The sequence below is a fragment of the Hypanus sabinus genome, chromosome 4 (genome assembly GCF_030144855.1).
Source record: "Hypanus sabinus isolate sHypSab1 chromosome 4, sHypSab1.hap1, whole genome shotgun sequence".
Lineage (NCBI taxonomy): Eukaryota > Metazoa > Chordata > Chondrichthyes > Myliobatiformes > Dasyatidae > Hypanus > Hypanus sabinus.
This window is the reverse complement of record NC_082709.1, coordinates 126686549-126747935: the sequence shown is the minus strand read 5'-3', so window position 1 is coordinate 126747935 and position 61387 is coordinate 126686549. Positions and strand designations below refer to the sequence as shown.

Here is a 61387-nt window from a genome sequence, read left to right as displayed (position 1 = left end):
CCAATGCTGCTTGTGGCTCAATGTTCCAGCTTGGTGAAAGTCAAACTGAATAGGGATAGGGGTAATGAACGTTGCTGACGATAACAATCCTGAACCAAGTATCTCAGTAAATCAATGTATTACTTAAGAAATCATAATAATTCCCTTTAGCCTTTGACATGTTTAATAACATACATTTAATGTGGTAAAATGTTTCAGAGTAAAAACTAAAATAACTTATGAAATGTACCAGAATGTTTATTTTTAATCATTAATCAATCAGTGGAATCAAGCAAATATATTTTGACACACAATAACACAAGAAAATGAATGTTGTATTTTAACAATTGTTACCTAACAAGTAACATATGATTAAAACATATTGTGAAGTGCTTTTACCATAAGGTGAAGATGGTTCGATATATTTATAGACTCAATATTTAAAAATCTACATTGTAGCAAAGTTTACAATACAGTTGACCCTCCTTATCCGTGGGTTCTGCATGTGCGGTTTCCACTAAGCTAAAGTCCACCTGCACTGAGACAGGTTAAATAAGGGACGTGAGCATCCGTGTATTTTGGTATCCACGGGGGGGGGGGGGGGTGGTCCTGGAACCAATCCCCCGCGGATAAGGAGGGCCCACTGTATTTCTGCAAGAAAATAGTTAACAGTCAGTTTTCATAAAAATTGAAGGTTTATGGTCAGATTCAAAAATACATTGCAATAAAAACTGAAAAATAAATGTGTGAACCTTCTTTAGAATGGACTGTTTTTATCTTAACCATAAACAAAGAACATTTACCAATGTATCATTACAAAGTAGAGTTCTTAGTCCACAACGCAGATAGCTTTATTGTTTAATTGTTTTCTTCTAAGACTTCCTTTGAAATATTGCTCTGACAAATTCCAATCACTCCCCAGGCTATACCAGATCCATTACTTCCTGCTGTAATGCTCTCTTCTTTGTCAGCTTTGCCTGGGTCATCTTCATTCTGGTGAAGCTTTTAAAAAATGACCATACTTTTTAGTAGTGAAATCAGATTAAAATATTTATCCAAGTTCCAGTAATTTAATATCTGGCATTTTCTTCCCATTGAGTAATATACAGAAGGGCCCTATTATCTATTGTTGTAGGTGGTAGTTGTGTTTTCCCGGGCAATCATCCAGACACATACTTTCAAATTTGTTGGCATGGTAAAAGCATGGGTGCTCCTTTAGAATTTAAGGTTTTAGATAAGTTATTGATACAATAAACCAGAAGCACACTCATAATCCAGTGAGTGAAAAAATGCACCAATTACTATGCATTAATAGGTAGCCAGATACTAAATTTCAGTCATCAATAAGACAATTGGTTCCCAAAATCTGCAATTCTTTGTTTTGCATCTTAGCAATGTGCCTACTCAGCCTAGTACCTACCACTAGAGTGCGTCCAATAATAGAATGAATTCCTGTCAGATGGAAATGTGATACCTCCACATCCAGCTTGGCTAAACCATCTTCATTCACATTTATAACAGCCAGGTCATCTGCACATCTACAGCGAGTTGAAAATATTTTCCTTTAAAGAATCATGTAATTATATAGGAAAAAGAAAGATCGTTTAACCTATTGTATTAATAGAGGCTCAGATTTACTGAGGTAGTGTACTATTCCACAATTTTCACACATTTAAATTTATATTCCACAAACGTATCTATGTTTGTTACGGCAAGCTCTGTTTGCACCACTATTTCATGGCTAAGATAAGCCACCATGCAAAGTACTTATATATTTATTGCTTATATATATATTAAAGTATTATATATTAAATATTATTATATTAAAGTACTTACATATATTGCTTTGTATTTATAGCAATGACTTTAAACTTATGACCATTAATTATTGATTGTATACAATGAAACTACAGATCTGAGAGACCAATGTTGATCAAAGTTCCTGTAAAAAAGACATACCATATGTCTTCTGTTCTTTACTGAATATCATTCTCCAGAATTCTAATCAAAGAAGCAGCACATGCTGCAGCTGAAAGAAATACCTCCTAAGCCTTCCTTTCTTTCTTTCAATGAGGAAAGGTATAAAGCTTCTCAAATATTCCCCCCCCCCCCCCCGCCCCAAACTTTGGCTTCTGCTAACTTGCACTTGTGACAGTCAGGGAACTCACTCTCCTATGTACTTTAAAGAAAGGCTTTTGCCTCTCACCCTGCACCTCCGAAACAATACAAACAAAATGGGGGCCCACGATGCTGAAACCAGGCATGCTGGGCCTACATTATATTCTGCTTCTTTATGAAATGAAAACAAAATACTCCCATGGAACATTGGAGAAGAAAACCAGCTACCATATCTTACAAATCAGTACCATGAGGCTGAACACCTCCATTAAATATGCAAAATTAATACTCACTTAAAGTATATTAGCTTTATTTTCAGCATTGCCTCTCAGATAGAACTTACCTCTTCCCTTGTTGCATTTTGTTGGTTGGATTGTAAGGAGGTCCTGCACTTATCCAATCTGAAACAAATAATTAACTACATGTGCTTCTGTAAATCTAGAAAACTAGAGTTTACTTAGAGAAGTATATAAGAACAGCAAGTATTGATAAATGAGCTTTACAGCCATTCACCTCTTATGAGCTTAAGCATCATCTTTATCATACAGTGACCACAAAAATATTGGATGGATGATACCAGGATTTTCAGAATCAAAACAAAGCTGTTACGTGCCCTGGTACCTCTTTTACAAAATGTTTCTCAAGATACCCACACATATTCTTCAGCCAGTTCCTCAGAAATGCAAGAGTTTAAGTGACATTGAGACAAGAAGCCAAGTTTCACATGAATGAAGACAGTGTGAGACAATCTAATAGGTTTGCTGCTGATGGCACTCTTTTCTTCAGGTGTAACTAAATCCTTCCCCTCTTTGTCATCAAATAGCAAATGCCAGTCTTACTTTAGACAATAAATGCACACATATGGATCACAGAGCTTGAAGCATTCTTGTGATTTCATTTGGACGATTCCCGCTTCTAGATGATGATTGGCACCACCAACCGCACCCTAAGTCAGTCACTCGACTATTCCTACCCTACGGTTCATCACCCAATTTGCATTCTCAATTTATTTGAAAACCAGGAATATATATTACTCAGTTCTGCAACCTATCACCTCTAGTATTATTATTTGTATTACAATTATTCTGCTTACGTACATTAACAGTAGAGTCCCTGTCCTCAGTTCTGAGGGGTTTAACTTTTCTTTAAAAGGTCCACACCAGCACAAAGTAATCATTCTATCTATCTGCCTTTTCTTTTTTTATTTACTTTTAAAGAGGCTCACATGATAATGCTGCTGGTGAAATAATGCATCTGCAGCATGATGAAACAATATTTAAAAAACAAAGTTCAAGGTTCTTAAGTCAATGAATAGAATTTCAGAAGAGTGAGTTTATTTTAAAGGTATCTCCATCAATTTTTAGCAGCATGTGATGATATGGAACTTCCATTTGATCCAGGTTCCCAAATTCACAGCTAGAAGCTTTGCTGGTGACCTTTAGAATAAGGCAAATAATAGGGTAAGATGTAATAAAATTAGACAGTAAAACCCTGACATTCCACTGTCTGACTGTTTGAAAATACTGATGGTTTAGCGGCTGGTTCACCAGTGCTAATTTCATACTCCCTCAAACAGAGTTGGGATCCTCATTTACATGCTTTCTTTAATTCATCAAAGACCCATTTCCGGCACTTCATTAAACTGCAAGCTAACTGAACATGTATTATATTACTGTGGGTAACATATGAAGCATTAATTTGAATATTCGAAAGTCTGGGGGGAAAAATCAGCCAATAGGGGACAAAAATTGTGACCCAAAGGTGGGAGGAGTGAGGAAAGATGGCACCAGCAGGTTCTGCAGATCCAGTGACTTCTTCCAGTTCATCCATGAAACAGCTAATTTCTCTTCTCTTATGTCATTCTTTACTCTACAAGGTGGTTGTGGTTCTATTTGAGTCTACAGTTCAAATTATAGTTCTTATCAAGTAGTGTGTTTAATGACAGACTGTGCAGTCTAGCACTTCACTATCTCCAGGACAGCCTGGAAGACATACGCCCTTGGGGCTGGGAGTTCGGAAGTCAGGGAGCGGCCCAGTTGCCCAGTGATTTTGCCAACTGAAACATAGTGACTGGACAACAGGCAGCATGTTTGCTAATTGCAAGCTAACGTTGGAGGAAGGTCCCTGTACTTGAGCAATCCCTTTCTCTTTCAATGGAAAGAGCCTATCGGTTCTCGAGAAGGGTGTGGTAGTGGTGGGGGGCTTGCAGAAGCGACACGGAAGATTGTAACATCTGAACAGTGAGTTGCTAGTCTCTGTTCTCGTTGTTGCAGGACTGACCTCTCTCTCCCTTGCTTTAGAGAGCCTCTGAGATACCAAAGTGCTGGGTTTGTGGACTGCAGTTTTGATGGTCTGGATCAAAGATTCTGCTGGTGTGGGGAGTGGGAGGGGGTTGTTGCTTTTGCTGCTGCTTGTACAAAGAAAGGGGAGGGCTTCAATGTTTCTATCATTCATTCAATGGGGTATCTTGTTTTGTGGATGTCTGTGAACACAGCAAATCCAGTTGTCTTGATTTACTTACTGCTTGACATACAATGGCCTGAATGACTGAGAATCTTATAGGCATGTATTCAAAAGAGAAATACTTTTTTCCCCTGAGTGTAGGAAAACATTTGGGAGAAAAAATATCACAATCCCCATTCTGGGTATTAGTTTTTTTTAATTCCAGTGTTAACTAACTACAAAGAACTTGAATTTAAATTCCAGTCTGTTATGTCTATTTATTTACTTATTTGGGGACATTGCCTCAAGATTCAGGGGAGAAGATTTAGGATGGAGATGAAGAGAAACTGTTCTTCCCAGAGAGTGGTAAATCTGTGGAATTCTCTGCCTAGGGAAGTAGTTGAGGATTCTTCACTAAATATATTTAAGAAGCAGTTATATAGGTTTTTACATAGTAAGGGAATTAAGGGTTATGGGGAAAAGGCAGGTAGATAAAGCTGAGTTTACGGACAGATCAGCCATGATCTTATTGAATGGCAGGGCAGGCTCGATGGGCCACATGGCCTACTCCTGCTCCTATTTCTTATGTCCTTATTTCATCCTACAGGTCATTTTAGAGATTCTGGGTTCTATCTAATTAACTTGACTCCTAGACTTTTGGGGTATGGGAGTAAAGTTAATCAGCTAGAACCTTGAATCATCTAGAACCTATATAAATAACTTCTGATTTTTTTCTGTAATGTTCAAGCACTAGAAATATGTATGTTATACCATTTGTTATGTCACCAAAACTGTGAACATGGAGTTCATGCCTTCCTGGGGGCAGTCCAGAAAATTCCCCTTTTATGTTCAAAAATCCACCTTCCTACGGAAAAAAAGCAGAACATCACATGTTGGTATTGGTAGCTGGTTTAATGAAAGCTGTTTTTATAGCTTGACAATGCATCAAAAGCATTAGATGACTGGTCCACGTACTTCAAAATGCTGCAAAGGTGCCTTTGGAACTGTATGTTTGTCATTTTACATTGAATTCATTCAAAACGTGCAAATAATCATAGGGGAAAACATTAGGATTTAGTAATTGACATTAGTTTTCATGCCAGTGTGAAAATGGATTAACATTCACGAATAAATTATTGTAGTGCCAAAAGACTTAGCCAAGATATACAAAGTTCACTCAAAATAAAACACAAAAATGCAAATGTAAATTAAATGAAAATAAATAAAATCTGTTTGAAGAGATTTGAGGATAACTGCAAAGATGCATGCAGTAAAAATTTTAAATAAAGGTGTCACAAGCAAAAAAAAAATACATATTTGAAAACAAACAAAGGTGTGGAGATGCTGAAAATCCAAGTAACACACATAAAATGCTGGCCCAAAATGTCAACCATACTATTTTCCATAGATGCTGTCTGGCCTGCTGAGTTCCTCCAGCATCTTGTGTGTGAAAAGTACTTGAATTTGTAATATGGGTTTTAAATCTATTGAGAAAGCCCTTATTCTGCAGTATCAATTCAATGGACAGAAGAATGCATCTGAAGTCCCTGTCCTTAAAATACAATGGCTACTAGTGTTAAGCATTATCTCAGATTTTTGGTGTTTGAATTTTGTGACCTTACAAAAAAAGGGAAAACATTGAGAGAAGTTTAGTGATTGAGAAAAAGTTGACAAATGAAATACGATGTGGGAAACTGAGAAGTCATTCACTTGTTAAGAATTATAATGGAGAAAGACTGTAGAAGGCTGGGGCACCAAGAGATTATGCATTTAACATGGAAAGCTAGCAGATGAGCACAGCAGGTAATCAAAAGGGCTAACAAAATGCTGGCTTTTATATTCAGGAGGTGGAACACAGAAACAGTGAAACGTTACTGCAACCGCACAAGGCATTAGAAAGGCAGATGGAATACTGTGAAAAATTTGGATCTTCTCATTCAAGGAAAGCTGTAATTGGAGAATTATATACTGTAACAGAAAATTCACTAGGAGGTCCTGGGTATGGAGGAATTAAGCTATATGGAAAAGTTGAACAGATTGTGTGTGTACCCATTGAAAAATGAGAAGCAATCTCTGAAATAGGATAAAAGTTAGGAAGATGTCTCCCTTTGGAAACATAATTTGGAATGAACATGGAAATCTACAGCACATTACAGGCCCTTTGGCCCACAATATTGTGCCGACCATGTAACCTACTCTAGAATCTGCCAAGAATTTCCCTACCGCATAACCCTCTATTTTTCTAAGCTCTATGTAGCTAAGAGTCTATTAAAATACCCTATTGTATCAGGGTATTGATGGCACTGCATTCCAGGCACCCACCACTCTGTGAGAAACTTACCTCTGACCCCTTGTACCTACTACCAAGCACCTTATAAACTATGCCTCATTGTGTTAGCCACTTCAGCCCCGGGAAAAAGCCTCTAGCTATCCAAATGATCAATGCCTTTCATCATCTTATACACTTCTATCAGGTCAACTCTCATCCTCCGTTACTCCAAGGAGAAAAGGCTGTTTGTTCAACCTATTCTCATAAGGCATGTTCTCCAATCCAGGCAACATCCTTGTAAATCTCCCCTGCACTCTCTGTGGTATCCAAATACTTCTTGTAGTGGGGTGACCAGAACTGAACACAGTACTCCAAGTGGAGTCTAACTAAGGTCTTACACATATAGCTGTAACATTACCTCATGACTCTTGAACTCAATTACACAGTTAATGAATGTTAACACATCATATGCCCTCTTAAGAACACTGTCAACCTGCACAGCAGCTTTGAGTGTCCTATGGACATAGACCCCAAGATCTCACTGATTCTCCACATTGCCAGGAATTTTACCATTAATTCTGTCTTCAAATTTGGGAGAGAAGGGCAGCAACATTGACGAGGAAATTTGGATCAGTCACAATCTCAATGAATAGCAGAAACAGGCACAAGTGCTGAATGATTCACTTATTCCTATTTCTTATGGAAGCAATGCCAGTTGCTGCTGACATTGAAGAAAGCTCATTATCTAGCAGGCAACAGAGTGAAGACTTTTGCTCTTCTAATACCAAGAAATGTTTTACATCAATTACTTGGTATCATCAAGTCAACTGAGCAATCAGTGACAGTAATGATTTCTCATGGACAGCAAATCAGAAAACAATATAATTTTTAACTATTCATTTTTCAGTGTTAAGTCTCAACACAGCCTGCAGTGCCCATTGAGTGCACTATGTACGGAGTCTGCAGTTTGGTAGGGTCCTTCAATGAGGCAAAGGCAATGTGCAGTTTTTTTATTCAAAAAGATCAAAATATAGTACAGTAAAACTCATAATTCATTACTTGTGGGACTCTACACTTGTATTTTTTACATGTATCTCAATAATCTAAGTCATAGGTGTCAAACTCAAGGCCCGCGGGCCATATCCGGCCCGCGAGATCATTTTAGATAGATCTATTATTTTAATTATTAATGGCCCGGCGATATGAAGCCTATGATTGTAAGTTAATACCAATCATAAAAGTAACGCTTGCTCAGCAGTCTTCTTCATAAGAAACTGAATTTGTGAAGTGAAACACTTTGTAGTTATAGCACATGAGACACATGAGAACAGGCTGAAAAAACGGAGGCAATGAAAGCTGTGTTTGCACGCGCCCGACTGATCCGGCCCACATGAAGCTGCATTTTGCCCAATCCAGCCCGTGACCTAAAATGAGTTTGACACCCCTGATCTAGGTTCTCCAGTGAATTTGGTGAGTTTAAAAAAAGAGCAGGAAATAAAAGCACATCAGAACCTGGTTTTCGCTGCATTCTCAGCTAAGAAGTGAAAAGTTGGACCCAGCTGCACTCAGGACCGTCAGCCCACTTCTAATGTAGTGGTCACCAACTTTTTAAGCCCAAGATCCCCTACCTCGACCTTAGTGAAAGGCAAGATCGACCATACTAAATTGGTTAGTCACACGCATACATACCAGGCAGAAAAGACCGGAAGTAAAACCCCACGACCCGGAAGTAGAAGTAATGTATGTACACCAAGGGTCACTACCCTTTTTTGCACTGCAGACCAGTTTAATATTGATAATATTCTTGCGGACCAGCTGACCAGTGGGGGGGGGGGTATTAATCACAACTGGAATATGGCTATACTCAAAGGAGGTTCTTTATGTCCAGTCTATTCTGCAATTTAGTCTTCGTGGCTCTCAGCACTTAGCTTCTGTCCCGCTTGCTCATGTTTTTTCAGCTGAAAAAACTCAGTGGGTTTGTCTTTAAGTGCAGGGTGCTTGGACTGAAGGTGCCGAAGCAGTTTTGAGGGCTTCATTGCCTCATTAGACAGCCTCTGGGCCTGAACTCCAGCCTCTCACCCGCCCGCTGCCAGACGCCTCAGCCAGTTGCAGCTGGTCGTGGGTGGGGTGAGAGGACAAGGTGAGGGTTGGAGGTCCCTGTGCTGGGGCTGCGGCAGTCGCAGTCCGGAGAGAGCGACTGACCGACCGAGCGAGGAGTGCGACAGGGCGCGTGCCTGCCCCCCTTGTAGGATCTATCGGCCAACAAAAGTTTGGCTGGAGGGATGACTTTCAGTAGATCGCAGTGAGGTAGCTGCTCTACTACTTATGGAACTCTGAGCCTGAATTAGGTCGTCTGTGAATATTTTAGCACCGAGTTCCTCACTAACATTTGGTGTGCTAAACAGGTTTAGAGGCGGCGCCCATCTGTCTGCGCTCCAGGCCAGTAGCAACAGTACTTCCCGCTGGCCAACAGTGATCCCTGGCATGAGGGTATCACTGCATTTAGGCAACTGATGACTTCGCGTGTGTTCAAGTTCAACAGTGGGCGTGACAGGGAATGAGGAAAGTTGCAGCTGACTCACATTGTTTCATATCGCCAAATCATATCATTTCCTCACGGCCCACTGAAGTACACTGTGTAGTGTTACGAACCCCGTAATTGGGTTACTTCCCAGCAAAGGTAGAGGCATCCGTTGGAGTCTGATGATACTATTATTAGTAAAAATACACAAAAATAATATCAATGCAAATATACAGATAATATACGTCGTCAATACTAAACCTAAAAGTGTGGGCATAATAATCAATAAGAAATAAGCTCTATCGTTGTCTAGGGGATAATGAATTGTCCAATGGAAATCTAAAGTTCATTTCAGTTCATACAGGCTGCAGCCGTTGTTTGTTTGTCGCTGTGTTGCAATTGTTGGAGAGAGAGAAATAGAAGAATAACTTGCAGACTTTCCTTGGTACGATCTTGATCCGTATCCGTCCTTTAGCTAGACCGTTCCGTGGGGGACTCGCCACCCAGGCAAGGATGGACACACACACAAGCCCCCCACTGGTCTCATACATTTCTTCTGGTGTGTCTGAGGGGTGTTCCCTAGACACATCTTTTATCCTCACTCACGGGGTCTCAGATGTCAATCAGGTTGGGATGATGCAATCCCTCAACCAGACCACTCGGGCTGCCCCGAGTGGTTTCAATGAATAGTACAGTACTCAATACACAATTCCTTCTCCAAGAGACAATAGCAGTAATCAGTGGTTCCGTTCCGCTTGTGTTAGGAGACATTCCACCTTGTTGTGTATTCTGCGTTGTCTATAACAGCTGCCTTTTGCTGTGATCCTGCGTCTCTCTCTCTCTCTCTCTCTCTCATTTCTGATATGATGTGTTTCTCTCCCATTTCCTGGGTCTCAGGCTTGAAATAATAGCGATCTTGCGGTTCTCAAAAAGGAGGGGCAAGCATTGGTGATTCTGTACCCTTCTGTCCATCAGATTTGCTCCTCATTCGTAACAGTAGTGCATGGCGGGGAGCTACACACATGTGCACTGGGCAGAAAGAACAGAACTAAAACCCCACAACCCGGAAACAATCTCTTGTGTATTTGTGTATTTATTTTTCATTTTTTTCGGGATCTACTGGGAAAGTCTCAACGATCGACAGGTTGGCGACCACTAGACTAATGAGTGAGCCAGATGCCAAAGTAGCATGATTGCTAAACAATTACTTTTTACTGTACCTCGCCTTCTGCCAGCAGGAAGTAGCATGGAAGGGCACCTGAGAGCTGGCACATCCTAGACCACCAGAGGCATAGGAAGTGCCATCTGCTAGAGGAACCTGAGCATCATCAGAACTCTGCAGTCCACCTTCATGTCTGATTGTGTTGTTTGGCAAATTTAAGGAGATAGTCACCCTACCACCCAAGAAAGTGCAATTAGGGTGGCAGGGTATCTGCTATACAGGCTTTTAAAAAAGCAGAATGGGTAACAGGGGAACAGAATCCATACCTTAAAATTGCCGGACAGGTTGATAGGGTGGTTAAGAAGGTGTATGGTGCGTTGGCCTTCATTAGCCCGGGGATTAAGTCCAAGAGCTGTGAGGTAATGTTGCAGCTCTATAAAACTCTGGTTAGATCACACTTAGCAGTACTGTGTTCAGCTTTTTACCTCATTATAGGAAGGATTTGGAAGCTTTAGAGAGAGTGCAGAGGAGATTTACCAGGACAAACACAAGGAAATCTGCAGATGCTGGAAATTCAAGCAACACACACACAAAATGCTGGCGGAACGCAACAGGCTAGGCAGCATCTATAGAGAGAAGCACTTCTCCAGCTCTGTATCCCTTTTGCCAATCACCTGTCTGACTCTCAGCTTCACCCCACCCCCTCCGGTCTATCATTTCGCATTTTCCCCTCCCCCTCCTACTTTCAAATCTCTTACTATCTTTCCTTTCAGTTAGTCCTGACGAAGGGTCTCGGCCCGAAACGTAGACAGATTTATCAGGATGCTGCCTTGATTAGTGAGCATGTCTTAGGAAAAATGCCAGAATGCCATTAAATTGCTGTTGAACATCAAGATCTGTTACCTTAGAAGGCACTTCTCCTAATACAACTGTGGTATGATTGTGATATCCCTCATTAGTCTAATTTAATTTTGTTTTTGTAGCTTGTCTCTTATTGCGAGTTTTTTTAAAATCTCTCTCAGGATCTGGCCTTATTTGTGCCATTTTTCCTTTATATGTATTGACCAAACTGTAAGAATTTGCACGGTCTCAGGTTATGTTTTACCAATTATAAATTGAACTTTTATAATTAAATATATAGTCTGAGAGAATGAAGTCACAGGATTAAGGCAGATAAGGCCCCAGGGCCTGATGGGTTGTGCCCCAGGTTATTGATAGAAGCAAGATATGAGACTGCCAGGGCCTTGACCAATACCTTTGCATCCTCTCTAGTCATAAGCAAAGTCCTGTAACACTGGTAAGTAGCTAATGTTCCATTATTCGAGAGAGGAAAAAAAGTATAATCCTGGAGACAATAGACTGATCAGTTTCACGTTAGTGATAGGGAAGTTTGGTGGGAAGGAGTCTTAGGAGAAGGATTTATGAGCATTTGGCTTTGTGCAGGCAAGCCATGTCTTCCCAGTGTAATTGTTTTGAGGAGACAATGCTGATTGATGAAAGTAAAACTGTGGATGTTGCTGCATGGATTTTATTATGGCATTTCACAAGATCCCTCATGGGAGGCTCATCTAGAAAATGAACATGCTTGGGATCCACGGTGAATTAACCATTTTGATTCAGATTTGGCTTACCCATAGAAGATATAGTGGTCAATGGACTTATTCTGGCTGGAGGTCTGTGACCATTGGTGTTTCATGAGGCTCTGTAGTGTGTTCTCTGCTGTTCATGATATACATAAATGATTAAAAACATAGATGGATGGACGGCATGTTTGCAAAGTTAAAATTGGTGGTGTTGAGGATAGCATAGAAAACTCGCAAAGGATACAGTGGGATATAGTTAAGCTTCAGATATGGGTGCGAAACAGCAGATGGGAGTTTAATCCAGCCAAATGTGAAGTATTGCACTTTGTGAGATCAAATACAAGGAATAGTACAGTTAATGGCAAGCCCCTTAACGGTGCAAATGTGCAGAGGAAGCCTGAGATCCAAATTCATGGCTCCCTGAAAGTGGCTATACAAGCTGATAGGTTGGTAAAGAAGGTATATGTCTGTGGTTAAGAAGGCATACAGTGACCTGGCCTTCATCAATCGTGGGATTGAGTTTAAGAGCTGAGAGGTAATGTTGCAGCTATATAGGACCCTGGTCAGACCCCACTTGGAGTACTGTGCTCAATTCTAGTCACCTCACTACAGGAAGGAAGTAGAGACCACAGTAAGGGTGCAGAGATTTACAAGGATATTGCCTAGATTGGAGAGCATGCCTTATGAGAATAGGTTGAGTGAATTCGGCCTGTTCTCCTTAGAGTGATGGAGGATGAAAGGTGACCTGATAGAGATGTACAAGATAATGAGAGGCATTGATCATGTGGATAGTCAAGAGGCTTTTCCCCAGGGCTGAAATGGCTAGCACGAGAGGGCACAGTTTTAAGGTGCTTGGAAGTAGGTACAGAGGAGATGTCAAGGATAAGTTTTTTTTACGCAGAGAGTGGTGAGTGCATGGAATGGGCTGCCGGCAGTGGCGGTAGAGATGGAAACGATAGGGTATTTAAAGAGACTCCTGGATAGCTACATGGAGCTTAGAGAAATAGAGGGCTATGGGTAAAGCCTAGATAATTCTAAGGTAGGGACATGTTTGGCACAGCTTTGTGGGCCAAAGGGCCTGTATTGTGCTGTAGGTTTTCAACGAGGGGTGATTGATAAGTTCATGGCCTAAGGTAGAAGGAGTCAATTTTAGAAAACCTAGCGCATTTATTTTTCAACATACAGTAGTCCCCTCCTACACTTAATTTAGTTCAGTGGTTGTGGAGCATACAGATCCTTCTTTGTAGAAGTTGGCGTCTTGGACCTCCAGAAGTGCTCCACAGCAGGGGTGATTGATAAGTTTGTAGCCTAAGGAAGGAGATGAGTTATACAGCTCTCATTACATGCACGTGCAGTTCAAATCTTTGAGCGACTATGCAGAAAACTTGAAGTTAATAACATCTCCTTCTACCTTAGGCTACGAACTTATCAATCACCTCTGCAGTGGACCACTTCTGGAGGTCCAAGATGCTGACTTCTAAGGATCTGTGTGCTCCACGACCGCTGGACTAAGTGTGTAAATGTAGGAGGGGACTATGTTGAAAAATAAATGTGCTAGGTTTTCTAAAATTGACGCCTTCTGCCTTAGGCCACAAACGTATCAATCACCCCTGGTATGTCATACATGCCTAGATTAGCCATAGAATTAAGCTAAAGAATCATAAGGTAATGTTGCAACTTTATAAAACTCCAGTTAAAAGTTTTACATTGAGTTTTGGTTGCCCCATTATAGGAAAAATGGAGACTTTGGAGAGGGTGAAAAAGAGTTTACAAGGATTCTGCCTATATTAGACACGTGCTTTAAGAGGTTGGACAAACTTCTGTTGTTTTCTCTGGAGCAGTAAAAGCTGAGGGGAAATATGATAGGTCTGTAACATTATGAGAAGCATAGATGGCCAGTATCTTTTTTCCCCCCAGGACTGAAATGTCTTATACCAGAAAGAATGTTTTTTAGGATGAGAGAGAGTAAGTTCAAAGGAGACGTGCAAGGTAAGTTCTAGGAGCCTATAATCTACTGGCGGGGATAGTGGTGGAGGCAAATATAAAGTTGTTCGAAAAGCTCTTAGATAATTACAATAATGTATTGGAAATTGAAAGATATGGGCATGGTATAGACAGAAGGGACGAGTTATTTGATTACTAACTTAAGGGTGTATTCTTGTGCTGTACTGGTCTACCCAGGTTGGGTGGCTCCCTACGGAGGTACAGGGCTTCTGTGAATTCCCTCCCAACCTTGTGCACTGATATCGATCCGTGCTGCAGAAAAGCTGAAGACCCAACTTGTCGAATTCAAACACAATTTCTACAGTTCATCGGAAAACAGCGATTAACGCCGCAAACTTTTGGTGTAAATAAAAATCTGTACTTATTTAAAATTTTAAAGAAAACTAAAACGTTAAGAAAACAGCATTTGTGAAGAGTTCTGACCCTCTTCTTTCAAAAGTTGCTGCTAGGCTTACAAACAATATTAGTCACAATCAAATCAGATCTGAAAGCAGAACACTCGAGGCTCTGGCCATCGTCAAATCAGATATGTTAAATTTTTCACCAATTCACCCGAGTCCGTGGACATGGTTTATAAAGAAGCGGGAAACTGGTAAGCTTCCAATTAATGGCGCTGTTTGTAGTTCCGCTTTTGTTTGTTCTCGAATTGAAATTTGGAAACTGTCGCCGCCTTCACGACCACGCCATCAGCAAATGATTACACTTGCAAAATAAGGCAACACTGGGCTTCTTTCGGGTGTCAATCATTCAACTATTTGGAAGTCAGCCGACGATAAGAATTTGAAGATAACCGTATTAGGTACTGAGAATGGGTACAACCTGTTTACTGAGATCGGTAAGGGAGATAAAAGCCGAAAAAAAATCAAAGGTGGCGTATAAAACTTTCTATACACGGGTTTCCACGTGAAACCGCGGAGGGAATTAACACCATCACAACCAAGATTCAGAAGACAACCTCATTCAGTTTCTTAAGCATGGAATCCAGCGCGGCAAACAGTGGAAATCCCACTTTTCTCCCATTGTTTACCCAGATGTTACCTTTAAAAAAAGCGTGACCTCGATTTGAAAACTCACATTCAATTCGAAACGGACGACGCCAAATGCACGAAAGAAACCGGTCAGTATACAAATAGCCTTCACCATGCTGTCTCAACTACCCCCAGCACCCAAACGAGGCTCGTCCGCACTTGCGCCGAAAGCTCCAGAGCAACGCGTTTGGGTGTCAAATGCATCAATTCCTGTAAAAATGCGCGTTCCCATTTTGCAGAATAACGAGATTCCTACTCACCCGCATTTGGCTCAATTTTTAGAATTTCGTTCATGACCTATATTTATTTTCAATACAACACTCCGGGAACGAAGAACTCCTCCCCCGCGATTTTCGGAATTAGCCCGTTTCTTACTGGATACACTGTGGCGCCTGCCTTTTTCGAAGGTACCGGAGCATTGAAAGATTTTGAATTTTTGTGTTTTATTCTTAAGTTGGATGTCGCTTTTTATACTGTCAGTATTGAACTAGCCACATTTGACATTGATAAAGTCCTGAGTTAAGAATTAAAACTTGTAAAAACGCCCAGTAATGCCAGTTTTAAATGGAAACGTCGAGATCAAATAACGTAGCATCTGCCAACAAAACTACCCTGCAGAGTATTTTACACTGTGATCACCCTCTCTGCATTTGATTTTATAGAGTGGAGACACGTCGTGAATACAAATTCACTTAACCGGGAGAAATGCGAGTGCATTGCTACTTAACGGCACCTGTAAAGACTAATATGATGTGGGGGAGAAAGAGAGACTCCCCTCCATTGTTCGCTGGGTGGAAGGACAGGGCTGGACCAGAACACCACAGCCATGCCCCTCAGACACTTAGGCTATATTATTTTTCCTCCGAGACTTCTTCCCTCCTGACTTCCTAACTATATGTGCAATGTTGTATGCTGTCAGTAGCATAGAGGAACAGTTTCATTTGGTAATATTCATGAGTGTTTGAAAGATAATTAATCTTGTAAACAAAGCTGATGGAGAGGAACCCAAAATTCGTTCTGAAGATCAACTGGCACTTTTTCCAGTCGTGTGTACATTGATTGTAGTAGGGGCTGTATGTTTGCATGGCAGTTCAGCATAATACTTCACAGCAACAGTGATAGTAAGATCAGGATTGAATTCCACCAGTCTGTAAGGAGCTTGTATGTTCTCACAGTTACAGTATGTTTCCACCAGATGACGAGGTTTCCTCCCAAATTACAAAAGGTGATATGCATGGATTAGGGCTAGTAAATTGTGGCACTGTATAATGTTTAATCCTAATCAGGTTGCTCCTCCTTGCAGTATACCTCCATTCGGCCTAGGCTTCTATTACCAGTACTTGAATTTTGTTCAGACTTTGAACTCTTTCTCAAATACTGGGTTTTAAAGTAACTATTTCCTTCTATTCGCTCCACCTATTCCTTCCTAAAACACTCATTCATTTCTCACTTCTCCAGTTCTCATGAAGAATTATTTGACCCAAAACAAAGACAGTTGATTACTTTCAAGGTCTGCGTTTGTACTTGGTGTTTAATTAGTTGTCATGAGTGGGGTAGCACTTCTGATGAAGGGGCTTGTTATGTCCATTCCTGGGCAGCTTACTCACCTTTGGTCCCCATTGCATATATAGCTCTCACCTGTGGCTCCACATGCCAGTACACCACTTCAACAGATGGGTTAAACTATTGAGGGATGAGGGTAGTCAGCAGCCTCAGACCCTGGAGATACAGACGTGCCTGTCCTTGCATGCAAAGTTAGCACCAGTGGACTGAGTGGATAAGATCTACAGTGGGACCCAACAGCCAGGAAAGCAGCTCTGCAATGTTCTGTGGAGAACAAAGGGGAGTACCAGGCCCAGAAAAAGTCATGGACACCCAATGCAACCAAGACCCCAGTTGTGACACTTGTTCATAGAACTGGACCTGGACCTCCAAGGTAAAGAGTGAAGAAATTCCCTTCCCCCCATTTTAAATACTCTCCCACACCATCACACAAATTAAATATTTATATTAAGCTATTGCAAAAGGGGCCAGAGAAACCCTCTCTAAATAAATATCAGGATTATCCAAACCAAATGTAGATGTGCTATCGCTGAACCTAAATATTTTCCTGCCACCATTCACATTCTAAACCTTCAGGATTCAAGAACTAAACATTATGATGTCTTTGACGAGCCTGATTTGACAAAATATGGAATTGGAGAAGGAGCAAGTCATTTAGAAACTTGAACTTCACAAGAATTTGAAATTAAATGAAATGGACCAAGAGTACTTTTAAGTAATGGGTAAAGGTGGTTTCAGCATTTAGCCAGGGGAAAAAAACATAAGCAGATACAAACTTCAATGACGTAATTTTAATCGGGGAGTAGATTTTTCAGTTCAGTCAACAATAACTTATGTCTCCAGTTCAAACTCAAGCAAAGGTTGTGGAGAGTGGTAATGTTTATGGCAGGCAATGGAGACAAAAGGCTCCTTTCCTAAACAACCTAAATGTACAGATTGTTTAGGAAAACAACCTTTACATGTGCAGAGGTGTTGAAATAGACTGGAACGAGTCATCTGGGATCACTGTACACATTCCTCTGCAGTCCAAAGGCCAGTCATCGATAGCTGGATGGAAAAGTTAGTCAAAAAATGTGTTAAATAATTTAAGCATCCAAATTGGAAGTGTTAAAGATTAGTCTTTTTGCCTTTCAACTGCATAGTGTAATGAGAAAGCTGTTTACTGTCTGCAGTACTTCTACACAAGGTCAGGTCTCTGTACATTCCAATAACTTAAAGCCAAAGACACTTTGATTTATTTGACAATGTATTTTTCAGTGCTTCTATGTAGTCAGGTACATCTTGTATTCTTCAAACAAAAAAAGTGTCAACAATCAATATCCAACAGAAAGCTGGAGATCCTCTAGTTAGGATTTATCCATTGTACCTCTAAAGTATTGAAAGCACAGCCACACTAATTTGGATCAACTGGTGTACTTAAGTTTTATAGAGTATAATTTGAAGTTCAAAATTGTTGAACATTCAACTACTAGCTAGTGATAGGTTTAGTTTGCTATCTAAAGAAAAATTATGCACTATTTACCACCCCTATCCAAGAGATATCAAATTTCAATCTTTGGCAATTCCAATCACACCACAGGCCAAGCGTCCTCCAGCATTTCCTGTTCGGGTGCTTTCTTCATCTCCTCCTTTGCCCAAGTCATCTTCTTTCTCATGAATCTTAAGAAAAACACAAAAATAATAACAGCATGACATGGAAAGGCCATTTATATTCTTACAAGAGGTAAAGTAATAACAAGTGTGCTTATGTAGCTCCTCAAAATCCCAAGGTGTTTTGCAGCCAATGAAGTCTGAAATACTGCACAAAACATGCCAACTCAAATATTATAATTGCATTTAATTGACAATTGTTTGTGACCATCTTTTTATTCAATTTGAAAGGACAGATTATAAACTATGCAACTTCCAAGCTCAATTTGTTAATGCAAGTTTCAAGAAAAGTTATCAATCCAATTGTTCAACTTGGCATGCAAATAGTCAGAATGATGTCAGTCTCACTTCACACTTTAATAAGTTTGGAAATTCATTTGTTACTAAGTCACGGCTGCATTTTCTTTCCAGCCTATACTTCATGAAGTACAACAGGAAGATTTTAAAAGATTTAGATTCACAAATGTTGCAAAAAAAAAAGCAGCTATTATCAATCAGCTATTATAATTCATCAGCAAGGCATTTGTGATTTGTTTGCATGCTTAAATCATGGCTATTTATTAATTACAACAATTATTCCACAAGTCTGAATACTTACCACAAGTGTACGTCCGATAATGGACCTTTCTCCTGATAGACTGAGCATTTTATCCTTTAGTTCGAATTTGGCCTCACCACTGTCATTAGCCACCACATTGCCAAGATCACCAACATGTCTATAATGAATTACATAATTATTGAATGAACTTTGTTTTAAAACTAAAACATGTGAAAAGGTATTTTTAGCAGCCAAGCAGCACTTCATGTTGGTAATAAGTTGCAATTTAATACAAGCCATTTCACATAATTACCTTCATGCTTTTAAGGATTATATACTATATATAGAAAACATACAGTTATCCAATTCTTAACATTCTAACCCAGAAGATATTCTAGAAATGTTTAGTGAATCAGCCTTTAAAATAACTTAATAATCACTTATTAGTGCAGCACAATAAACAATCTAGAGGACAAACACTAACACTGGTATTCTAGTGTGTTAGCTTTGAATTCAGTGGAAATTACATTTGAAAAAATTGCAGAAAATGTGACAAGGCAAAGATCAAAGAACTCAAAATGTCCTGTACAAGCAATGATCAAATGTGAATCAATTTCATATTTAAAACCAACAATAATAGATTTCCTAGCCAGGCAGTCTTCAACAAGATCCAATGACAAATCTATACATACTGCTTTTGTCTTAATGTCTTTCATTCTGAGTGTTGCTGGGAAATAGGACTTAATTCTCATATACAATTTAAGTTAAGAGCTATCTTCTTAAATAGCTCTGGTCACCATCTTGGATTTTGGTTGGTTGGTTGGTGGGCATCTGTCTGTCTCAAAGGATATGGGTGATGATCATCACCACAAGCCTGGGTGAAAGGTATGGAAATCCTGAAATGCCCAGCCATCAAGATCCTCCTCGGCCTCACCAGCGTAGTTCAAAGGAAAGCTTATGAAGCAATTGTTGGTCGTGTGGATAGTCAGAGGCTTTTTCCCCAGGGCTGAAATGGCTATTACGAGAGGGTACAGTTTTAAGGTTTTTGTAAGTAGGTACAGAGGGGATGTCAGGGGTAAGTTAGTTTTAAAAATGTAGAGAGTGTTGAGTGTGTGGAATGGGCTGCCGGTGATGGTGGTGGAGGTGGATACGATAGGGTCTTTTTAAAATACTCCTGGATAGGTACATAGAGCTTAGAAAAATAGAGGGCAATGGGTATCCCAAGGTGATTTCTAAAGTACATGTTCAGCATCGCATTGTGGGCCAAAGGTTCTGTATTGTGCTGTAGTTTTTCTGTTTCTACATTTCAATATGTTTGGCACTAGCTGCCGGAAGAATGTTCAATGACATCCAACCACCTTAGAGGCTCTACTCCAGATTTGCAGCCTGTGTTTACTCCCGTAATCTTTGTCCCTCCTGAGGCTGCCCACAAGGCAGTGGTTCTTAAGATTTTAATACAACAATAGTAGGGGTACTATTTCAAGTCAGAATATTGTTCGCCTAGTAAAGAATCTAGTGGTCATGTGGTGGCATTTGCAATTCCCTGCTGCCCTCCTTTTTCTAGATTGAATCTCACTTTGCTTATTTAAATGGGATTGGGCTACAGGGAGTTTAGTTTTGGGTCGTTTACCATACCAGCAAGCCTCTGCTTGCTATTGGAGCATTGTATGTGATTGTCTAGGTTCAACAACTGTTGATAATTTGTCACCATATCACCAAGCTATACAATGTCATGGGGGAAGTGGCTGGATACTGGAATTGGTGGTCTTCCACTTGTGGAGTGTAACTTTTATTTATTTGTAAATACTTAAGTATTATACAAATTTTGATGCAAACGCTAGTTCCTCATAGGAACAAAAGGAACAGTATTGCAATCTGCAATAATACAAAATGAAAACACTCAAATTGTCAAAGTAGTAATTAGTTAAAATGAATAAAGTTATTTTGAGCAAAGGCAATAAATAGGCCCACATGAAATGTTAACAATACTCTAACTTAGCTAGACCCAACACTTAAAAATACATTCTTCACCTCTAAAAAAGGATGTTCCATATAAAGTGCATTGAGAGGCTCACCTTTCTACGTCATCTGGTCCGCCATGCTTTTTATTAAAAGGATTATAGTGTGGTCCTGCGCTGATACAACCTACCATGTGTATAAATACAGCATAATGAATGTATCATCAAAAAGTTAGTATATCTACACAAGGCATACAATAAATACTTAATTTATCACTAATCTTTCAGTTAAGCTAGTTTAAAAAAAGTGGCAAAACACATGTACATTTGGTCTTGGAATCAAATAGTGGGACAAAAGCGTAGAGATCTGAGAAAGCAAAAAAGGCAAAGATAAAGGTAGCTAATAAATTCAAGCTCGAGGACTGTTGTAATAGACTAGGTGACAGAAACAATCCCACCCCCACCCCCGGCAGTGTTTTGATGCTAGGGAAAGCTGTGACTAACTTTAAAACACAGAATTCTTCTGCAGGTCAGCAGAACACCAAAATAACCATTTCCAAGTTTAAAGATAAATGTTCATTTATCCTATTGATATTTTCTCACGGTGACAAGTGTGGCTTAGTCATATTCTAAATATGCATTGTCGGTAGTTAATGAAAACCAATTTCAATCTCCAATTTAATGTACATCTAATTCTTTGGTTCATTAACATATAGTTATTTAATACAAATGGAATTAAGGACCAGCTATTTTCAAAAAAGCAACAACAGATTCTGGAATTTGGCTTTAGTCTTTCATTCTGCAGCTAATTATGATGAGAAGAGGGTGCAAGGTGCATGTACCTTGTGAAAAAAGCCAAGTAAAAGAAAAACACAGATTTGTTTCCCCATCACCTTGGACCCGCCCTTCGATCTTTGTACTAGGGCTTCTGTGCCAAGAGCATATGGTAATAAGTGTGTCACTACCATCCCTGATTAAAAATAGAGTATAAAGAAATCCTTGACCTACATATTGATAACTTTTTGCAGCAGTGCTGTAATACTATTCTGAAATTTGACAACTGAATTTTGAAATTCCTCCCCTCCCCCAAATGCCCAGATAATGGTATTACAGCTGCTTGACTCATTTGAACTGTATACTCATAGCCCAATGAATTAGAGTAACAGCTTTACTTTCCTCCCTCTTTCACACCAATTTGTGGTGATGTTAATTTCCAGACGATTTCAAAATATCCAACCCTATCCAACAATGCTGGAGACAGTTCCCAGTATTTTCATGGCAAACTCCAGTAAAAGGAACAATTCTGGTTTTGAACTTTTGACTGATGAGACCAATTTTTGTCTGGATGTACCATACTAGGGTCTTAAGTTTTACTTGGTGCCTTCTGGCCTCAAAAAGTGAGAAAAGACACTGCAATTTTTTGTGCTTCATCAATTGAGGTGATTCTCTAGAACACTGGAATGCACCTTGAGCATAAATGCTTAAGTCCACTGCTGTATTTTCTACATTCAAGATTGTCTAGCTAGGTATCTCGCAAGCACCACCCGTAAATTTGCCCACAACACAACTGGCAGAATTTCAGATAGTGACAAGAGGTAGATCAGCTGGTTGAGTGTGTTGCATTTATCAGTAAGACCAAGAAGTTGATTGTGCACTTCAGGATGAGGAAGTCAAGGGATTACACACACCAGTCACTACAAAGGAATCAGACGTGGAAAGGATTAGCAGTTTTAAGTTCCTGGGTGTCAACATGTCTAAGAATCTATTCTGAACCCCAACATGTTGAAGCAATTACAAAGAAGGCACATAAGTTACATTTCATTATAAGTTTGAGAAATATTGGTATGTCACCAAAGTTCCTCGCAAATTCCAATAGATGTACCATGTATCACAGCTTGTAACTGGTTGCATCACCCGAGATGGAGGGGCAACTGCACAGGATCAGGAAAAACTGCAGAAAGTTGTAAACCCTCTAGCTCAATCACGGGCACTAGTCTTCCTGGCAGCCAGGACACTTTAAAAAGATGATGCCTCAAAAAGGATGCATCCTTCGTTAAGGGCCCCCATCACATACATGCCCCTCCTTTTCTTGCTACCTCATCACACATTCTTCAATGAAACTTAAAGTTTGATTATATATTGCAATGCAAGGTTGCTGCAAAACAAATTTCACAATACATGCCAGCAACATTAAACCTGGTTCTGAGATTCTGATTGGCATTATTTACAATTATTCAAAATTCTGTCCATACCATTTGTATTATCCCCATAAGCATGAACGTGAAATCCATGTTTTCCAGGAGTCAGTCCAGTGATGCTTCCTCTCACAGTCACAGATCCATCTTCCTGGAGGCAAATTCCACACAAAAAGCACACACAATTACTTCTTTTGTAATTCAATATTAACCAGTAGCAGCAATTAGAATGCAAACAGCTTTCAAACAAAACTTAAGATTTAATAAGCAAAGGCAACCACAAACTCTGATTAATACAGCACATTTTAACATACAGTGACTGCTTCAGAGTTTGAAGGCCTCATTTCCATTTGCGAGACATCTAGAAGAAAAGGAATCCTAGTAGTGGCTTCATTGCCACTAAACAATTAAAACTAAACATTTTGACAAGACCTAAATGAGAACTTCATTTTCACAGCAAAATAGAAAAATATGAAGCACAGGTGCCACCTGTTTAAACCTCCTAATCAAAATATTTACTTAATGGCACACTCACCAGAACTGTTTTACACGTTGCACGTGAAACTGGCCAATTCTGCAAAAGTTAAACGAGCAGTCCTTTTCTGACCAGATGAAAAATTAAAGCAATTTAAACTGCCTTGAAGATTTGGTTGTAAAACAGGTTTTAAACCACCTTATTTATCTGACTGGAATGTTGTTTAGGTCGATAATTATTCATGTTATTACATCCAATTTCTGCTACATAAACCCAGTACTGTTTATGCATTATGGTAACAGATTATAATCAAACATGAGATTCCACAAGTTTAACAACATTCTGGAAGAATATAATACTAGTTAGTGTTCAATTGTTTTGGGTTACTACATAATTTAGTTTATGTTTTGAAATTACAGCACGACTTTCACACGAGTATCCTCCTGTTCCCAAACAAAATAAATATTTATTTTTGTGGGTGGCAGGTGTATTACCTAATAATATTAAAAGACCGTTGAAAATATTCTATCCTTGGAACACGAGGCAATAAATAAATACTAGCCAAATTGTTTACATGCAAAACCTCATGCTGCTAAAGTCCACTGAATGTTGGTTTAGTCAGCCCTTAATACTTTGAAATCAGGTTTGCCTAAAGATCTTCCTTGATGGTCTCTAAAGTACATTTCTGAATATCCAAGAATTAAACCATTCTCCTAATTTTGTGGAAATAAAAAATCTGGTCAAAGGCCAAACTTTAGTTTCATGTGAAGTTTCCTACCATGAAAGAAATAGCAACATTTTTCAGAGTTGGATTACAGTTCTGTTGCAAAATTTAACATTAGCAGTTGATTAAATGGCAAGTGTATTTAGGTCAAGAGTAGGCACTTAACCAGCATTTTTGGCAACACTAACCCAAATTTTTGGCTGTGTCCATTATAGGCTCAATTGTGGTCTATTGTTTTTTAAATTTGGCAGATAGTTGCCAAGGCAAGACTTGGTTCTCCATTATATACAACACAATGGTCCATATTGAATTACAAAAGCAAATAGGCATCAAACAAAAACAAGCAACTTACACAACTGCAATGCAAGAAAACAGGTGCTTATCAAAAGAAATAGCTGGACTCTTGATGACATTTTAGATTCCAACTATTCTTCACTATGGAAGCAGTATGATGGAAGTTCCAGGTGTCGGGGAGCATGAAGTGTATGAGGTTACCATTACTAGAGGGAAAGTTCTTGGGAAATTTAAAGTCTGAAGGTAGATAAGTCACCTGGGCCAGATGGTGTACACCCCAGAGTTCTGAAAGAGGAGGCAGAAGAGATTATGGTGGTATTAATAATAATCTTTCAAGAATCACTAGATTCTGGAAGACTGGAAAATTGCAAATGTCTTCAAGAAAGGGACAGATGTACCATCAGACTTCGACGGACCTCTCTATCTTTGCTGGTAAGTGATCCAGTTACGGGATTTCGTAACATTAATTACATTACGAACTGAGGAAACAGCCACCTGAAAACGCTTTGCTATCTTCTTAAAGCCTTCTGCTCTGTGGGCATCATTTATTTTAATTTTCAGAGTTCTAGGCAGCTGCTGAAAGGAGCCCATGGCTGCTGATTGTTGGGACAAGGTTCAAAGGAGGTTCACGAAAATGATTCCAGGATTAAATGGCTTCTCATGTGAAGAGCATCAGATGGCTCTGGGCCTGTATTCACTAGAATTTATAAGATTAAGGGGTGACGTCATTGAAATCTATCAAATGGTGAAAGGCCTTGATAGAGTGGCTGTGGAGAGGATGTTTCCTATGGTGGGAGAATCTAGAGGTCACAGCCTCAGATTAGAGGGGCAACCTTTTAGAACAGAGATGAGGAGGAATTTATTTGGCCACAGAGGGGTAATCTGTGAATTCTTTGCCACATGCAACTGTGGAGACCAAGTCATTATGCAGAAGCCAAGTCTGGGTGGCACTTTCCAGTACGATCCTAAACTAATTTAAATCATATTTACAGGACAGAAACTATTTTGTATTGATTGGTAGCTGCATATCTGACTGAACATGTGGAGTCCCTCAAGGACTCTGTTTAACATTTACATGCTCCCTCTGACTCAAATCATAAGCAACAAAACATCTTACCTTAATTACGTAGATAGCACTAAGATTTATGTAATAGTGTCATCAAATGACTATTGAATTACTGATCACATGAGCCAGAATTTCCTTGTTAAACAATTATTTCAGTTTTCTCTTTATTTTTGGAGCCAAAAAATGGTTAAAAGTCAGTGCTCACTTAGAATGCCTGTCATTATGGACCACAAACCAAGCCAGAAACCTTGGTGTTGTGAGGGTCTCTGACTTAAATTTTAACTGGCACATTAAAACAATTACAAAGTCAGCCTACCACCATCTTAAAAATATAGTTTTAACAGAGCTTACAATGGTATGCAAAAGTTTGGGCACCCCAGTCAAAATTTCTGTTACTGTGAATAGTTAAGTGAGTAGAAGATGAACTGATATCCAAAAGTCAAAGTTAAAGATGAAATATTCTTTTCAACATTTTAAGCAAGATTAGTGTATCATTTTTGTTTCATACAATTTTAGAGTAAAAAAAAGGAAAGGAGCACCATGCAAAAGTTTGGCACCCCAAGAGATTTGAACTCTCAGATAACTTTTACCAAGGTCTCAGACCTTAATTAGCTTGTTAGGGCTATGGCTTGTTCACAGTCATCATTAGGAAAGGCCAGGTGATGCAAATTTCAAAACTTTATAAATGCCCTAACTCCTTAAACCTTGTCCCAACAATCAGCAGCCATGGGCTCCTTTCAGCAGCTGCCTAGAACTCTGAAAATTAAAATAAATGATGCCCACAGAGCAGAAGGCTTTAAGAAGATAGCAAAGCGTTTTCAGGTGGCTGTTTCCTCAGTTCGTAATGTAATTAATGTTACGAAATCCCGTAACTGGATCACTTACCAGCAAAGATAGAGAGGTCCGTCGAAGTCTGATGGTACTATTTTTAAAAGTCTTTATTTATAAAGGGGCACCAAAAATAAGATTAATACAAACTTTCAGCTAATATACGTCGTCACTACTCAATCTAAAAGCGCGGGTCTAATAATAATCATCAATAAGAAACAGCTTGACCATTTGTCTAGGGGATAATATATTGTCCGATGGAAATATGAAAGTCACTCAGTTCCTGCAGGCTTCAGCCTTTTGGGGACCACTGTGTTTTCACTTGTTGGAGAGAGCGAGATTGGTGAGAAAAGAAACTTGCCTGGGTCTTTTATGAAGCAAATCCATTGAATCAGGGGAGCGGGCTTCCCCGTTGTTAGCTAAAAGCTGGTTTCCGTGGTTCCAGTCACCGATTCCAGCCGCAGAATCGAACGCACATGACTTCTTCAAATGGCTTCCCACTACTACGGGATCATTAGCGTTTCTTCTGGTGTGTCTGAAGGGGTTGTTCCCCCAGACCCTCTTTTATACTTCCTCACGGGGTCTCAGATGTCAATCAGGTTGGGATGATGCCATCTCTCTCTTAACCAGCCCACTTTGCCCGAGGGCTTGCACGTAGCATAGTCCCCAATCCACAAACCTGGTCTCCAGGAGACAATGGTCAATGTCACATTATTTTGCATCGTGGTGGAATGAGGCATCCGGCACATCTCTCTCTCCCCCATTTCCTGGGTCTACTGACCCCCCCTCAACTAGTGCTCTTGCAATTCTCACAAAGGAGCGGGCTGTGGACATAACATTAAGAAATGGCAGTTAACAGGAACGGTGGAGGTCAAGTTGAGGTCTGGAAGACGAAGAAAACTTTCCAAGAGAATTGCTCGTAGGATTGCTAGAAAGGCAAATCAAAACCCCCATTTGACTGCAGAAGACCTTCAGGAAGATTTAGCAGACTCCGGAGTGGTGGTGCACTGTTCTACTGTGCCTCAACACCTGCACAAATATGACTTTCGTGGAAGAGTCATCAGAAGAAAACCTTTCCTTTGTCCTCACCACAAAATTAAGCAAGAGAAGTTTGCAAAGGAACATCTAAACAAGCCTGATGCATTTTGGAAACAAGTCCTGTAGACTGATGAAGTTAAAATAGAACTTTTTGGCCGCAATGAGCAAAGATATGTTTGGAGGAAAAAGGGTGCAGAATTTCTTGAAAAGAACACCTCTCCAACTGTTAAGCACGGGGAGGGGGGTGGATCAATCATGCTCACGTGGAACATTTCACTGGTAGAGGGAAGAATGAATTCAATTATATACCAGCAAATTCTGGAAGCAAGTATCACAGTCTGTAAAAAAGCTGAAGATGAAAAAGAGGATGGCTTCTACAGCAGGGTAATGATCCTAAACACACCTCAAAATCCACAATGGACTACCTCAAGTGGCGCAAGCTGAAGGTTTTGCCATGGCCCTCAGTCTCCCGACCTAAAAATCATCCAAAATATGTGGATAGACCTCAAAAGAGCAGTGCATGCAAGACAGCGCAAGAATCTCACAGAACGAGAAGCCTTTTGCAAGGAAGAATGGGCGAAAATCCACCAAACAAGAATTATTTTGCAAGAAAGACTCTTAGCTGGCTACAGAAAGCATTTACAAGCTGTGATACTTGCCAAAGGGGGCGTTACTAAGTACTGACCATTCAGGGTGCCCAAACTTTTACTTTGGGCCCTTTCCTTTTTTGTTATTCTGAAACTGTAGAAGATGGAAATAAACAAGTAATCTTGCTTAAAATATTAAAGAAATGTGTCATCTTTATTTTTAAGCCTTTTGAAAATCAGGTAATCTTTTACTCGCTTAGCTATTCGCAGTAACAGAAATTTTGACCGGGGCGCCCAAATTTTTGCATGCTACTGTATATCTCAGTAAGATCTAGAAAAAGTCATCCATGCATCTATTTTGAGTTGGCTTGACTACTGTAATGGCATTTTCACAGGTCTCCATAAAAAGATCCTTCAGACAGCTACAACTCATTCAGAACATGGCTGCTAGAGTCCTCACAAAGGCCAAGAAAGTAGAACACATCACTCCATTTCTCAGATCGCTAAACTACCTTCCTGTCCATCAGAGAATTGATTTTAAAATATTACTACTGGTTTATAAAGCACTGAATATTCTACAGCCAAAATCCATCTCTGATCTCTTGAACCTTCCTGAGCTCTCAATACTAAGTTCCACATATCTGGAATAATCTTCCAGAGGATCTGAAGGCCACCCCAACTTTAAGCTCCAAGTCTTGATTTGACTTTTTTCTTTTTGCTGTAGCTTTTAATTACAACCGCCTGAACCAACTTCCATTTATCATATTCATTTTGTGTGATTTTGACTGATATTTGATCTTTGATTTTTAAAAATTGTTCTATATAGAGTACTTTGAACTGCCTTGTGTTTGAAAAAGTGACATACAAATAAAGCTTGCTTATATTTAAGGCACAGGTTGATTGATTCTTGATTGATCAGGGCATGAAGGGATATCGGAAGCAGGCAGGAGATTGGGGCTGAGGGGAAAATTGGATCAGCCATGATGAAATGGCTGAGCAGACTGAATTAAGCCAAATAGCCTAATTTTGCTCCTATATCTTATGGTCTAATTCCTGTATGCTGATGAATACATTTTTTCCCCTGTTCAGCTTAGAGGATACATTGGACCAAGGAAATCAACCCTCTCATAGTTTAGGTTATACTTGGTCAAAATTCAAGTACAAGCTTCTGGATAGTCATTCTCATCCTTTATTCAATAATCTCAACTTCCCTCTGAACATCTCCAAAAGATCTGCTGGGCAGATTGTTAGAAAGTACATTTCTGCTACTGATAGTCAGCAAATTCTTGTGGAAGATAATTCTGAGCTTCCAGATCTAATTCCTTTCCCACTTCACATAACGGTATTGCCACAGGTTATATTAGAACCATAGAACAGCCACCTCACCAGAATTATTCCGTGCTCTACTTCCAAATGTTATTCAATGCAGAATACTTATTCAGAGGATAGAGAGCAGTTGGTGGGGAAACTTCCAAGACTATGTTTGACCAAATGCTAGGTGACTACAAGTCTCTATTAAATGTGCTTCAGCTTTTATATTTCTGTATTACAACCTCTTGGTATGTCTGTCTGTCCAGCAGATGGGACAAAAAAAAAGTACATGGGGTCTGTAATGGAATTGAGCATTTAGGGAAGGTATGATTCTGAGTACACCTGTCTGGTTAGTGGTAGATGAGCTTTCTCTCCTCCCCACCCCCCCCCCCCCCGACAGACAACAGCTTGGTGATTTTGGGTTATTATTGACCAAGTTTTTCCCTCAATTTAACATTCAAATTTAGGGGGAAAAAACATACAGAGCAAGAGTCTACTTCACTGGCAAATTTAAAATAATGCATAGGTACAGATTGGAAAATTTTATACAAATTGAGTTCACTTTCAAAACAGAGCCACCACAATGTTCCCAGAGTAACTTCCCCCATCATGGATGCCAGTCTTCTATCAATTCACAAGAGAACTAGATAAAAGATCATAGGCCAGAAAACATGTTACTTGTAATATTAAAGAAATGTACTTCATAACTAGCCACTTCTAAGCCAGCTGTTACAATATGGTTACAGCACATCCATCTATCCAAAAATGTGCACAATTGTCCAAAAATATCCTGTTAACAAACAGCCAGAGAAATCCACACTGGTTAACCTTATACTCTTGATTAGATAAATCAGTGATTCCCAACAGGGGCTTATGGAGAGAGAGGGAGCATTCAAGAGTTTTTTGGGGAGGTGGCAAGCAGCACCCTAATTTGGGGCACAAGAACTGACCGATCTTTAGTAAGAGTAGGCACTTCCAAAAAACAAACACAGGAAGAACCATAGCTCTGCAGGCAGTAAGCATTTGTCACAACATCTGAAACTCTGCAATCTCATCCAACTTTACCGACCAAACAGACATTATTGGGGACACATAAATTAACAACTTGCGTGCCCAACAGTTCCTCTTGAGATGTGGCAAGGAACAAGTTCATGCAATTTAACAGTTGATCAGTCAAGTGCATCCTCTCAACTTCCTCTACAAATCTACAGGAAAAAAGTTCCGCAATGATACAGTGGTGGCCATAAAGTGGTGAAATAGAACCGGTGAACCTGCCAACCCTAAGGATTCCTTGAGGTGTTCAAAGTGACCTCAGCTTCACGTGTGGTCAAGAACCATCTTTGGGGACTGAGATCTTTCATGATTGGTCAATTGCACTAACTGGAATAGTATAAAGGTAGCTTGTAGCTTGATCCTCACTAACATTCAGATTCCAATCTGAATCCTTGTCAATTTAATTTTCACTGTTGTGATCACCTTTATCTTTGCCTTGCCGTTCCATTGCATGCCTCTACCATCGTTCCATCTGTGCCAACTGTTGCCATCATCAACATCCAATAGGCATTCCCAGTTTGTGTTAATTTTGTTATTTTAATTTAGCCCCATTAATGATGGATAAAGAAGTGTGGCGCAATCTCTAGGAGTCTGAAGGCATTGAAACCTTGAATTTTAATCCTGCTAAGAAACAGAAACGATAGAGAGTGCGTCAGTACAATGTTAAAATACCTGGAGCATGGTTCATTCCATTCCTGTCAGATCAGCAACACCCATGTCCTATTTGTAATACTCTAGTGTCCATTGAAGCCACAAAACCATCAAAATTGGCAGGAACACTTCTGTAAAAAGACACCCTGAAAAGGCTACTTATTGTTTAACCCGGTTCCAGAAGATGGAAGCAGCATTTGAAAAGCATTGCATACTTGAGTTATTTGCCAGGAAAGCAAAAAAAAAATCTTGAGTGGTCTCACTGCTTCTTATAACATTTTCAAAATGATCGCAAAGAAAGGAAGATCACACAACTGGTGAAAGACTAATAATGCCTATTGTATCGGAAGTGCTCCCCACTGCTCTCAAAACGGATACCAGAATTTTAAAATCAATTCCCCCGAGTAATAATTCTGTAGCTCATTGTATTGACAAAATGACTGAAGACATTGAGTATCAACTATGCATAGAGTTACAAGAAACAATTTGGGATAAACTGGATGAGTCAACTGTGTGAGACAAGGCATTGGTAATGGCATATGTATGGTTTATCAAAATTGGAAAAGTTTATGAAGAGATTCTCTTTTAATAAAAAGCTAAAAACAAATACCAATGGAGAATCAATCTATGAGGATCTCAAAATGTACATTGAGGATAAAAGTATTCTGATTAGGAACACAATTTCTTGTGCAACAGACAGAGCACCATGTGACAGGGTGCCATGCTTGTTTAGTGGCATTTATGAAAAAAGAAATTCCAAGTCTGTTTGCAATCCATTGTGTAATTCATCATTAACATCTCATAGCCATAAACCTCAGTCAGCAACTTTTTTCAAGCATGACTCTTGTAACATCTACCATCAACAAAATTAAAGCTCATCCATTAAATAGCAAAATATTTTGCTAGTTATGCCAAAGCGATGATGAAGAGTTTGAAAGCTTGCTTCTTCACACTGAAGTGCACTGGATGCCAAAAGGCTGCTGCTTAAAACATTCCTTTGATCTTTTTGACACTGGTTGAATATTTGCTCAAAGTTGACAAGAGCTTGTTAACACGGAGATGTGGCATACCTAGCCGATCTGTATGACAAAATTATTCTAAGTATGAAACTGCAGGGTGAGAACTTCAGTTTAATCCAGGTAAAAAATATGGTGTCCACTCTTATCGGAAAAATGGAAATATACAAGCAAAACATTGGGAGAAGAATGTTGAATCTTCCTTGCTTGGAAAATATGGCACTCTCTTTCACTGACGTTAATTTACACGAGTACTGCTTACAACTGCTGTCACTGAAGGAGGGTTTTCAGAATTCATTCAACGATTTGAACAATCTGTAAGTTCTGGACTGGGTAATTATCCCATTTCACTGCAAGGTGGAAGAACAGGAAGTGCTTACAAGAAGAAATTATCAATGTTCAGAATGAGAAGAAGCAAAAATGCTTTTTAAAAATGTCAGATTGTAGTATGTGGCTACACTGTCATATAAAGTTTCCTGGTCTCTGGAGAAGAGCAAAACTGCTTTTCATTGCATTTCCATCCTCCTACCTTGTTGAAAGAAGCTTCTATTCCATGAACCTACATACTCAAAAAAACAGAAACCACTTGGATAGTTACCCATGGAGACTTGAGTCTTTTGCTATCACAACATGAACCAGATATTTCAACACTGCTAAAACTATCAAGCTTAAGGATCACATTGATATTGAAGTTGCTGTACAGTGCACAAGTATCGTGTAAGCTAGGTTTAAGACGTGTGTGTGTGTGCGCGTGTGTGTGTGCGCGTGTGTGCGCGTGTGTGTGTGTGCGTGTGTGTGCGCGTGTGTGTGTGCGCGTGCGTGCGTGCGTGTGCGTGTGTGTGTGGCTTAAAAAAAGGTTGGGAAAGACAGATAAATTATGGCAAGCATCAAACAGTGCTATTAAATGGCATTTACTTTTCAATAATCTATTCAGTGTCCTTGGTCACTCTGCTCCAGATTCAGTCCAAACACAACTGAAAACAACCATCTTTGGCAGCATTAAAAAAAAGTATGAAATCAAAGAGCTCTGATGAATTGAAATCAATAGGCACCAAAACAGAACAATTCCAGTAGTTGGAGTCATTTTACAACAAGGATGGCTATAGTTTCCAGAGATCTATCATCTTAGCCTCAGGCCATCACTAAGACTTCATCAGGGCAGTTTCAATAACCTTTCTTATATTGGGGGAGGAGTGGGGATGTTAACACAATATTCTCTTGAATGAAAACAGTACAACCTAAACATTTAAGCCTGGGCTTCTAACTGGCAAGTAACATTCATAAGTGACAATTTCTGACAAGACAGACTCCAACCATTTCCATTGACATTCAAACATTATCATTGCCATATTCACCACTATCAACATCCCAGAGTCAACAGCAAGTACCAAGTCAACTGGACCAGTCGCATGAGCACTGCATCTACATAAGGTCATGTCAGAGACTATATCCTGCAGTCCATGGCTTGCCTATCATCTCAAAACTTTCCATCGACAAGTCAGAAGCATTACGAAATAGTCCCACTTGCTGGGATGTATCAAGCTCCACTGAGCACAACATAAATTCTAAAGAAAAAATTGCTGCCTCGTCATCTACTTAAACATTAATTCCTTTCTTCACTGGCACACTATTTTTCCAATGTTCCATCATACTGAATAGCACCCTTTTGCCTTCAAGTCTACATGTTGAGAATGCCCAAATATCTCAGTTTCTGCACCAGGTCTGATCTGAAGTAGGGTTTAACACCAACACTCCACAATGGTGCTGGTGAATGAACTGTACAGCGGCACTCCACGCATTATCCAGTGACAGATGTGACATTGTGCATTGAACTGGACATTTGACTTACATATTAAATAGATGAATTGTTCAGTTTCAATCATGCACCTTTAAATATAGTTCAGTTAATTAGGCCATAGGATAATCAAGGCAGCTGCTCATTTGGGACAACTCTTGAAGAACAAAACCTAATCGAGAAAATAGCAGGGATTTCCTTCATTTGGGAAACTATGTGCTTAATTGTTTGGGAGAGGAGACTGTTGCTAAACTTTTTCTTACTAGTGCACCACGTGCATTGGTGTGGCCATTACACAACACATTGTGCTTAAAAGAGTTTTTAAAATAGCATCAGTTGTGTGTGTTTTGTGTTCAAAAGCAGTGATTTTTGTCACTGATAATTAGCAAAAAGCAAAACTATTTTGTTCACTGCAGTTTTAAGCATTCAGGATCAGAAATGCTAGAAATAGCCATAGTGAAAATGAAACTATTACACTACAGTACTTCACATTAGGAACTGAAAAGAATTTGGAGGACTCATTCATTGAAAACATTGCATGAAGGTAGTCCATTATCTGCACTGGAAGTTTGTGCTGATTTTGTCATTCACAGCCAGAAGAACATGGCATCATACACTGGATGAATTCCTCTATCAGTAATTATTAGGAACCAAGTTTTATAATACTATAGCAGTGTTCCAATTTGTTCTGTATTCCATTTAAATGCACAATTTGTATTAAATGGTACAAAGTTAAATGGTATTTTTAAAAAATATATTTCAACAATTTCCACGAAACTGGCTAATTGAGGTAGCTGCAAATTGGGCCAAAATGTACTTGTCCAATTAGCCCAAATCCACTATTTGTAACACAAAATAATTGGAGGCAGTGTGAGGAGAAAGGTAGTTAACACAAATTTAATTATTCTTATATCTTTCTTAGCATCTTTTATTTCTAATCCTAAAGCTTCCTCATCTAAGGAATTAATTTCACTAACATCTGGTCTTACCACTAACTGATGTTTACAAGGACAGATTCTCCAGATTCGTTCCTTCCTGACCTGTCAATTTTAAAATGTTATAATACAGTTTAGATAATAAGCCATAATTAAACAACTATTTCTAAAGTGGATAGCAGAACATCAAAATACATTTCAAACAAATAAGTTTCTAATTGCCATATACAAAAAAAATTGGAAGCAATTGAAAGAGCTTATTAAAATGCATAATAACACCAATCTATTTACAATTCTCATTCATTCATGCCAATGTGAATAACATTCAACTCATTCTCTTTTCAAAAATCAAGATTAGAAGTGGTCAGTATTAGAAGCCATTTGGAAGATGGCAACAGCAAATAGGAATATTTGGAAATTATTGATCAGAGTACAAAACTGTAAGCTTAAAAAGCATGTTTTTAGTAACAGATACACAAGTCCAGAATTTTCTTCTTAAAACTTAAAATGTTGCAGTTTATTGTAAACTCCCAAGCATGCCCACCTTGCATTTCAGTCTGCATTTTCTCAATACTGATTGTGAGTAAATTATTCAAGCAATGTGGCCATTATATTTAAACAGTATTTTGATCATGCCGGGTTTTAAACTGTGATGCAGGCTCAACTCATTTGAGATATTAAGCGGCAACATGGTCACAAACAAAATCATACTTGGACACAAGAACAGCATTGTATCTGTAGTGCAATTGCAGAAGTTGCATTTTCATTGCTTTCATGCTGACCTACCAAGTAGCTAAGATTCCAACAAATCGCTAATGCATACAAAATACCGACCCACAACCAACATGCTTGTCATTTCCAAATCACTTTCTGATTTCTCACCCCCCCCAAAAAAAATTGCAGTACTTTATAAACCACTATGCACTGAAACAAAACCAGCACAGAATTAGGAACCTTACAAGATGAACAGTGCAGTTGGAGTCAATAGCTTTAATTAAAAACTTGTTGAAATCCACCCCACCCAACAACTTTTTAAAAATTTATTCAGCAATACAGTACGGAATAAGCTGTTCCATTTCATCAAACTACATTGCCCTAGCAACTCTCGTAACCCTAATCACAATACAATTTACCTACCTGGTATGTTTTTGGACTGTGGGAGGAGACCTGAGCTCCCCGGGAAAACCCATGCATTTCATGAGGAGATGTACAAACAGCACAGGAATTGAACTCCAAACTGTGAAATGGCCCAAGCTGTTAATAGTGTTACACTAACCTCTGTACTACTATGGTGCTGGATACAAGATGCCAGGAAGTGCATCAAAACAGGCTTCAGGACTAATTTGCCCCAGAATACTGGATCTCAGCTCTCTTTATAAAATCAAAACTTAAATACAGTGGATTCTGGTTATTGGGCCACCAGTTCATCTGGGCAGACACTTATTTGAGACAGACTTTAAAGAACAAAAACCTGATAGAGAAAATAGACAGGATTCCCATAATTAATTCAGGACACTATGCCACTTAAATGGATAGGAGAATGTTGCCAGTTTCTAACTAGCCTCAGGAAGTGGCTGTTAAGAAAACACCATGCATCAAGCAAACAGTTCTTAAAATAGTGTTAGTTATATGTGTGTGTTAAAAAAAACCGTGATATTTATCACTGCTAATTGGAGAAATAAGCAGCAAGGCAATTCAGTAAGACAATGTTTTACTCATTGCAGTTTCAAGCATTCAGGCATAGAGATGACAAACAGCTGGGGAGAAAATGAAACTGTTATACTACTTCAGCAAGTTAGAAACTACGAAGAACTTGAAGGTATTGACAATCATCTTGAATGTTACACTGAATAAGATTGAGGATACAACTGTCAACAGCATTGTATGAAAGCAGCCCATTTACAGTCAAAAGAATGCGACATGGCTAAATTCCTCCATCAATAAGTATTAGAAACTAATAGTTTTATATTACTGCAGCAGTATTGGTAATGTTCCAATTCCTTCTGTATTTCATTTAAAAATTAATTTGTTAGTCGGTTAAACAGAAGTTTGTCATTTTCATACCTTTTTAAACTATTTCCATGAAATTTCAGATAATTGGGCCAAAATGTACTGGTCCCAATTAACTGGAATCCACTGTATTTGAAAGTTCCATTTACAAGGCTCTTTCCAACTGGAACATTGACAGAAGTTTTAAACACCTTTAAAGTCTAGTCTCTACTGTAAATGAGCAAGCACAGCAACAAATTTCTGAATAGTCCGAACTTAAACAGCGAGTAAGATTTTGGCAGGAAGGTGATTGTTGGTCAGTACAAAATTTAGGCATAATAGAATCACTGTAACCAGTTAATGGGGCAGAGAAATGCAGCCTCTGATATCCTACCCAAACAATCTAGATTGTTACTGTTCAGTTCTGATGCTCCAGTTCTCCTTGAGAGATTTAAGCACAGAACCAAACCTAAAGCTGACACCTCCCTTGATCTTCAATTCAATTTGCTTCTGCTGCAAAAGCAAGCTATTAATGTATACTTACACATGATCTTGTGTGTGCATTTTTCTGTTAGTTAATCTGCAAAGAAAAAAATGACTTCCTAATTTGTTATTGAGCAGGCTACAATCTGCGAATTCAAATGCGGGCAACTCAATTATCAAATTGGCACATATACAAAGTAACATAGTCCAAACACAGTGATTTTGAAATAATCATTGCTTCCATTATTAACCAAAAACCTGATATACTCTGAAATGGCATTGAAAACCAAATTAATCAAGCTTAATTGGTTCACACTCCTGCATAGAGAAATTTTAACAAAAGGCTGCCAATTATGTTCCTTTCTGTATGTAGATATTTAATACTCATGATGACTTACACAGCATGACTAAGCAAAAAAGTCAAAACATCTAATGAGCAAAGGTCAAAACTAAATTGTAACTTTAAATGGAGAACCACTGAAAATGTACAACAGAGCATACTACTTGGCTCATTCTGTCCATTAAATTAATAAAGAATCTCACCTTCCAGCACTCAGTCAGCACCTCTTGGGTGTGTTCAAAGTACTCAACCAAGAACTATTTGGAAATAATATCAATTTTTATCCATTCTATCTTTTGACCAACAATCCAGATCCCTCTTTTCTTTTTCTTTCCCTCTCATCTCTCTAATCCTATGCAATTTACTTTTAAGTTGTATCCCTCCAAGGAAAATGGAGTAAATATTAAGGACAAGTCTCTGGAAGATCAAATTTATTCCTCATAGCTAGCTCTCTAGTCCAATTGAATTTTCTCTGGACCCTTTATAGAAAATATCTGAATTTATTGCAATACTGCAACCAATACAAAACAGAAGCTGTGGATTAAATGATATTGTATACATTTCTAGGTTCAGACCACCCAAATGCATTATGTCACTAGTTGCTTCAATTGTGATGTTTCTGCACAATTGAACAGACATCAGTTTTAGCATTCTAAGTCTTTCATCACTGTAATTCCCACAGCCAAGTTTGGAATCATCTACAAATTGTACATTACCTACTTTTAGATCAAGAGCTATCACAAAGAACCACATAGAAGCTCAAAGGAACTTCACTAAAACACTCTTTCAGCCACAAAAAATACCAGTTACACATAGATTATAAAGATTACACCAGCTGGTAATAAAGATGGTAAAAAGCTGGTAATAGAGATTATAAAGATTACACCAGCATCTTTATTTTAAGCTTGGCTTGCCATGGATCACCAAACGTCCACAGATATACCGTTGAAAGTATCCTGCTTGGTTGCATGGAATATCTAAAGCTGCAGCATGTAATGGACACCACCCCACACCCAGCACACCACCAGGCCAAAGCTGACACCGCCCTTGGTTCTTCAATTTAATCTGTCTCTGCTGCAAACACACGCTAGTAATGTGTATACCTTACATTGTAAGCACACGCAAGATCATGTATTACTATTTTTCAGTTAGTCAATCTACATAAAAAGGCTCCCTAGATCGTGAATGAGCAAGTTATAATTTGGGATTTCAAATGCTGGCAAGTTAACTATCAAATTGGCACATGTCCAAAAGTACTGAGTGATTTTGAAAGGCAACATCCAAAAAAAAACCCCTACCACCTGGGTCATGTTATCTTCTTGCAGCTACCAACATGGAGAAGGTATGGAAGTCTTAACTCCCAAATCATCAGGTTCAAGTTCAACCACTGGTTCTTGAACTAACCCGCACTACGTTTCAGGAACTCTGACATTTTTCATTAAAATTTGACTTTTTGCTCTATGTGTTCTTGCGTATATTTAGCTTTCCTCTTGTAAATGCTACTGACATAATACCATGTGCCTGAGAACTGCTGCAAGACAAGTTTTTCATTGCACAGGAGTATAATTGTGCTTATGCATATGGCAATGACCTCGACTTTCGACTGCTTGAACGAGTATTTCCGACGTGGACCCATCGCTGTTTGCTGAATGCCACTAAGCCAATTTCGTATTTCTTGATTCTGTGTTTTTCCCCCAATTAGTTCGTCGTCTGTTTCTGCCAAAAGCTGCTGTTGATAACTCTTAAGTTAAAAAAAACAGAAGAGGACGCTCGAAGTAAGACCATCGTTCCCGAGTGGCGCAAGACTCAGCCAGGCCAACACTGAAGCCCAAGGGGTGCGCCCGACCCATCAGAGATGCAGAAAGCGGAACATGAGACGAACTCGAAAGCTGCCCCCGTTTGTCTGGCTTGCGAGTAGCTCCAGAGCCGGCAACAATATCAAAGCAATGGCCGCATTCTTGGAGCTCCGCAATTCCACGTCGCTCGATTGCAGCGTGATACTTACAGCTTGCTCTAGGTTAACGGTCCCGGTGACTTCACCGCTGCCCTTCAGCACGCAGATGGCTTTCATAACGACGACCCGCACAACACACTCGCTCGGCTCCCCGAGAAGACGGACGCAGAGTGTGCCTGCGTCAGACTCGCGTCAACGCCGGAAAGGCGCGAGGACAAACGCACCTGCGCACTGGGCGGCGCGAGGAGCTCGCTCGCTCGCTCGCTCGCCCGCGTTTTGGCTCTTTCCGGCGACGCGGTGAATAATTGTCCACCGGTCCTGCCACTTCTTTTTATAAAATACACTTTAACAGAAACCGCAGACGGACCCTGCCCTACTGAACAACATGGGTTCCAGTCATCGTAGCAAGCTGGACCTCGTTAGGGTCATTGTTGGATGACTAGATCAGCAATGGTAGACAAGGTACTTCATATCACAGCGAGAAAGCAAGGCTCTTAGAAAAGGAGGTAAAAGCCGTGCAAGACACAGTCCGCTTGGGAGACAACGGATTGAGCAACACTGGTGGGAGGAGAGAAATAGTCGACTGAGAATGGAGAGGTGAGGAGAGTGACAATTGGACTAAGGGTGGAGGAAGATGTCAAGCCGGTAATGCCAGGCAGAGGAGGTGAGCTGTGGAGTTGGAAGCGTGTGACATGTGAATGTCATACAAAGAGGGAAAAATAAGCAGATGGAACCAGTCCGAGGGAGGGGAGTGTGGAGTAATGTAATGGGTGACAGATGACATACTGTTCATAATAGAAGCTGTTCCACATAATTCGCAAACCCCGACATTTCAGCGTTTACGTTCACTAAGAGACGGGATCTGACGTAATGACGTCGGTGTACGGTGACTGCTTCCGGTTGGTTTGTAGTGGGAAAGCTGCGGCTTTTGTTGATCGGATAAGAAACCGATTCTCGCAAGTTTTATTCACAAAAAAATACTCTATTGGTGACCCTGATGCTCTCGGGTGATTCCAGAGTTACAAAAGGACAAGTCGACCAATACAGTCGCTTTGAGACTGCCGGAGTTTTGGAAGCAGCATGCTAGCTTACCGCCTGGCCAAACGTTGCATCGCTAAGTAGTTACACTGCAGCAGGAGTGGTGAGACTACTAGAAGACCCACCAGTGCGTGATAAATATGTCACTCTGCAAACTCACCTATTACAGACTTTTGGACTGTAATAGGTGAGTTACAGTATAACATATTTATTACTCTGTGACTCACCTACAGTCCAAAGTCTAAGCGCACCGATCATTTGCTCTCCAACACCACCTCCCCCACCCCCTTACCACCTTCTTACTCTTCTCATCTTTTTTTAACCAATCCTGATGAAGGGTCTCAGCCCGAAACGTCGACTGTTTGCTCTTTATCATAGATGCTGCCTGGCCTGCTGAGTTGCTCTCCTTACCCAGCCTTCAGAACAAATGAAACACATGCTATCTCCTGGGTAATTACCATCTTTGTTCCATTTTAAAGTTCAAAGTAAACCTTATTATCAAAGTACATATATGTAACAATATACAGTTCTGAGATTCATTTCCTGCGGGCATGTCCAGAAAATTGATGGAATGGTAACTAAACAAGATCAATGAAAGATCAACCAGAGCGCAGGAGACAACAAACTGTGCAAGTGAAAATATAAATAAACTGCAATAAATAACAAGAGCATGAGATGCAGAGTCCCTAAGGTGGGATCATTGGTTGCAGGAACACCTCAATGGATAGGGAGTGAGTGTAGTTATCTCCCGATGGTTGAAGAGTAGTAACTGTTCTTGAACTTGATGGTGTGACTCCTGAGGCTCCTGTACCTTCTCCTGATGGCAGCAGTAAGAAAAGCACATAGCCTGGTTGGTGAGGATCTCCGATGATGGATGCTGCTTTCCTATGACAGTGTTTCATGCTCAACAATTGGGAGGGCTTTACCGTGATGTACTGTGCCAAATCCACTTCCCTTTGTAGGATTTTCTGTTCAAAGGCATTGGTGTTTTCATACCAGTCAATATACTTCCACAACCCATTCATAGAAGTTTGAGATGTCATGTCGATTCTCCGCAGACTCCTAAGGAAATACAGGCGCTGCTGTGCTTTTTTCACAATTGCACTTACTGCCTTGTCCAGGACAGATCCTCTGAAATGGTAACACCCAGGAATTTAAGATTGCTAACCCTCTCCACCTCTGATCCTCCAATGAGGACTGCCTCATGAACCTCTGGTTTCCCTCTGAAGTCTACAGTCAGTTCCTTGGTCTTGCTGACATTGAGTGAGAGGTTGTTGTAATGGCATCACTCAGCCAGATTTTCAGTCTCCCTCCTATATGCCGATTCATCACCAGCTTTGATTTGGCCTTCAACAGTGGTGTCATTGGCAAACCCGAATACGGCATTGGAGCTGTGCTTAGCCCATTAGTCATAGGCGTAAAGAGAGTAGAGCAGGGGCCTAAGGACACAGGCCTGTGGTGCACCTGTGTTGATGGAGATCGTGAGGGAGATGTTGCCAGCCTGGACTGCATGGGGATTACAAGTGAGGAAATCCAGGATCCAATTACACAAAGAGTTATTGAGGCCAAGGTCTTGGAGTTTATTGATTAGTTTTAAGGGGGTGATGGTATTGAATGCTGAGCTGCAGTTGATAAAGAGCATTCTGATGTACGCATCTTTGCTGTCCAGATGTTCCAGGGTTGAGTGAAGAGCCAAAGAGATGGCATCTGCTGTGGACCTTTTGCTCTAGTAGGCAAATTGGAATGGATCCAAGCCGCCTCTTAGGCAGGAACTGATAGGTTTTATCACCAGCCTCTCAAAACTCTTTATTACTGGATGTAAGTGCATTTGAGTGATAATCATTAAAGCAGGTTACCACAGTCTTCTTGGGCACCGGTATAATTGAAGCCTGCTTGAAGCTATGGGTACCATACACTGCCAAGGTGAGAGGTTGAAGAAGTCAGTGAACACAACAATCAGTTGGTCAGCACAGGTCTTTAGTACATGGCCACGTACCCCATCCGGTTGATATGCTTTCCATGAAGGCAGTCCGCACATTAGCTTCAGATACTGAAATCAAAGAGTCGTAGGAGGTGTAGGGGTTTGCAAAGGTTCCACAATGTTCTGATGGTCAAAGCGAGCACAGAAAGCATTGAGGTCATCTGGAAGTGAAGCCCTGCTGTCTCCCATGTCAGTTGATTTAGTTTTGTAGGTGATATCATTCAAACTCTGCCACACCTGTCAAGCACCCATGTTGATTCAAGTTTAGTCTTGAGTCTTGATTTTGTTTGTAAGTTGGCTTTCCAGAGATCATACCTGCATCTCTTGTAACTTTCCTGGTCTCTAGACTAGAATGCCTCTGATCTGGCCCTCAGCAAATTTCAGACCTTGTGGTTCATTCAGGGTTTCTGATTGGGCAACTCTTTAAAGAACTCTTTATACAACAAATGCCTGATCAAGTTCACATAGCCCGTGCTAATAAACCTGTGAAAGACTACAGGGAGCTTGTTAAAATGGCCATTAGTCTACACTCAGCCAGGCAGAGGTGCATAATTCCTCCTCCTTTCCCTGTCTGAATAAACCCTGTAAGTGGAGCCAATAGCAGACTGACGCCCATGGCTCCAAACCAGACAATACCGGGCCCATGTTTTTACCATGCATGCTTTGGCATGAATGCCAAGGAGTGCCAACCACAATGCAGTTTTGACTGTGCCAGCACATCAGGTCATCCAAGGTCTGAACACCAAGGGTTCCGGCTGCCAGGGTTGTCTGTTGGTCGTTATGGACACCCTTTTAGTGCAACATGGATGGTCAAGTGACTGTGCCGTCAGCATTGCTTATCAGTTACAAAGCAGAGAGCAATGGAGGCCCCCAGCGGCAGCAGGACATGGACTTATGGGACACGATGCGCAAGGCTCTGCTTCAGTAGACAATGCCGCACGTCTTTTTTTTTCTGTTTCCTCTCTTTGTCTACCTCTATCTACCATTCATCTGTCATAGGCTTCCAATTCCACCCCTACTCACCTCCCCTACTTGGCATTACTTACCCATCATCTTATACCCCTCTTCAGTCTACCAATCACCTCAGAATTCTTTCTTGCCACTCCCCTTCACCTGTCTATATAGCTATCTCGCCTTGCCACTTTCAGTCCTGCTGCAGTGTTTCAGACCAAAACTTTGACAATTTATTTCTTCCCATTGATGGTGCTTGACCCGCTGAGTTCTTCCAGCAGATTTTGCTCCATATTCTAACATTTTCAGTCTCTGTCTCCAAGGTGGAAGCAGTGGTATCCAAGGTATATGAAACTAAGTGCATGGTTGTAGGGTAAGGGTAAGAGATTTAGAAATAATCTGATGGGGAACTTTTACAGCCAAAGAGTGGTGAGTACCTGGAATACACCGCTTGAGAGTGTGGTGTAAGCAGAGTCATTCACAGCATTTATGACGTTTCTTATTTCTTGCACTTGAATACCCTAGATATAGAAGGCTAAGAGACAAGTACTGAAAGGTGGGATTAGTGTGGGTGGGTATCCACTGGTCGGCAAGGATGTGATGGGACAAATTAATTGTTTCCATGCTGTATGACTTCACGATTCAACAGTAGTTAACTAAGGGAGTTCAGGATTGTATTAAATTGAAAGGAAAAGAAAACATACATTATTGTGAGGAACAGAAGGTCACAGGATTGAGTAATTTTTAAGTGAGTAAAGGATGGCTAAAAAATTATAAAGAACGAGATTTACATATGAGAACTAGTAAATTACATACTGTACAAGTATAGAAAACTTTTGTAGATATAAAAGGAAATAGCAAAGTAAATGTTATTTAATTATGACAATACTGGTGAATTAATATTTGGAATTAGTCCTAAGTAGTTACTTTGGGCTAGTCTTCATGGTATAAGACATTAAAACATCTCAATAATTACAGACAATCAAGAGGCTTTAGGGTGGAACTTAATATTATCTCTGGAGGCCAAATGAATGGGACTAAAGGCTGACAAGTTTGTTTACAAAAATAAATAACTCTTAAGTTGTAAAGAGCCTTGGTAAAATGACACTTGGTATATTGTCTACAGTTTTAGACTTATCTAAAAAAGGGCATACATGTTATTGAAGGAGTGCGGCGAAGTTTCACTAGACTGGTTCCAGAGATGATGTATTAACCATATGAGGAGAGATTGAATAGATTGGGGGCATATTCTTCAGTGTTCAGAAAGATTACAGGAGGTTTCATTGAAACAAACCAATTTCTTGAATGGATCAATTGGTCAGACAAGGGAACATGTTTCTGCTGATTGAGGAGACAAGGACAACTTTGCAAGTACAGAATAGGCCCTTTAGGATGAAAGGTCTTCATTTAAAGGACAATGAACATTTAGATATTCTTTAACTTGGATAGCTGTGGAAGCTTAGTTGTTATGTTCATTCAAAATTGAGTTCAATAATGGCATTAAGGGAATCAAGGGATATGGGAATAGCTCAGATAAATGATCTTGAGGTGATAGATGAGCATGAGAGAGTGGTCTTGAATTCCATATGGCAAATTCCTGATACAATATTAAATGTCATTATGAGTGACTTGTGATCTAACACCTTTCTTATATTCCACATTATCCTTTATACTTTTGGTAATCAATAGTCTTTAACTCAGATTTTGACTTGTAATTTGAAGAGGATTTAAAATTTCTACTCAGTGTTCCATATCTTCACTCTGAAATCTCTGCACCTAACTTCCATCAATAAAAAGTTTCAGCTTTGTATTTCAAAACCATTGATCCAGTCATCTCTCAACCATCTGCAATGTACTCTCTCCAAGGTATAAACTTTTTCTTTGATTCTGGTCTCAAAAACAGCTAACAATACCACTGGTGTGGTCTAGCTACTGTAAAGCTTTGAAATACTTTTGTCTTTGATCTCCAATCCCTTCTGCAGAATAATTTTCGTTATTATTGAAATAACAATTTTATTGACTGGAAGAAGGAACAAGCAGTGGTTGACCACCATACTACATCCTGGAGACAGAGAGGCTGGGCTCAGGCCTCAATCGCCTTTATACAGGGGTCTGTGGGAGGAGCCACAGGAGCAGTCAGCAGGGGGCGTGTCCAGACAGGTATATGTAGTTCACCACATTCACCCCACCCCCTTTGTTTTAAAAGAGAGTCCCCATGTGGTGAAGTTTCGTACGTGTATATTCCAGGCGCCTTGCACACACGTGAGGGATCACTGACGCCTAGTGGGCTGACACCTCCAGTTAGGCCGGAACCAGCACAACCTCCAGCTCCGGTGCAATCACCACCACTGGCATCTGTGCAATCACAGCTGGTGCTACGTAGATCGCAGCGACAGATTCGACCACCTGATAGATGTAACCTGTAAATATACTTGTAAGAAACTTCGCCCCATGGGGACTCTCTTTTAAAACAAAGTGGGGGGGTGAATGTGGTGAACTACATATACCCGTCTGGACACGCCCCCTGCTGACTCCTCCTGTGGCTCCTCCCACAGACCCCTGAATAAAGGCGATTGAGGTCTGAGCCCGGCCTCTCTGTCTCCAGGATGTAGTATGGTGGTCAACCACTGCTTGTTCCTTCTTCCAGTCAATAAAAGCCGATATCTTGCCTTTACGTCTCAGAGAGAGTTATTGATGGTGCATCAATCAGACCATAATATTTTGCTGCCATGTGTGCATGGATCTGCAAGTTTCTTTGGACCTCCACAACTTGTAGCTTTCCACCATTTAAAAGTAGTTATTTCAACCTTATTAATTTCAAAGTGGATGAGTATATAATCCTCTATGAAAGAAACCACTTACAACCATTTTCCTATTTGCATTCTTTGCAATGCTTAGAATATGTGGTTGACAGACTTGAACAAGTGATTCTTTTTTACTCATTATAATAAATATATTATTGAGGAAACTCTTCTTTTAATCTCCTGCACAAGAATTTGCTTTCATATAGTACACCATGAGAAAACAGGAGCCATTAAAATGCAGAAATTTTCAATCATCCAGTGATGAATGAGAAAATGACAACACTGGGGAGATGGTGAAGATGTAGAGCTAGCAGTCAAAATGTAAATCATCCAAGTATATATTCTGTAGTAACTCAGAATGTGGGAAGTGGAGCTTTTGAAGGAGATCCTCTGGATGTGAGTGATGATTGGGGTTAGTTAATATGAACATAAGAAATAGGAACAGGAGAGGCCATCTGGCCTTTTGAGCATGCTCCACCATTCAATAAGATCATGGCTGATTGGTCATGAACACAGCTCCACCTACCTGCCTTTTCCCCTTAATCCCCCTGCTAGACAAATATCTATCTAATTGTGTTTTAAATATATTTAAAGAGGTGGCCTCTATTGCTTCCCTGGGCAGAAAATTCAATAGATTTATTACTCTCTGGGAAAAGCAATTTCTCTTCATCTCTATCCTAAATCTTGAAGCTATGTTCTCTAGTTCTAGTCTCATTTACCTGTGCAAACAACTTTCCTGCCTCTATTTTATCTATCAGTTACATATTTCTATGTTTCTATCAGATTCCAGTTTAAGATGGTGCTGGTGATGTCCAGCCACAACTCATGGGTGGCAAAAAACAAAACAAAGAAAACTACTAAATCACATACATGAGAAAGTCTGCAGATACTGGAAATCCAAAGCAACACACACAAAATGCTGGAGTAACTCAGCAGGTCAGGCAGCATCTATGGAAAAGAGTAAACAGTTGCTGTTTCGGGCCGAAATCTTTCTTCAGGACTGAGACATGCTAACAATGGAGAGGAGAGTGGTGGTGGAGGCAGTGACACAGCTGAGAAATGGTCAAGGAAAGTGGAGGTGAACAGTGGTGGAGGTGCAGGGAAGGCATGGTCAAGGCAAATGAAAATGGAGTCGAAGCAGAGCAAAGGCAGAGTCGTGGCATCCCTGCAAGCGAGTAAGGTCCCAATGTCTGATTGATTTAAGTACCGGGTCGAATTGGAAATGTCAGGTATGGGCCGAATCGTGGTGGTGGGGTTCAGGTCCCAGAGCAAGGACTGGATGCAAGACAAGGGCCAGTTCTGTTGGCTGCTCTGCAGTGTTTACTCAGCTCCATGTTGAACTGAAGCTGCAGCCTGCTCCGGCTGCAGTGATGCCTGGCTTTGCATCTGATCTTGCAATGTTCATTTGGTTTTGTGATGAACTGACATTGTGTCCTGCTCCAGGTACAGTGATGCCTGGCTTCATGACTTATGCAAAACTGCAGTTCTGAAGCTATTTACTTTTATTGTTTGCACGATTTCTTTTCTCTCTCTCTGCACATTGGTTGTTGGCTTTTTTTAAAAAATTAGATCTTTTGAGCTTTCTTTGTTTTGTGGCTACCTGTAAGGAGATGAATCTCAAGGTTATGTAATGCATATATACTTTGATAATAAAAGTACTTTGAACTTTAAAGATCCTCTCTCATTCGTCTGAATTCCAGTGAATATAGTCCAGGCATGGGCAAACTACGGCCCGGGGGCCATATGCGGCCCATTAAGCTTTTTAATCCGGCCCGCATAACTTGATGAAATTATATTAAAAAGCCTTGTTAACGTTTTTTCCCCACAATTCTGGCGTTTTCCCAATAGATGACGCACTCTATATACATTGACCTTTGTTGAGGTGCAGCGTATTACTCCACATTTGCGCTTTACTCTTTGTTTGGCTCGACCTATTTGTGTGAACAGGCGTTCAGCGTCATGAACATCAACAAAGCCAGCCACAGATCCAAGTTAACTGACCAACACCTCAGAGAATCATCCTGAGAATCGCCACAACAAAACTAAATCCAGACTTTGATGCGCTGGCTAAAAAGGGAGACCAACAACACTGTTCCCACTGAAATTAAAAATAAGTTTCTTCGTTGTGTTATGTAAAAAATGCATTTGAAAATATTTTTTTCAATAAGCCTTACATGTTACATGTCATTTCTGTTAAGTGATGGACATGAGTAGTGCGCAGGTGCACGTACGTTCTCAAAATAAAAAATGCGATCCAGATCAAATAACGCGCTCTGCATACTGGCATGCTGTCACTGTTCTGTCATTGTGCTGGTCGTTGTTGAGTTTTGGCACAGGGGACAATTGAATAAGAAGGAGCAGGACAAGTAGACCTGCATCTCCTACCGTTTTTGAAGTAAAGACAGTCAGGAGGAGAGTGATGATGATAATATCTTGAAGGATAACAGAATTTTCAGTGCTTTAAAATAATAACTGTTACTATTAAAAAAAGCTGTATTTTATTCATTTAATTTTCAGTGTTTTAAAAGTCATTTCATTAAATAGCTAAATACCATGGGACTTCAAAGACAGATATTTTGTTGTAATGCATTTGTTCATTTTCAATTGAAATTAAAGCACATGTTTTCTACATATCCCATGATATTTTATTTTCTCTTATGAGGTGTATTACCGAAACACTCCGTCCATCTGCTCCTGGTCCGGCCCCCCTGTCAAATTTTAGAACCCTTTGTGGCCCACAAGTCAAAAAGTTTGCCCACCCCTTGTATAGTCCCAGGACTCAATCTCTCTTCATAGGCTAACTGCCTCATCTCTAGAATCCACCTGGTGAACTTGTTCTGCACTGTCTCCAAAGTAAATATATCTTTTCTCAAGTAAGAATAGCAGAAATGCACTCAGTACTGTAGGTGCGGCCTCACCAGTACCCTGTATAGTTGCAGCATCACCACCCTGCTTTTACATTCAATCCCTCTAGCAATGAAAACCAAATTCCATTTGACTTCTTGGTCACCTGCTGCACCTACAAACCAATCTTTAGTGATTCAGACACAAACATTCCAATTCAACTGACCAAAGAAGGACAGGCATTAGAGAAGAATCATATTGTTAACAACGTCAAAGGTTGCATTGAGGTTGATAAGGGTGAGGAGGGATACTACAAGTCAGAAATGCCAAATGTCTTTAGACAGGAGTATTTGATGTGGCGGGAATAAAAGAAACACTAGTAGTTTCAAACATTAAGTCAAACTTTAAATTAGGAAAAGACGGGGACAGATTTCAGAGGTGGAAAGTTTGAAGATGAAACACCAAGAGAATATTTCATTCAGGATTCAGGATTGGTTAATGCCATTTCCAAAACATGTGTAAAGGAGAATGAAATTATTGTTACTCTGAATCCAATGTAGCACAAAAAAAAAATAAAATTAAGAATGCAATAATAGAAAACACAATAAATAAAAATATAGTTTATATACAGTGATTTATGTACATAAAGTGACACTAGTGATTCTGACAGGAAAGTATATTGTGCGGGGTGGGTTAGAGGGTCAAGGTGTTGATCAGCCTTACAGCTTGGGGAAAGTAACTGTTTTTGAGTCTGTGTTTAATTCTGCCTTCAGTTAGAGAGAATCTACTAATAGAGATTCAGCTTTATAGCCAGAAGATGGCAGTCATTTTATGTCATAAGATTTAATCAGAATTTACATATGTATACAATGGTCAGTTATCACTAAAACTGGGTATGTAGTGACACAAAAACCATCAATGGCAAGGTGGAGTTCAAGATCTTAAATCAGGTCTTACAACTCATCCATCTGGCAGATCATTCAAATCTATTTAATGAAATGGGTTCTAAGTGACCTTCTTGCTGATATATTCCCTTGTTCACTGTCTACCAATTCATTCCTGATTACCAGAAATAGGATAATGAATTTCGTATCATGTAAGGAGCAAATTACAAAACAGTAGCAAAGAAAAAGGAGCACGGTCCAGAAAAAAAATAATGCCCCAGGAGGTGTATAGTAAAAGGAATACAGGAACTGGAGCACAGTAGGACACCAGACAGGAGTGTGGAAACAACGTCTGCATTGGTAATTTTGCACTTCTATTTTAGCACTGACACTTCCACACTGCTATTTCTGGAGTCTTCTTCCTGAATGCCTGAATCTAACTTCCTATTTCAAGCTTTTATATCTTCATTCCAGTTTCAATCAGCTTGATTAAAGTTGCAAGAATATTGTTGGGAAAGATGATTGGAGGTGATTTCCTTGACAGAAAAAATGTTATCAGAGACAAAAAATAAGCCCTCTTAAAAAAAATTCATATACTGTAAATACTCCTTCTGAATGGACAGTTGAAAGTATGTCAATCTTTTGATAAAGCACCTTAACAGCTGACCTACTCTCATGCTACTTACTGTGTGATGAATGGGAATATTCTGGGTTGACTTGTAGATCGGTACTATTAGCCAGATTACATGGAAACTAGTAAAGTCATGCTAATTGTTGTTAAGTTTGTCGTTCTTCTAGATAATGAGAAAATTTGTAACACAAAGATCTATGTAGTCCGATTTACTGGAAAAAATTTCTGATCTTCCAAATATACATATCCTTCAGTCTTTACAAGTGAAAATTACATTATGGTAAGTAATTTAGTGCACAGTGCCAAGGAGTCTCTGTTCAACATCTAGTTGTTTTTTTTATTAATTTGGATCTTGATTGCTAAAAACCTGCTAGTTTCCAAGGGGTGGAGCTCTGTGTGTATAAATGTGCAAAAATGCTAACCCAAGCTATTATAGTGTGAACAAAACTGTATAGAGTTTTTATTAACATATTGACCTGGATAGGAGCATGCACACTAAGATTTGCAGATAGTATTATGCTTAAAGGTCCAGTAAACAGTTTGGAACTTAATAATAGATTGCATGGCAACATACCTTAGATTGGCTGACAGTATGAGCGGTCAAGTGGCAGAGAATACCAAAGTGATGTAGTTTGGTTCAAAACATGTAAGCGTTAATCACATTGAATTTTTATTGAAAAACTAACAATATTATGTTGTAGTAATTGTGAGATAATAATATATTAAAATATCCTAGATAATGGCCATTTACAATGGTAACAAGAAAATGTATCTCTTTTGTGGAGGTCGCCCCCCAGAATATATGATTGAAACACTTGGAAGGTACAGGTCCATTTGAGAAGTTTATGGACAAACCTTATCCACAAGTGCAGACATCAGAAAGTCTTGTATAATGTGTTGCACTGACTACTGATCAGGTAAGGATGGCTCAACCTAGAATATGGTCACAAACCTTTGAGGACGTTCTTCCATTTAACTGATCTACAATGGGCAATCCAGCTTTATAAAAAGGACCTTTGCAATTTCTGCATGGTTCATTAACCCTGGAACATGGCTATACAAGTATTTTCAGTGTAAAGTTATTTATGCAGTAATAGTATACTCAATCTATATGTTTATACATAGATTTAAAAATTGCTTCTTTACAGCCTTGTTCTTTCTAACATTTGATGAAATCATTGCTAATTTGTGACCTAACTTAATATACTAACATTTGACCACATAATTTAATATTTTCAGTTATCTTCAGGTTTCAAATTAACTTTGAGGAAGAAATTTTTAATCTTTATCAGCCTGAATTTCCCTTGAATAACTTGGTTTCATATTTTAGATTATGTTGTCAACTTCTAACTAATAGGATCACAGACCAGAGTCCTGATGCAGGGTTTTAACTTGAAATATGAAAAATTCCTTTCTCCCACAGATGCTGATCCACTCACTGAATTCCCCCAGCAGATTGTAGTATCAAAGATAATTTCTCTTGATCTAAGCTTTTAGTTCTTCTTTATATCAAAAATATTTTGATTAATCTTGTATTACAACCCTATTTGGTATAATTTCTCCTTCATCTTTCGAAGTGAAGTATCAAACAGGTCAATATTTGCAGCTAAGTGTCCAATTAGAGAAATTTCTTTCCAAGGTGTGGTGTTCAAGACACCTAGCTCTCTATCCCACCATTCAGATTTCTATTCCAACTTCTAGAAATAGGACCACTGGGACAAATTTACCCTTAAATGGTTGTCGATTTATGTATTCAGGCACCTTATGTCTCCAATAGTGGATGAGACAATGTGCTGTCAGAAAAGGGAACTGAGGGCAAACTTTGTCATTGTTATGCCCACCCTCTGCCCACCAATAACAGAGGAGAACTTACCTGTAAAGTAAATGAGAGCAGAAGATTCCAGGAATTGTCTTACTATTATTAGACTCAAGAGGTGCATATTTGTGCTGAAATAGTGTTGTAATTATGTCAAGCATCCACATACTAACTAATCTAAATGATATACAGATGGGGACCAACAATTTTGAATTGTAAGCTATACACCCATTGAGTTGCTATTCACTTTTACCACTTTTAGAATTAAAAAAAAACACTTGATCATAAAGAATCATTGTGGTAGAGTTTGCACCCCAATATCAATGAAACTTATGGATTTTATCTATCATTTTAAATACCTCTTGAAATATTCCATTAGGTTCTTCAGGCATGGCCTATCTTTTGCTGGCTCACTGACAAACTGAAGCATTCAAACATGTTCAGTCATCTGTGAACAACAGTAATATCCCAATGATAGATGATAGACCAGCTGCCCTATAATTCCCTCTCACTATTTTTAAGTAGTAGTGTGACAGACACAATCAGCCATTCTAAAAGGTACACCTCTCAAATCCAGGTAAACTTTGGAGATCATGTTCCCATATCTACAATGTTTGTATTACCATCTTTCAAACTGTAATATAAATGTTTATTTTTGTGTTGATTTGATATCCTATCCAAGTTTCTTTTAACTTTTAACCCGCCCCCCCCCCCCCCGGTAGTTTTCCTTTTGTTGTTCTTTGGATTGTACGCAAGATCAATTAGTATTTGCCTTCTTGTATGCATTTTTTAAAAAAAAAGTTCTATATATTGCCCTACAGTACTGGAGCTTTTGTCCAATGGGGCATATGACATTTTGTTTAATTTTAACACTTCCCAATGAGGTCATGGAAATTTACTCATCTCATTCTGAAATCAACCAAATATAAAACTTTCAACAATGAAAAGTCTCTTTCAACAATGTATTTTATTCATACTACTTATACATTAATGTTTCTAAAATTACTTGCCTTCAAATTTGATTCTATGGTATACTATACCGAAAACTGTCCATAAACTTACTACCTTTCAGTGTCAAATGTGCTTGCTTTTGCCAGTCTAAATACATATTAAAGATTTAACTAAAGCCATTTTCCTTTTGTGGCAAGTTACCCAATCTCTGAATTTCTATATGCTACCCCAGCATTGCTGCTGCCTAGGGTTCAGCTGATGTTGATAGTGAAGAATCCAACTACTGTTCTTGCTTCTCCCACAGCTTCTATCAATAATCTATATCATGGAAAACTGACACAATGATTTATGATTGAAATATGAATTTGTTAAGTTTAGAGGTAGTACCCACAGCTCCAATCTGCTAATTAAATTTGCCAATGACACTACATTGATTGGCCTTATCTTGAACAATAGCGAGGAGGCCTTCAGGGAAGAAGTCATCTCTCTGACACAGTGGTGTCAAGAAAACAACCTCTCCCTCAATGTTGCAAAAACAAAGGAGCTGGTTGTGGATTACAGGAGGAATGGAGATGGGCTAACCTCTATTGACATCAATGGATCTGGGGTTGAGAGAGTAAACAGTTTTAAGTTCCTTGGCATCCACATCACCGACAACCTCACCTAGTTTGTACACACCAGCTATGTGGTGAAAAAGGCACAGTAGTGCCTCTTTCACCTCAGATGGTTGAGGAAGTTTGGTATCTTAAGAACTTTCTACAGGGGCACAATTTATTCCCTGGAGCATAGAAGAATGAGTGGAGATTTGACAGAGATATATAAAATTATGATGGGTATACATAGAGTGAATTCAAGCAGGGCTTTTCCACTGAGGCTAGGGGAGAAAAAAAACCAGACGACATGGGTTAAGAGGGAAGGGGGAAAAGTTTAAAGGGAACATTGGGGGGGGCTTCTTCACACAGAGAGTGGTGGGAGTGTGGAATGAGCTGCCAGATGAAGTGGTAAATGTGGGCTCACTTTTAACATTTAAGAAAAACTTAGACAGGTACATGGATGAGAGGTACAAACAAACTAGATGAACTCAGCAGGTCGGGCAGCATCCATTGAAATGAGCAGTCAATGTTTCGGGCCGAGACCCTTCAACAGGACCGAAGAAGGAGGGGGCAGGGGCCCTATAAAGAAGGTGGGGGGGAGGGTGGAAGGCCTCAGGTGAAAAACCAATCAGAGGAAAGATCAAGGGGTGGGGGACGGGAAGCAGGGAGGGGATAGGCCAGAGAGGTGAAGAAGGAATGAAAGGGGAAAGCACTATGGGTAGTAGAAGGCAGAATCATGAGAGAGGTGATAGGCAGTTAGAAGAGGAGGCAGAGTGAAAGTGAGATGGTGGAAGGGAGAGGGAGGTAATTACCGGAAGTTGGAGAATTCGATGTTCATACCAATGAGAGGTGTTTGAAGGGATATGGTCCAGGTGTAGGTCAGTGGGACTAGGCAGAAAAATTGTTTGGCAAGGGCCAAAAGGCCTGTTTTTGTGCTGTAATGTTCTATGGTTCTATCTATCTATCTAACTGAGAGCACCCTGACTGGCTGCATCACTGCCTGGTATGGGAACTGTACCCGCCTTAATCGCAGGACTCTGCAGAGAGTGGTGCAGACAGCCCAGCACATCTGTAGTTGTAAACTTCCTATGATTCAGGACATTTACAAGGACAGATGTGAAAAAAGGGCCTGTAGGATCATTGGGGACCCAAATCATCCTAACCACAATCTATTCCAGCTGTTACCATCCAGGAAATGAGGAAATGGTTCCACAGCACAAAAACCAGGACCAACAGGCTCTGGGACAGCTTCTTCCACCAGACCATCAGAATGATGAACTTATGCTGACTTGAGTGTGCTCTATATTACATTGACTGCTTATAAATTATTATAAATTACTATGATTGCACATTTAGATGGAGACGTAACATAAAGATTTTTACTCCTCATGTATGTGAAGGATGTAAGAAATACAGTCAATTCAATTCAATACGTCATAGTATGTAGGTAGACCCCATCACCTGAAACTATAAATCTGTTTCATTTTCCAATAGATGCTGCCTGACTTGTTGGGAATTTTCACCACTTTCTGTTTCAATTTCAATTTCCATTTTATGCATAAAAATAATTGAATGACTGAATGGCTTTTCAGGATGAAAGATCATCAAGAGATTGTTAGCCTGAACTAGTAACTTGACTTCCCACTCTGCAGATGCTGCAAACCCTGCTGATTATTCAAGCATGTTTTTGCTTTCATTTTAAGATTTCCACTATCTACGGTATTTTGCTATTGTAAAATATTTACAGCATTTTATTTGAAAATGGTAGAAACATACATTCATGAAAATAACATACTGTTTCATGTTTAAGATTAAGGTGCAAAATCAACCTCAAACAATAATCATATTAAACTGATACTGGTCCCTCGATATCTCAAGGAAAAACATGAAAGTGACAGTGAGCCATGCACAGTTCTGGTCAAAATGATGCTGAGCTGAGTTTTCTGTCGGGATTGTGGCTCAGATTTAGTTGTTTTTAAGTTTATAGGGATAGAGAAGGTTGTAGGGTTTAGGGACAAGAATGTGGAGCTCAAGGCCTGTAATCTGGACATGTAGCAAATTAGATCTGTGGATTTCTGGCTGACAAGTGCTGTGAACAAAGACCAATGAGGATGAGACCCCCTCCCCCCCCACCGGTCTGCTTGTCTCGGTTCTGATGTCCATGCATGTAGGGGGCATGAGAGCTGGTGATCCCTAGGTACTTGAGTTGGCGAGACCAAAGTTTTAGGCCTGGAGTCTGGGGTCTTGGTATTGGCTAGTCCTGGGGTTGATACTGAAAATTGAAGTCCAAAGGTTGATCGGAAGCCCAGAAGTGGAAGCCAAAAGCAAAGCCATGGGACTATGAGTCTGAAATCTACTGGGAAAGCTGAAGGCCCATTGTCTGTGAGTCTGCAGGAGGCCTGAAGGCCTGTTCGGTGATGGGAGGACTGTCTGTGTGGGTGGGTGGAGGGAGGAAAGGAGCTTGTTTGACTATGCTTGTTTTGTTGCTTGTTGTATTTTTTTTGTTGTGTTCTGAGTTGTTTGCTGAACATTGTGACCATGCAACATCGGTGCTGGAATGTGTGGCGACACTAGTGGGCTGCCCCTGGCAGGCTCTTAGGCTTTTATTTATTTATTTAGAGATACAGCGCAAAATAGGCATTTCCAGCCCTTTGAGCCACAGCGCCCGGTAACCCCCAACAACCCCCGGTTTAACCCTAACCAGATCATGAGACAATTTGCAATGACCAATTAACCGACTGACTGGTATGTCTTTGGACTGAGGGAGGAAACATGTATTCCATGGCTGCTGGGATGGAACTCTGAACCTAACACCCTGAGCTGTAATAGCCTTGTGCCAAATGCTAGGCTACTTTGGCACCCGACATTGTGTTGATTGTTAATGCACAGCATGCATTTCACTATATGATTTGTTGTACATAGAATTAGTAAATGAACCTGAATCTTACAGAGTCTATTTGCAAGTTCTGCATTGTACACATCAATGGAAAGGTGATTAGAATATTACCTTGGTCTGAGAGTGCTATCATCGACAATATGGTGTCAGATAGCCTGCATGTCATTGGAAGAGCTAAATATAGAACTTGCACTGGAAGAGCTAAGTAAAACTATTGCAACACACACACAATGCTGGAGGAACTCAGCATGTCGGACATCTATGATGAGGAATAAACAGTCGACATTATAGGCTCAGAACTTTTGGACTTACCTTACTTGTTCCTCCAGCATTTTGTGTGTTTTGTTCAAGATTTCCAGCATCTGCAAAATCTCTTGTATTTATAGCAAAGCGACTGACTCACTTACCATGGGCTATGCTCCAGATGATTATGCCATTCCTCCTGAATTTATCAAGCACAGAAGCCAGTGTTCCTGCACCATCTGTCTGAACTTCCCCATCTCTGTTGGAGTGAGGGAACTGTGCCTCAGGATATGCGGAATACTAAGAATATGACAGCATAATGAAAAGAAAGGCTAATCACGGCTATTATATAAAAAAAAACCTGCAAGGCACTTCCCTGCCTAGTATTGTGAGAAAATAATTTACTAGCGTTGACTTGGTCAGAGCACAGATCTTGGTTAAAAGCATTTACTCAGAATTCTAATGGTGTTAGATTTGAAAGATTCACAATAAAAACGATCTTTTCAATTTTTATATATTATCTACACACACATCTCTAACAGGAACAGTTGTATAAACAGGACAGTTAACTCAAGCTACTGAAGAAAACTGGCCATACACCAACACTGCTGTGTAATCGCTTTTATCATGATATAAAGGTTATGGTTTCATCTGACAAGGCAAAACTGACATTGGAACACTTTGGGATTTGCAGCAGAGCCAAGGAGAGATATACTCTAGCTTCAACAGTTTTTGATACATTTTTCTCTCAGCACCTGACATATGTCTTTAGCTCTTCCACAGAGGCCTGTCTGTTTACACACCAGAGCTGATGGGAAGCTGTTCAACTTGGCTTGCTTTAAGTGCTCCAGGAGATTATCAGGGAGTTGCATTATGCCAACACTCCATGATAAGGAACATCGCTAGTAGCTAACTCTCTAATGCCTGTGAAGAATTTGGATTTACCCTTATGATAAAGAAAACAAATGCCCTACCAGAGGATCTTGCCATATTGCAATCAATTTGTTCCTTAAGGTTGTTATAGCTGGGGGTGTTAGTGGAGATAAGCTCCCACTACCTACTAAATGTTCCCAATGGTGTGCACCTCAAATAGCCTTCACGTGTAACTTAGCTACTAAGCCCGACGGATCCATTTCTACTAACAGGAGAAGGGGAAAAAGCAGGTTACTGGTGCCTTAAAACCAGTCGCTTCAGGCAGATGGAGCTCATCAGCCATGGTTGGTGGCTCATCTAGAAGGAAAACTCTGATCTTAATTCTCCGCTGCCTTGTGGCTATACTCACTCATGGGGAAGGCTTCGGGAGTAAACCCTGGGGAAAAATCCGGAGCTGAAATCCTTAAGGCCGTCCTAGATTGAGTTCAATGCTGACTGACAACTCATGCAATGCTGCTGGTATCAAACTGTTTCGGTCTCTGCCGTTCCTTTAGGTTCATCAGATGTACGGAGAGGGGGAGCTTGCTACATGGGAAACAGCTTGGTCTCAGTATTGTACTGCCTAGGCTTGCATATCCAGACAACTAGGGTGCAGCATCCCTGGTTGGCCCTGACCGATGGAGGCCCCAGTCACTCATCCACAATCAATTGGCACTGAAAGTGAGTTTCTCGGGTTGGTTGACAGTTTAGCTTAGCTGAGTTTCAGCACCAGCAATCTGTCACTAATTAATGAAATCAACATTTGCATTGCAAAAGCTGTAGCTGTAATTTTGAAGCTGAGCAAGAGTGTGTGGACAAGCAGCAACCTGACCGTGAACACTGAAATGCTTCTGTTCTCAGTCCCATTCTCTGCAGTTCAGTATTCAGACCTACACAATATATGCAAGGCACGAGAAAAGGCTTAAATGTTTTTACCTTTGTTGCCTTAGATACTTCATTGGCATCTCCTGGTATACTAAGGTCATGACCTAGAGATCCTTAAGCACACTATGTCCATCGGAACATAAGAAATAGAAGCAGGAGTCGACTGCTTGACTCATCAATCCTCCTTTGCCATTCAATAAGCTCAATAAAATCTTTTACTCCCGTGCCACTTTCCTGTACCAATTCCAAAGGCCTTGATTCCTTTAATATCTAAAGGAATATTAAAGGAATCAAGGTTTTTGCAATTAGAACAGTAAAGTTTCTTCTCTTATCATACTCTTTTGTTTGAGACTATACCTCTGTTGCTCAGCCAGGTAAAGGTTGTCCCTGTAACTATTTTCTGTCCATGAAGTCTAAGCTGAAGTGTCTACTCTTAATCTCTCCACATGTGAAAAACCTGCCATTCCATAAATCGATCTGGTGAACTTTGCTGCATATGTATCTGTCCTTACCACACTGCACTTTCTATTACAGATATATTCTTACTAAATAACTGTAAAATACTTACATTCTTACACTCTAATTTGCTTTCAATATAGGCCAAAGTACTATTTGCCTTCCAATTCCATTCATTTCATGTGATGAATGCACCCCCCCCCAGAAATCAGTATTTCAGTCTTTCACTATTTTAAAGAATGATCAGTTTCCACTTTATTCCACCAAAGTGATCGACTTCATATTTTTCCAACATAAAATTTATTGCCATGACAATGCCCATTCACGGGATGGCTTTCTACCTACTGTGGCCTTTCTGTATTCTCTTCATAGTATATGATTGAGCCCAACTGTCAGAAGGATGATGGCCCAGACCACCAAGACCATTTCGGCAGTTAAATTGGTCACTGGATCAACGCTTGCTTGACACTCATGCCTCCATTCTAAGGGCGGCTCTGAAAGATAGTAAAACAGCGGGCATGCACACAGATGAATGGAAGAATTCATTGAAGTTCAGGATTTCTGGAATCTCAGTATCAGGACAATATGAGAAATGGGAAGGTTAGCTGGCTGAGGTGACAGCACAGAAAACAAGAGGCCTGCAAATTCTGCAGTTGTTCGGACTTGATTTGTAACAAATGCGGCAGAGACTAAGCCGCAACAGACCATGTTCAACATGGAGTTGACCACTGAGGTACACACAATTGACCCAGAGCTGGAATGCTGTCCTATATGATATTGGTGAATGGACGCGAGAAGATGAATAGATGATAGACAGTTCAATCTGATTTCATTCTGACCTGATAAGCATTGGTAATTATATATTACAGTAAATGATTTTTTTTCCCTGGAGTGCAAACTCGTTACATCGTACGGTCAGCTGAGCCCTTGTCATCCCATTCCACAAGGAGCCGCGCTCATACTTAGGAAGTGTTTAACGCTGCCTGAGAACTCACCTCCAGCGTCTTGGCGAAGTAGGGACCGAGCGCGCGCCACCTGCTCCGACTGCCAATTGGCTGCAGCTGCTCTTGATTGACGGATAGGTCAGCCAATCGCCATCAGACAGGGCAGCTCGACACCTCTCCAGCAACCCCCACCCCCTCTCAGCGATGGCCTCGGGGAAGAATATGGCCGCAGTTCCCCAAACTGTCCGGCTCTGATGCTGCCCACCCGGTTGTGTTTACCAATATTAAATATTAATTCAGTGAATAAAGAACTCCGGAGTCAGCGAAAGGCAGCGTTTCTGTGAAGCAGATTGCAGTGCTAAGCACGCCTCCCTCGCACACCATTCGCGTTTAGGTTTCGATGGGATTCCGCCAGGCACTAACGCCCGACGGGCTCCCGCTTCACAGGCATTCAGGCACATTTCACCAAAACTGATCTGACTCAATCAGACTGCACTGCGAGGTACACGGGGCTAGCTCCGGAAGCTGGGCGAGGAGGTCTGTTACATCTTCTCAACTCTGTTTATCTTGTTAAAACATTTTCCAGATAGCATAATGCTTTGTGTGTGTGGATCTTTTGTTGAACATTTTGGAAATCGGAATAAAGGATAGATGAAAAACTGCACTCCTCGCAGTTAAATAACCACGATTTGCTAAGGATGTGTCAAGTCTCGGTCAGTTTTCCCTTTGTAATTTTGTTCCGATCAGGAATGAAATTTTCTATGCGTCTTTGTAGATTCATAGGAAAAGGGAGCCGAGCTTTGTAAAATGGTAAATCATCGTGGGTCTTATTCTTTGTATTGATCAGATCTCTTGTTTCTCTCTCTCTCTCTCTCTCTCTCTCTCTCTCTCTCTGTGAGCGAGCTGGGATTGTACTCTGGGGTTTTGGGTCCCGGGTTTCTGAAACCAGTCCAGCTGCATCGGTATTATTCCCGTATTGTTATTGCTCGGGTTATTTTGGAAAACTGCA

At 40.0% G+C, this 61387-nt stretch overlaps 2 protein-coding genes across 3 annotated transcripts; both read right to left on the bottom strand.

The window, feature by feature from the left end:
* Positions 1–665: 665 nt before the first annotated feature.
* Positions 666–15221, bottom strand: LOC132393189 (superoxide dismutase [Cu-Zn]-like). The gene is made up of 5 exons (XM_059968128.1): positions 15153–15221; positions 5311–5404; positions 2441–2498; positions 1400–1517; positions 666–981 (listed from the first exon to the last, which is right to left on the bottom strand). The coding sequence occupies exons 1-5, from the start codon at positions 15219–15221 to the stop codon at positions 838–840; spliced, it is 483 nt and encodes a 160-aa protein (XP_059824111.1). The 3' UTR covers positions 666–837.
* Positions 15222–17897: 2676 nt separating this feature from the next.
* On the bottom strand, positions 17898–39760 carry LOC132393186 (superoxide dismutase [Cu-Zn]). Of its 2 annotated transcripts, XM_059968124.1 has the most exons (6): positions 39601–39759; positions 34838–34888; positions 23068–23161; positions 20933–21002; positions 18918–19035; positions 17898–18328 (listed from the first exon to the last, which is right to left on the bottom strand). In XM_059968124.1, the coding sequence occupies exons 1-6, from the start codon at positions 39664–39666 to the stop codon at positions 18218–18220; spliced, it is 510 nt and encodes a 169-aa protein (XP_059824107.1). In that variant the 5' UTR covers positions 39667–39759; the 3' UTR covers positions 17898–18217. The 2 variants fall into 2 exon arrangements, with proteins under 2 accessions (XP_059824107.1, XP_059824108.1); XM_059968125.1 differs by lacking the exon at positions 34838–34888 and having other exon boundaries at positions 39601–39760.
* Positions 39761–61387: the final 21627 nt, after the last annotated feature.

Bases quoted from the DNA above. Each gene is read 5' to 3' on its own strand.
- LOC132393189 (XM_059968128.1), bottom strand. From the start codon at position 15,221: ATGGTGAAGGCTATTTGTATACTGACCGGTTTCTTTCGTGCATTTGGC. The intron at 5,405-15,152 runs GTGAGTTTTCAA...TTTTTTCCGTAG, and splicing joins TCGTCCGTTTCGAATTGAAT to GAAGGTGGATTTTTGAACAT. The intron at 1,518-2,440 runs GTAAGTTCTATC...AACTCGCTGTAG, and splicing joins AAAATGCAACAAGGGAAGAG to ATGTGCAGATGACCTGGCTG.
- LOC132393186 (XM_059968124.1), bottom strand. From the start codon at position 39,666: ATGAAAGCCATCTGCGTGCTGAAGGGCAGCGGTGAAGTCACCGGGACC. The intron at 34,889-39,600 runs GTAAGTATCACG...TAAAATTGACAG, and splicing joins CCGTTAACCTAGAGCAAGCT to GTCAGGAAGGAACGAATCTG. The intron at 23,162-34,837 runs GTAAGACCAGAT...ATTTGCCTCCAG, and splicing joins CTTGTAAACATCAGTTAGTG to GAAGATGGATCTGTGACTGT.